This window comes from Schistocerca cancellata, chromosome 1 (genome assembly GCF_023864275.1).
Source record: "Schistocerca cancellata isolate TAMUIC-IGC-003103 chromosome 1, iqSchCanc2.1, whole genome shotgun sequence".
In the NCBI taxonomy this organism is placed as follows: domain Eukaryota; kingdom Metazoa; phylum Arthropoda; class Insecta; order Orthoptera; family Acrididae; genus Schistocerca; species Schistocerca cancellata.
In genome coordinates this window covers 564994445-565066533 of record NC_064626.1, presented here as the reverse complement: position 1 = coordinate 565066533, position 72089 = coordinate 564994445, and the positions used below count along the sequence as shown (strand labels likewise).

The following is a 72089-nucleotide window of genomic DNA, read 5'->3' as shown; positions in this document are numbered from 1 at the left end:
TACTCTCATATTCTGCCATATTGTAATTCATTGTATTTTTCAATAAAGTTGTTTATATCTTTATTTATCGATGTTTCACTTGGGCTTGCCAAGCCTGTCCCTCGTCGTTGAAACCTGTGTCTACAGACTGAAGTGACCAGGTGCAAAGCAGTTCTCGGTACTGCCCCCAACTGCAGATATAAGGGATTTCGGAAATCACGACAGGCGTACTTGTTCAGGAAAACTGTATGTGCTTGGTCGTTTATTTGTCGATAGTAATAAATGTAATTTGTAGAGATGGTAAAAATTTAGCAAAAAAAAACACTTATCATTGGAAACTGAAGAAAAGTTCATTGAAATACACGTGTCTTTTCATCATATTACCTTTCAAATGTAATATGTATGAAATAGTATGACTAGTGTTGAAAAATATAAGTTAAAAAAAAACGAGCTGGACTCGATTTAACAATCCACCGATTACGGAGCTTGAACGGTGCCAACTCGTACTCAGGGTCACAAAGTACTGACACATCACTCACGCGTCTTGCGATTTTCTCGAAATCGACTAAGTAGTATACCTTACTATTTGCACATTATGTTGTCCTAATGAACTACTAAATGTGTATAAAGTCTGAAGTAGATCGTTGGTCCAAACGTCGCGGCCTTCCTTTGTAAAATGGAGTAGATCAAAAAGGCACCTTGATTTAAGGAGTGTTTAAAGGATCGACGACTGCAAGAGGTGCAGGAACAACAAAGCACAAAGGCGAAAGCCATCTGGTTGGAAGAAAGGAAGACGACACTCAGGGAGAGAATGAATAAATTTTCAGAAGGGAAGAAGAAACAAACTAACAAGTTAATTGTTCTTCACGGCTCATAGTAGACGATCTCTATGAATAAGGAAGAAAGGATGATCAGAAAATAATATTATAATAAATCAGATCCCTACAATACATCCAGTTCTTTATTTGGGAGAAATAAAGCCACAGTGAGACAAAACTGTGAAGAACTGGGCGGTCGACCTTGCCAGCAAAACAAGGCGTCATTAGGGAGAGACGTCAGGCGCACCTGTCTCCGTAATCTGGACATCCGGCCAGCAGACCAGGCACCGCATACGCCGAGGGTACGACAGAATTCCAATCGGGAGTGGAACGTCTTTTGCACATTTCTACGATTATGCAAGGTGTCTTATTACCTTGACCATCCCAGATAGCTTTTACTCCAGCAGCAAAATAATATACACTCCTGGAAATTTAAATAAGAACACCGTGAATTCATTGTCCCAGGAAGGGGAAACTTTATTGACACATTCCTGGGGTCAGATACATCACATGATCACACTGACAGAACCACAGGCACATAGACACAGGCAACAGAGCATGCACAATGTCGGCACTAGTACAGTGTATATCCACCTTTCGCAGCAATGCAGGCTGCTATTCTCCCATGGAGACGATCGTAGAGATGCTGGATGTAGTCCTGTGGAACGGCTTGCCATGCCATTTCCACCTGGCGCCTCAGTTGGACCAGCGTTCGTGCTGGACGTGCAGACCGAGTGAGACGACGCTTCATCCAGTCCCAAACATGCTCAATGGGGGACAGATCCGGAGATATTGATGGCCAGGGTAGTTGACTTACACCTTCTAGAGCACGTTGGGTGGCACGGGATACATGCGGACGTGCATTGTCCTGTTGGAACAGCAAGTTCCCTTGCCGGTCTAGGAATGGTAGAACGATGGGTTCGATGACGGTTTGGATGTACCGTGCACTATTCAGTGTCCCCTCGACGATCACCAGTGGTGTACGGCCAGTGTAGGAGATCGCTCCCCACACCATGATGCCGGGTGTTGGCCCTGTGTGCCTCGGTCGTATGCAGTCCTGATTGTGGCGCTCACCTGCACGGCGCCAAACACGCATACGACCATCACTGGCACCAAGGCAGAAGCGACTCTCATCGCTGAAGACGACACGTCTCCATTCGTCCCTCCATTCACGCCTGTCGCGACACCACTGGAGGCGGGCTGCACGATGTTGGGGCGTGAACGGAAGACGGCCTAACGGTGTGCGGGACCGTAGCCCAGCTTCATGGAGACGGTTGCGAATGGTCCTCGCCGATACCCCAGGAGCAACAGTGTCCCTAATTTGCTGGGAAGTGGCGGTGCGGTCCCCTACGGCACTGCGTAGGATCCTACGGTCTTGGCGTGCATCCGTGCGTCGCTGCGGTCCGGTCCCAGGTCGACGGGCACGTGCACCTTCCGCCGACCACTGGCGACAACATCGATGTACTGTGGAGACCTCACGCCCCACGTGTTGAGCAATTCGGCGGTACGTCCACCCGGCCTCCCGCATGCCCACTATACGCCCTCGCTCAAAGTCCGTCAACTGCACATACGGTTCACGTCCACGCTGTCGCGGCATGCTACCAGTGTTAAAGACTGCGATGGAGCTCCGTATGCCACGGCAAACTGGCTGACACTGACGGCGGCGGTGCACAAATGCTGCGCAGCTAGCGCCATTCGACGGCCAACACCGCGGTTCCTGGTGTGTCCGCTGTGCCGTGCGTGTGATCATTGCTTGTACAGCCCTCTCGCAGTGTCCGGAGCAAGTATGGTGGGTCTGACACACCGGTGTCAATGTGTTCTTTTTTCCATTTCCAGGAGTGTATTTTCGGTACAATACAGATGCTAATATAAATAGTGGTAAGAAACCAAATGAAATGCAATTACCGTTTAACGATCCACTTGAGACCAAAATACAAAACATTCCTGAACAGCCTCCGAAATTTTGTCGGTGATGTTCGGGTTCGTCCTATGTACTCCATAAGCCATTGTACAGTGTGTGACAAAGAGTACTTCTTACCAGTATTAACGATTCTTTGTGCTATACCATTCACGTATTGAGTGAGGGGAAAAATCATGGCCTATATGCTCTTGTATGCGTCTACACCGATCTGCAGCAAGTCCTCTTCGAATCCGCCTCTCCACCTTTTCTTTGGTCTACTTAGTGGCCTTCGTCTTAGGAGAGTGAAATCCATGGAATTCAGAAGGCCATTGATGTTTGTCCAGTCGAACGAGATGATCTGCCCGTACAAGTTGTTTGTTTCTCGCCATGTCTACAATACTTATACCGCTGTATACCTCATACAGATCACAACTAAGATACCGGACAACATACCATCCTTAAAACTTTTCGATCGAAAATAAGATTATTTAAATCCTTCTTCCGGAAACTCTAAATTTCGCAGCCATTCAGCCCTACAGCTTGGATCAATGCCTTGTATAGCTAAAGTCTGAAATTCCTTGGCAGACTGCGAGGTTTAAAAAGCTAACTGAGATTCGATTTCCAGCTTGTAGCCTCTCCTTGTAGTGTTAGGCCTGCAGCCGTAGGCCGGCATCTCTTTCTCCAAAGTCGCAGGGCTAAGATGCGCTATTGGCCGCAAACTACAGAGCCGATTAGAGCTCTTGGTGCAGCAAGTGGCCTTTCCTCAAAGGACCGTGCAGCTGCCGTACAGGAACAGCCAAGATCCGTTTTCCCGCCTAGCAGGGTAGCGCAGCGTGCGGGATTTTTTGTAGATACTATTGTGCGTCTCCTGCTTTACTTTATTAATTACTAATCTCTGTATGCTGTATAGTATTAACGCGTTTATTGAGAAATAAACGTTGTCCAGGTGTGCCTGAGCACTGAACCGCAACTTGTTCATAAGGCACGCTGGTGAACTGCCATTATGACATCGTTAACCAGCCTGAAGACACAGAACACAAAAAATTAGAATGGAAAGGCCCATTTACGACACGGAAACAGAACGATACCAGCACTTCAAGTAGTCTGGCAGTGAAGGTCGCATTCGAGAAATACGGAGCGAAAGTCCGCATTTTCAATTCGAGATAGGCGATTTAGATGATAGTACTTTTTATTTATTTTTCATGGAGAGGCTTCGTAGTCCAGAAGTAAAGAGCGAGACTGAAAACTGGAAGGTTTTTATGGCCTTGCAAGGATATACACATATCAAAAAAAAGTTTTGCATCACCTCGGTCAGAGTGTTCCGGAACCTGTACAGAAAATTGGAACAGAGATCAACATAACCATCATTTCCGCCCTTTTATTGCTCACGAAAACCACACATTGCATGTTCTGCCACCGTACAGCGACATCTTCAGAGGTGGTGGACCAGATTGCTGTACGCATCGGTACCTCTAATACCCAGTAGCACGTCCTCTTGCATTGATGCATGTCTGTATTCGTCGTGGCATACTATCCATAAGTTCATCAAAAAACTGTTGTCCCACTCCTCAACGGAGATTCGGCGTAGATCCCTGAGAGTGGTTGGTGGATCACGTCGTCCACAAACAGCCCTTTTCAATGTATCCCAGGCATGTTAGATAGGGTTCATGTCTGGAGAACATCCTGGCCACTCCAGTCGAGCGATGTCGTTATCCTGAAGTAAGTCATTCACAAGATGAGCACGATGCGGGCGCGAATTGTCGTCCATGAAGACGAATGCCTCGCCAATATGCTGCCGATATGGTTGCAGTATCGGTCGGAGGATGGCATTCACGTATCGTACAGCCGTTACGGCGCCTTCCATGACCACCAGCAGCGTACGGCAGCCCCACATAATGCCACCCCAAAATAGCAGGGAACCTCCACCTTGCTGCACTCGCTGGACAGTGTGTCTAAGGCGTTCAGCCCAGTCGGGTTACCTCCAAACACGTGTCCGACGATTGTCTGGTTGAAATCATATGCGACACTCATCGGTGAAGAGAACGTGATGCCAATCCTGAGCGGTCCATTCGGCATGTAGTTGTACCGCGCTGCATAGTGTCGTGGTTGCAAAGATGGACTTGTTCATGGACGTCGGGAGTGAAGTTCCGCAACATGCAGCCTATTGCGCACAGTTTGAGTCGTAACACAACGTCCTGTGGCTGCACGAGAAGCATTATTCAACATGGTGGCGTTGTTGTCAGGGTTCCTCCGATCCATAATCCGTAGGTAGCGGTGATCCACTGCAGTAGTAGCCCTTGGGCGGCATGAGAGAGGCATGCCATCGACAGTTCCTGACTCTCTGTATATCCTCCATGTCCGAGCAACATCGCTTTGGTTCACTCTGAGACGCCTGGACACTTCCCTTGTTGAGAGCTGTTACTGGCATAAAGTAAAAATGCGGTCGCTATCGAACCGCGTTATTGACCGTCTTGGCATGGTTGAACTACGGACAACATGAACCGTATACATCCTTCCTGGTGGAATGACTGGATCTGTTCGGCTGTCGGACCTCCTCCGTCTAATAGGCGCTGCTCACGCATGGTTGTTTACATCTTTGGGCGGGTTTAGTGACATCTCTGAACAGTCAGAGGGACTGTGTCGGTGATACAATATCCACAATCAACGTCTATCTTCAGGAGTTATGGGAACCAGGGTGACGCAAAATGTTTTTTGCCGGCCGCTGTGACCGAGCGGTTCTAGGCGCTTCAGTCCGGAACCGCGCTGCTGCTGCGGTCACAGGTTCGAATCCTGCCTCGGGCATGGGTGTGTGTGATGTCCTTAGGTTAGTTAGGTTTAAGTAGTTCTAAGTTCTAGGGGAATGATGACCTCAGATGTTAAGTCCCATAGTGCTCAGAGCCATTTGAACCATTTTTGCAGCAGCGCCGACAGCAGGTGAATGCAGGATGTTGCCACTATCACAACTGAACAAGGCCAACGCAGCTTTGCAAACCAGATTAGCTTGCTGAATCAGCAAACTCGGTTTCTACTGCGTAAACTAGTGCAACAAGAGCAAGGCAGATTTCCACACTGTCAGTGGCAGTAGTGTTTTACGATACGAGACTGGTACGGGTACATATGCACAACAAGCGGGCTGCTACTGAGTATAAATAGAATTATTCTGAGCCATACAGTCCAGTAAGGATGGTGCGACCGTGCTGAACGAGGACATCAAATGGACTTGCCAGTAGAACTCTCCGGTCTGAGGCGACGGCAGGGTAACAGCTCGATGCACTAAGTCCCTCGTCAGACTTATTGCCACAGCGCAGTTGATCACATCGGGTCAATTCCAGAGCGAGGGTGGCTCCTGCCCAGGAGACAGTACGTCGCACCCTGTGCACACCGACCATCGTCTGCAATCACGGGGCAGGCATCTCCGCGTGGTGGGCATCCCCCACCGTGACCCAACTGGGCTGCACCCAGGACAGTAAAAGAGAGGCCATCATCAATAAGACGCCGCTGGTGCAGACACAACGTGGCTGGCTTACGTAACGAGGCCACCGGTACATTGGAGTACCGTATCAGTACAGCACAATTCAGCGTCCAGCTAGCCACTGACGTGCTGTATCAGAGAGCAGAGATGTGTCAGTAAAAGAACTCGTTACACCTGCAGCAGCCTCGTGGCCTACAACCTCACATTCACCAGCCAGTCAGAGCAACCTTGCGCATAGCCGTTCCACCGTGCACCAGGGGCCACTGTAGTCTGATAGAATTTGTGGCGTCGTCCTCACACGGCGCAGAGTTGGATTAAAACCTTCAGTTTCAACATGGTGCAGTGAGTGAAGAAACATTTGGTTAATATGTTTTGGAGGGTGTGACAGACATGGAAGCGAGGTGTGACTGTCATCATAACTTGAAGATTACCGTGTTTAGGCTGGTCATGCCGACGGGCTTATCTGAATTTAAGGGTAATTGTAGAGAGCAGTAGTTACTGCCTATAAGGTGTACACGATTTAACTTACTTGCGCATACCGCAACGTGCATGGAATCAGTGACTCTGACCTGTTATACATTTCGTCGATATGGTCGTATTGCAAGTCAGTATAGAGAATCTACACTCCTGGAAATTGAAATAAGAACACCGTGAATTCATTGTCCCAGGAAGGGGAAACTTTATTGAGACATTCCTGGGGTCAGATACATCACATGATCACACTGACAGAACCACAGGCACATAGACACAGGGAACAGAGCATGCACAATGTCGGCACTAGTACAGTGTATATCCACCTTTCGCAGCAATGCAGGCTGCTATTCTCCCATGGAGACGATCGTAGAGATGCTGGATGTAGTCCTGTGGAACGGCTTGCCATGCCATTTCCACCTGGCGCCTCAGTTGGACCAGCGTTCGTGCTGGACGTGCAGACTGCGTGAGACGACGCTTCATCCAGTCCCAAACATGCTCAATGGGGGACAGATCCGGAGATCTTGCTGGCCAGGGTAGTTGACTTACACCTTCTAGAGCACGTTGGGTGGCACGGGATACATGCGGACGTGCATTGTCCTGTTGGAACAGCAAGTTCCCTTGCCGGTCTAGGAATGGTAGAACGATGGGTTCGATGACGGTTTGGATGTACCGTGCACTATTCAGTGTCCCCTCGACGATCACCAGTGGTGTACGGCCAGTGTAGGAGATCGCTCCCCACACCATGATGCCGGGTGTTGGCCCTGTGTGCCTCGGTCGTATGCAGTCCTGATTGTGGCGCTCACCTGCACGGCGCCAAACACGCATACGACCATCATTGGCACCAAGGCAGAAGCGACTCTCATCGCTGAAGACGACACGTCTCCATTCGTCCCTCCATTCACGCCTGTCGCGACACCACTTGAGGCGGGCTGCACGATGTTGGGGCGTGAGCGGAAGACGGCCTAACGGTGTGCGGGACTGTAGCCCAGCTTCATGGAGACGGTTGCGAATGGTCCTCGCCGATACCCCAGGAGCAACAGTGTCCCTAATTTGCTGGGAAGTGGCGGTGCGGTCCCCTACGGCACTGCGTAGGATCCTACGGTCTTGGCGTGCATCCGTGCGTCGCTGCGGTCCGGTCCCAGGTCGACGGGCACGTGCACCTTCCGCCGACCACTGGCGACAACATCGATGTACTGTGGAGACCTCACGCCCCACGTGTTGAGCAATTCGGCGGTACGTCCACCCGGCCTCCCGCATGCCCACTATACGCCCTCGCTCAAAGTCCGTCAACTGCACATACGGTTCACGTCCACGCTGTCGCGGCATGCTACCAGTGTTAAAGACTGCGATGGAGCTCCGTATGCCACGGCAAACTGGCTGACACTGACGGCGGCGGTGCACAAATGCTGCGCAGCTAGCGCCATTCGACGGCCAACACCGCGGTTCCTGGTGTGTCCGCTGTGCCGTGCTTGTGATCATTGCTTGTACAGCCCTCTCGCAGTGTCCGGAGCAAGTATGGTGGGTCTGACACACCGGTGTCAATGTGTTCTTTTTTCCATTTCCAGGAGTGTAGGTGACTGACGATACGATGTAAAGACTAAGTTTATAATGATCTTTTGGCGTTGTAATTTATTTTGGTATTACTGTGTGTAATGTAGAGTAAGAGTGGCACAATGGCAAATTCAGAGATGTAAGGTGTGCCAGAACGGCAAGCAGTATGGATATTGTAGGAAAATTAGTGCAGCTAAAAGTGGATAATACACAGCTACATGAGCAGTTGACAGCTAGTGACAAACAGTCAGCATCGCTTCAGGTACCCAGCATGAAGTGAATCCAGCTGCCACAGGATTGCTTGTTCCCTTTTCTGGAATGCCATTGATAGTGTAGAGGACCTTTGAACATTGGCAGAGATAGGTGATTGGACTGGTAGTTAATTCTTGTGGGTAGCTTAAAGAATGCAGCAAGCTTTGAGCAATCGGAGAAGGGGCTTCTGTAAAGAAACAATAATCAGAATAGTGTGACGTATTTTTGGGAGCAGTTGAAGAGGCAAAGGGAAACTACGGAAGATTTCGCAGACAGGATAAGAAAATGTAATGAACACACACACGAGTTGGGGAAGAGCGACGCAGCAAACGTAGTTCTATGGCAAGAAGTGAACAGAGGGCACAGAATGCTTTTCTGATGCGACTGCAATCGGGCATGTCAAGAGAGGTACCTACAGGTGTGCCAGAGGACATGCTGCTATTAGATCAGCTATGGGATGCGAAGAGACTGACATATCAACAGATAGACGTAGCGTATTTTCTGCAGGCATTAAGTCTTACAGACATGGGCAGAAGGAGCATTAACAGGGCAATGTCGCCAGCCACAGTGAATTAGAGGAAATGGAAGGTATCAGCAGCAGAATTTTGGTAATGAATGTAGGGATGGATGAGACAGTGTTAAGCAGCTGTTACATGCAAGAAGGAACACGAAGTCCACCTAAAGGTATTCCCATTAAAATTAGATGTAACGAATACGTATGCAGAGATTGAGTGTGCAGTAATATATGTTGTAAGAGGTAAGGTTTTTGTTGGTCACAGGGCTGCATGTGTCAGTTGTTGGTCGAGACTTCGTACCTCAACGGTAATGAAACGCGCTGTGCTATAGGTTATGTGGAGTCAGGGATAATGATGTGAGACCGATGAGGTACAGACATACATTTTCGTATAAGAGCTGTTCGATTTAAGCAAGGTGTAGAGGTAGTACAGCATGTAAGTAAGGCTACAGCATAATCTTGGAGTTAGACTTTTTGTATCTGCATTGTGCTAAAATTGACCTTTGGCAACATACAGTAGAACCGGACGAGGATGAGTGGTGCACAAGAAGTGTTAAGACTGCATTATTAGGAAAGTGGAGCATCTAAAGGGAGTAGAAAGGGAGTGGATGTTCAAATTTGAGGATTTATTTTTTCCATTGGTTCCGTTGCCAGCAATGGGTATGACAGAACACTAAATACCAACAGGGAATGAAGCATCAGTGTGTCGGAAACCACACTGCGTTCCTAGTTATTTGCAGCAAGTTACGGAAGATTTCATTAAGTAGCAGTTAGCAGACGGGATAATAGAAGGGAGTCCATAGGGCGCAGCAATCATGGTCGTACCAAAAAGTCTACAGATAGTTCTAGACAATATAGGTCCGGCTATGGTTACTGTCACCTGAACAGCAAGACCGTAACAGGTGCATACCCCATCCTCAACATTACTGAGACCATGAATAACTTGGGAGAATGTCGATACTTTTCGATCACGAATTTCGGGAGTGGTTATCATCAGTTGGAGGTTGCTCCAGAGGACCAACCAGAGACAGCACTTTTGGTACCACAGGAGGCACAATAACTTCAAGAGAATGCCTTTTGGACTGAACAATTCACATGCACTGTTCTTGGATGGTGTGTTGGGAGGTTTGAAATCATTTTAGTGTCTAGTTTGCTCAGAGGTTATTGGACCGTGTGTTAGGAGGTTTGAAATCAAGTTAGTGTCTGGTTGTTAGTGTCTAGATATCATCACTGTATTTTCAAAAAACATGAATCAGCATTAAGAAGGTCTGAATGATGTTTAAGAAATTGAGAGCTGTGCATCTGATGTTGAGCAGAAAGGAGTGCCATTTTGCATTAGAAGAGGTTCAGTATTTACATAACATAATTAGCAAAGACGGAGTGAGGACAGACTCTGAGGCTAGCACAAGCTACCCAAGAGTTCGCAGTGTCTGAGTCGATTAAAGAACTACCGTATTTTCTAAGAGTCTCAAACTCTTATAGAAAAATTATGAAACGATTTGCTGACAGCATGACGACTCAGGCAGTGCTAAGAAAGGATGTGAAATTTGTATGGACGAAGAGTGTCATGGGGTGCTGGAAGAATAAAGGAAGGTTTGACATCCAGCCAAGTTCTTGTATTTCCAGACTTTCAGAAGGAGGTTATCCTTTTGTACGTAACATCTGGGGTGTGTTTCATTCAAGGAGATTAACGGTGAAGATCATCCTGTAGCCTATATGTCACAGTAGCTGAATGCAGGAGAGAAGTACTATTCAGGCTATTAAGCCCCTTTTATGGTGTCACATATTTTAGCCGTTATTTTTACAGGAAAATTTTTTTGGATAGTTACCGACCAATCTGCTTTGAAGTAGTTATCGGGACTGAAGGACCTGTCTAGCAGGCTGAAAGGATGCGCCCTGAGATTTAGCGAGTTCGACTACAAAGTAGTACACAAGCCAGGGAAGACGCATGGGAACGCAGATACGTTAAGCAGGAAGGTAGTAGTGTTGAAGATTCTGGGTCATGGTCTTGCGGAGTGGAAGGCAGTGCAGGGTGCTGACAATGGCTATAAATAGTACAGGACGCAATCGCAGTTTATCACATGTGATGGATGGATTGTAATGCTGGGAAACAAGGCTAGGGCCATGGTAGTCATCAAGACGTGAGGAATTGCATGCGAGCTGACTTGAATCGTAAACGAATACAAAACTGTTTCAAATTCTTAGGATTGACATATTAGGACCTTTCACATACGCCAGCAGGAAACTGATTCGTATGAACAATAATGGATCACTTTTCTCAATACACGGAGATGGTTACTATGCCAAACCAGCAGGCAGTAACAATCGCACAAGCAACGGTTAACAGCTGGATAGTCAGTTTTGGAGTACCAAATACGATAATTATAGTCCATGGTACAAATTTCATGTTGGGCTCATTGAAGGAGCTGTGCCGGTTATTACATGTAAAGAAGATAGAAAGTGGTTCTCTTCACACTTAGGGCAATGGTAGAATGGAATGGGTACATAGAACAATTGGGGAAGTATTATGTGAACATTCATGATGTAGAACGTGATCTATCTAAGGTATGTCATGTCAGTGTATAATTCAAAATTACACATGAAACTGTGTTGTTCCCTAATGAGGTGGTGTATGGTCGGAAAATGCCATTACCATTATATCTGACAAAGGCAAAAAAAATAAAGCTGGAAAGTAAGTAAGTACTTCAGTTTGAAAAAAACAGCACGAGAAGTACAGAAACAAGTACAGAAGATGAGTATAGGGCATTAGAGAAGCAAGAGGAATCGGTGGGATGCACGGAAAGTTTACCTCAGTATAAAGTAGGCCAATAGGTAGTTTTATCCAAACTATGAACGCTAAAAGGGTGTGCACCCCCTCCAATCTCATTTGCTTGCAATCCATGACTTTCCTGTTCCTTGAAATGTGTTTGAACTGCAGTCAGTATCAAAGATCCTATCAGATATTGGAGCCGACTTTCCCTGTCAACTCGAAGCCCCAATTACTAACGAGAACGACAATAGTACGTGTTGGCCGTTTACGACCTTTTTCAGGAAGACCAGAGTCAATTCCAGGAGTTTCAAGGATGGAACCGGAGAAGAACACGAAAAGAAATCAAAGGAAGAGACAAGAAGATGAGGTTCAGTCTGTACATGAAGTGCCGTATTCGTTGAGACCAAGAAGATGAGGACTATCAAGAGCAGGGATTGCCTGCAGGGGAAATAGCGACTGTTGAAATTAAGTTTTTTAGATCAGCCGCAGTGGCTTGTGGCTGTCCTGATTAACTTAAGATGAGGGGTTTTTGTAAGAGGTTCTTTTTATTTGTATGTCTCCGTATGTATACGATTGTAATGACTAAGTTATGTTAATGAAGGGATTTTTCTATTACTTTGTTGCCCCTGTGCTTATGATGTGGTACGTCGAGACAATTAGTGAATGTTATGCCATATACACGGTGAAAGAGAGAATAGTTGGATGCTGGGGGTAAAATTTTGAAAATTGTGTTTGGAACAGCAGTGCAGGGTGATATAAGAGAATTAAATGAAACTGTAAAAGCAGTAAAACAATTGGTAAAGGGAAGTAAATTAGCAGACAAATAGCATACTTCACAGATAGGGAATTTGGAGGGTGAAGTACTTAAAAACATAAGGTTATTACAGAAATTAGCGGGTAGGGTAATGGATTACACGAGGGCATCGGAGGACGTGATAAATCAGAGTTTGGGAGTGCGGGTAGACGTATTGGCCAACGGAATTGTAATGACGCCATAAATCACATGTTGCACGGACAACTGAGATCTAATCTTTTGTCGCCTGAACAGTACTTATCGGGGCTGCAGGAAGTATGGAACAGAAGCTACCACCTGAATTGAGCATAATCACGGAACCCAGTAGACAAAACGTACCCTCTGCTACCGCATAGCATCGGTGGAAACGAAAACCAACCAAGCACAACTGTATACTTTAATTCGATTCTTGGTAACAGGAAAACATGCACAGTTTAAGTGTTATGCCATTCACATGTACTGAGTGAAGTGGGGAGCTCTTCAAAAATTCATGCTGGTGAGCATCCACGGGGTATTATTAATTTAGGAATATGGTAGCAGGCATGCAGTAATGATGGAGGAGGAGGAGCTATGAGATTGTCGAAGGGGAGGTCACGGTGTGCCCGACCATGGAAATACAAGCCAGCCAGACCACACGCACAGTTCATTTGCTCTTAGCTAGAGAGAAAGGACTAGGTTCCCTGAGGGATATTGGGGATCATTGACTACATTCCAGCTGGAAGGTTTCCTTTTCTTTACTCCAATTATGGCGACATGGTAGTAGTGGCAATTTGTTATAACAAGGGAAAGCTGATGGAGGCCAGACGATTGGACTTAAGGGAAGTAGGTTACGAATAAGTGGATCTACAGGAGACACATCGGGACCAACCTCCCAGCTACCAGCACAGTTACGGGAATCGTGTGAATGCAGAATAGATGTAAATTTATAGTTCAAGCGATCAACAGGACAAGCTGTGAACGTTTAAATTGTCAAACTGCCAACAGCGAAAACAAAAGTGACAAGCAGAATTGTAAGCAAACAACACAAGCAGCATACTCAGTAAGACTGGATGCCCCCAACTCACCAATTGTTTAGATTAGCAATATCTCTCTATTTTGTATCAACGTGTAGTATAACATGAAACTGGTTTTAACACTGCCACAAGGGAGCAGATATCGTTCACAGGAGGGGGAGGGGGATAATGTAGCGTAACGTCCACATACATACACTATGTGATCAGAAGTATCCGGACAGCCACAAAACCACACATTTTTCGTATAAGGAGCATTGTGCTGCCATCTACTGCCAGGTAATCCATATCAGCGAACTCAGTAGTCATTAGACATCGTGAGAGAGCAGAATGGGGCACCCCGCGGAACTCACGGACTTCGAACGTAGTCAGGTGATTGAGTGTCACTTGGGTCATACGTCTGTACGCGAGATTTCCACACACGTAAACATCCCTAGGTCCACGGTTTCCGATGGGATAGTGAAGTGGAAACGTGAAGGGACACGTATAGCACAAAAGCGAACAGGCCGACCTCGACTGTTGACTGACAGAGACAGCCGACAGTTGAAGAGAGTCGTGATGTGTAATAGGCAGACATCTATCAAGAGTATCATTCAGGAATTCCAATCTGCATCAGGATACAATGCAAGTACTATGACAGCTAGATGGGAGGGGAGAAAACTTGGATTTCATGGTCGAGCGGCTGCTCATAAGCCACACATCACGCCGGTAAATGCCGAACGACGCCTCTCTTGCTGTAAAGAGCGTAAACATTGGACGATTGAACAGTGGAAAATCACTGTGTGGAGTGACGAATCACGGTGCACAATGCGGCCATCCGATGGCAGGGTGTGGGAATGGCGAATGCCCAGTGAACGTCATCTGACAGCGCGTGCAGTGCCAACAGTAAAATTCGGATGCGTTGGTGTTATGATGTGGTCGTATTTTTCATATTTTTCATGGAGGGGGATTGCACCACTTGTTGTTTTGCTTGGCACTATCACAGCACAGGCCTACATTGATGTTTTAAGCACCCTCTTGCTTCGCACAGTTGAAGAGCCTGTGGCGGAGTGGTTAATGACAATAACATCCCTGTAATGGACTGGCCTGCACAGAGTCCTGACCTGAATCCTATAAAACACATTTGGGATGTTTTTGAAAGCCGACTTCGTGCTAGGCCTCACCGACCGACTTCTATATCTCTCCTCAGTGCAGCACTCCTAGAAGAATGGGGGAGAGTGGAAGCTGCGAGAGTGGAATCTGTCATCAAGGTTAAGGGTGGGCCAACACCATATTGAATTCCAGCATTACCGATGGAGGGCGCCACTAACTTGTAAGTCACTTTCAGCCAAGTGTCCGGATACTTTTTATCATATAGTGTATGAGCACATTAGTGTAATCCTGAGCAGTGTATTGTAGCAGCACTGACAGTGTATAAGGAAGGATAGAAACATAGCAGTTAGTTACAATCTCATTGGTTTTTATTACTTTTTCATATCCAGATGTCAGTGCATTTGGGTGAATTATAATCGAACGAACTTCAGCAGTGCATGTCACCATGGAACCTTCGCCTGTACACCGGTAAAGCCATATGGTGACATGTACTTCTGGGGGTTTGTTGGATTATAACTCATTCACATGAACAGAAGATGGCTATTTGTAGCTGAAATCTCGATGTTGTTGTTGTTGTTGTGGTCTTCAGTCCTGAGACTGGTTTGATGCAGCTCTCCATGCTACTCTATCCTGTGCAAGCTTCTTCATCTCCCAGTACCTACTGCACCCTTCATCCTTCTGAATCTGCTTAGTGTATTCATCTCTTGGTCTCCCTCTACGATTTTTACCCTCCACGCTGCCCTCCAATACTAAATTGGTGATCCCTTGATGCCTCAGAACATGTCCTACCAACCGATCCCTTCTTCTGGTCAAGTTGTGCCACAAACTTCTCTTCTCCCCAATCCTATTCAATACTTCCTCATTAGTTATGTGATCTACCCATCTAATCTTCAGCATTCTTCTGTAGCACCACATTTCGAAAGCTTCTATTCTCTTCTTGTCCAAACTATTTACCGTCCATGTTTCACTTCCATACATGGCTACACTCCATACAAATACTTTCAGAAATGACTTCCTGACACTTAAATCTATACTCGATGTTAAAAAATGTCTCTTCTTCAGAAACGCTTTCCTTTCCATTGCCAGTCTACATTTTATATCCTCTCTACTTCGTCCATCATCAGTTATTTTGCTCCCCAAATAGCAGAACTCCTTTACTACTTTAAGTGTCTCATTTCCTAATCCAATACCCTCAGCATCACCCGACTTAACTCGATTACATTCCATTATCCTCGTTTTGCTTTTGTTGATGTTCATCCTATATCCTCCCTTCAAGACACCATCCATTCCGTTCAACTGCTCTTCCAAGTCCTTTGCCGTCTCTGACAGAATTACAATGTCATCGGCGAACCTCAAAGTTTTTATTTCTTCTCCATGGATTTTAATACCTAAACCGAATTTTTCTTTTGTTTCCTTTACTGCTTGCTCAATATAGAGATTGAATAACATCGGGGAGAGGCTACAACCCTGTCTCACTCCCTTCCCAACCACTGCTTCCCTTTCATGTCCCTCAACTCTTATAACTGCCGTCTGGTTTCTGTACAAATTGTAAATAGCCTTTCGCTCCCTGTATTTTACCCCTGCCACCTGTATAATTTGAAAGAGAGTATTCCAGTCAACACTGTCAAAAGCCCTCTCTAAGTCCACAAATGCTAGAAACGTAGGTTTGCCTTTCCTTAATCTTTCTTCTAAGATAAGTCGTAAGGTCAGTATTGCCTCACGTGTTCCAGTATTTCTACGGAATCCAAACTGATCTTCCCCGAGGTCGGCTTCTACTAGTTTTTCCATTCGTCTGTAAAGAATTCGTGTTAGTACTTTGCAGCTGTGGCTTATTAAACTGATTGTTCGGTAAATTTCACATCTGTCAACACCTGCTTTCTTTGGGATTGGAATTATTATATTCTTCTTGAAGTCTGAGGGTATTTCGCCTGTTTCATACATCTTGCTCACCAGATGGTAGAGTTTTGTCAGGCCGTCAGTAGTTCCAATGGAATGTTGTGTACTCCGGGGGCCTTGTTTCGACTCAGGTCTTTCAGTGCTCTGTCAAACTCTTCACGCAGTATCGTATCTCCCATTTCATCTTCATCTACATCCTCTTCCATTTCCATAATATTGTCCTCAAGTGCATCGCCCTTGTATAGACCCTCTATATACTCCTTCCACCTTTCTGCTTTCCCTTCTTTGCTTAGAACTGGGTTTCCATCTGAGCTCTTGATGTTCATACAAGTGGTTCTCTTATCTCCAAAGGTCTCTTTAATTTTCCTGTAGGCAGTATCTATCTTACCCCTAGTGAGATAAGCCTCTACATCCTTACATTTGTCCTCTAGCCATCCCTGCTTAGCCATTTTGCACTTCCTGTCGATCTCATTTTTGAGACGTTTGTATTCCTTTTTGCCTGCTTCATTTACTGCATTTTTATATTTTCTCCTTTCATCAATTAAATTCAATATTTCTTCTGTTACCCAAGGATTTCTACTAACCCTCTTCTTTTTACCTACTTGATCCTCTGCTGCCTTCACTACTTCATTCCTCAGAGCTACCCATTCTTCTTCTACTGTATTTCTTTCCCCCATTCCTGTCAATTGTTCCCTTATGCTCTCCCTGAAACTCTGTACAACCTCTGGTTTAGTCAGTTTATCCAGGTCCCATCTCCTTAAATTCCCACCTTTTTGCAGTTTCTTCAGTTTTAATCTACAGGTCATAACCAATAGATTGTGGTCAGAGTCCACATCTGCCCCTGGAAATGTCTTACAATTTAAAACCTGGTTCCTAAATCTCTGTCTTACCATTATATAATCTATCTGATACCTTTTAGTATCTCCAGGGTTCTTCCATGTATACAACCTTCTATCATGATATGAAGAATAATAAAATAAACCAGTGGGATTACGACTGATTGCTGTGTTTCTTTACTTCCTTATAATAATATACAATTGCTGTGCATAACGGTTCCTTGTGCAATCAAAGTTAGTGGCAGTAGCGTTTTAGGCGGGAGAGCGGGGGAGGGGGGGGGCGTTAGCATTTAACATCTTGTCTACAGGAAGTCATTAAAGACAGAGAACAAGTTCGGACTAAGGAAGGATGGGGAAGCAAATGGGCCATGTCGTTTCAACCGTCCTGGCATTTGCCTTAAGCGATTTAGGGAAATCACGGAAAACCTAACTCAGGATGACTGGATGCGGTTTTGAACCATCGTCCTCCTGAATGTGAGTGTATTGTGTTGACCACAGCGCTACCTCGTTCGATGTGTAATAGTGTAGGTACGTGGCTCATATGCACAACAAGTGTGTCACTACTGACTATAAGTACTGGCCATTTTTGTAATAAAATTACTCGAAGTCTCGCAGCCCAACCAGGACGACGGGGCTGAGCCAGATGAGGAAACCACATAGACCTGCCAGTAGAAGTCACTGGTCTGAGTCCACAGCAGGGGAACAGCTCAACATGCTAAGTCCGTTCTGGACTTAGCGCTACGGTACAGCGGGTCACGCCTTGATCATCTCCAGCAGCATCACCAACTCCTGCCCAGGAGCCAGTGGGTCGCACCCCCTGCACACTAACCTTCATCCACCATGGCGGGGGTTGTGTCCGGGTCCTGGTTGTCTACTGCTGTGACACAGTGAAGTGGTGCCTGGCACTGTAGCAGACGTGCCGTCGTCAAGAACACACGGCTGGCGCTGACAGAACGTGGCTGGCTTACGTAACGAGGCCGCCGGTGCTGTGGAAGACCGCATTTGTGAGGCTTGCAGGCAGCCAGCCCAGTAGAGTTCAGCGTCTAGCCATCCACTGACCCAGTGTATCAAGCATCAAAGATGCGGCAACAAAATAACTTGTTGCATTTGCAGCAGCCTTTCTCTAGAGCCTCCTGTGCCCACACCTCGCCTCTACCAGCCGTTCGCACCGTCCTGGCTCATAGCCGCCCCCTCCCCTTCCCTCCCTCTGCACCAAGGGGCGTTATAACTACAATAGTTATGCAGATGTATTCATATGTTATTAACATGTACTACAAACAATACACATCGATATAATAGAATTATCCTCCCACTCCAATGAAAATTTCAAAGCTAATAATACAGACTCTCATAACGTCATCATTGAACGTATTCTGTAGAACTAATGTTTACTAAATGCAGCAGCATTCAGTACAGTGGGAAAAAAATGAATTGATCGTATGGCATTGATGGCCGGGATATCCACCTGGGGAAGTTCGGCCACTGAGTTGCGATTCTTTTCAGCTGACACCTCACTCGGCGACTTGTGTGTCAATGATGACGAAATGATGACGAGCATAGGATAACAACCAGTCCCTGAGCGGATAAAAATTTCTGACCTAGCCTGGAATTGAACCTGTGCCCCCTGCATGGCAGTCAGACACACTACACTTTTTTTAAAAAAATCTCATTTTGTTCGTTATTGGTCGTTGTATTTGGTCGGCGCGGACGTCCCATGACGCTTGTTCAAGTTCATCCGTTCACTCAGTTTTTTTTTAATTGCACAGGGCATCTAACCCTCTGACCGAGCATGCTGAGCTACCGTGCCTACATCACTTAGAGCTAACGGGGTGGAGTAGTCCCAAGGAAACACGTTCACACTATACAATATCATACAATGACGTATATGGTTATGCACTCTTAGGTGTACTGTAGTATAATTTTGCTTTATAATAGTAGCCTGTCTGGTACAATAACTGTGTGTTCTGACACTCAGACTATGAAGCATTCTCAGTGGTAAAGACTGACACCATTCGAAACGGAAGTATATAGCATCAGCGACAAGATGTAATAAAGTTGAATACTAACTCTGCCAAAAACCGCTAACGTAAAATTCTCCATTAAATGCAGCAAAATAAAGTAGAATACAAACAATATACTTACAATGCAGTTAAATCAAGTAGTGCACACTGATGCGTAAGCAGTAACAAATAAATGTGAGTCCACAAAACACCGTACGAAAAAACTAGCTTCTTTTTTTGTATGAAACAAAAGTAAATATGGAATCATTTACTCCACCCTATATTATTTAAGGATGCCTGAAAAAAATCTAGCAGCATACTAGCAATGTATTTACAATGTAATTCAAAGAGTGCAAGACACACACGAAGTCATAATCAGGAACACAACATATGAAACCAGCATCTCTTTTGAAGTAACCAAGCAAATATGCAATACTTTACATCATCTAATAAGGAACTGAGATGATGGACTGATAAACTTGCAGCGCTACAGGTGTCCTGGCAGTGCAGCATGGTTGTGTTACCAAAAATCGCTATACCGGTTTGACCGCCGTGCTGTAGGAGCTCCACGGCCCGTCTAATCTACCTGGATTCAGAGAGGGGGACTCGCCCGCTTGCTCTTTAGTATGCAGGCAGCGCAAACCTCCCCTTCCATTTCGAGTGCTGCGATGTCACAAACGAGCCACAGTGCTACCTCAGACATCCACACGTGTTCGAGTCAATCACGTAAAGTTGTTTTGTCTTTTGATGTGATGGAGCTACATTTTCATGGACTCATATTAATCGTAACTTTATCTTCGATAAGGATAGAAAGCTGGGGCAATGAATTAAAATTTGTGTCACAGTGAGGACTCGAATGCAGGTCTCCTACTTACTAGACAGATGTGCTAACCACCACATCACAGTAGCGCTGTGATTACCTCAGCTGTATGGACTACCCTAACACAGTGCTCTCCCTAACACAATCTTCAGCTCACACATTCAGCTCATTTTCCTCTTCTTAAATAGTCAGTATTGCCGATGATCTCCGACATCCGAATAGCGCCCCAGCTTTGTATGTAATGAGGAAATCCTGGCTGTACCTCAAGTGTGCGTGTAGTGGTTGGCGCATCTGCCTAGTAAGCAGCAGAGCTGCGTTCAAATCCTGGCTGTGGCACAAAGTTTAATTCATTGCTTTGGTTTCCTTCCTCACTGTTTAGTCTTTGTTAATAAGCTATATTGTGCTATTTATGGGCTCACAAACATGAATAAAAAAGCAAACTGTACATCACAGAAGGACTATTTCCGTAAGACAGATGCTTGCGTAAGAAGTGGATGACAGCATCAGACCAAAAACACCTAAGAATTACAGTAATATGACGCTCAGATTCGTAATACAGAGGTGTCTTGTAAATTGCTATATACCATACAAATAACACAATGAAAACAAGGTGTTAAAAGTGTAAAAAATAGTATGTGGCAAAATAAACGACTTATTAGTTTCAGAGGGAGTTATTGACAGATTTATTTGTGCTAAGGCTCATGTCAGAGTGCGCCTCCTAAACACAGAAATAATTGCACAATGGGATGACAGAAGAAGTTAAGTAAATGTTATACCTACCCAGACAATTCTCTGCATAAAAGTTACTTATTTTATGCGATCATTATTAATAATATTTTTGTTAAGAAAAGAAAGTTCTTAGGAACAATAACCTCCAGGTATGTTAAAGCCTCACATATCCACAGAACAAGCAGGTTTTGTTGCAGGGAAAGGAAATCGCGAACAGATCCTCAACGTAAGACAAATAATAGACAAATAGCGAGAGTTCTGTGTTCCTGTTTTCGTCTGCTTCCATGACTATAGGAAAGCCTTTGACTGTGTTGTCTGGGAAAAGCTGTGGCAGGTGCTTGCAGAGTTCGGTGTCCCACCCCACTTAATAGCACTGATCAAAAGTCTATACAATAATCACTTCGCAGCTGTAAAGACAAGTGCTGGCACGTTCGATTCCTTCAGAGTATCAAAAGGTGTGAGACAGGGTTGTGTCCCATCCCCACAACTGTACAACATCTATTGAGAACATGTCATTAGGAAAGCTCTTGATGGTTGGACCAAAGGCTTCTCAACTAGTGGGAGAACTATTAACAATATTCGTTTTGCTGATGAGACTGCGCTTTTAGCCAACAGCGAAGATGAAAGTGCTGAGTTACTAAAAAGAGTAAAGGACGTTAGTCTAACATGGATTAGACATCAACCTCAGCATGTCCAGTCTCATGATAATTGATCGAGAAGGACAGATCCAGCTCACAGGTCGATTAGAGGACCTGAAAGTCGTGCATCCCTTCACCTATCTCGGGTCTCTCCAGCACGAGAAGTTGTGAAGATGAGATAAGAAGACGGATCACGCTAGGGCGAGTGGCTATGAAGAAGCTCACCTAGATCTGACAGAGCAGAACAATAACAACTAGCACAAAAATCCGGCTAATCGAAACACTTGTGTTTTCTGTCTTCTTTTATTGTTGCGAAATATGGACACTGAAAACCAGAGACAAACAGCGCATTGATGCGTTTGAGCTTTGCTGATGGCGTAGGATGCTGCGCATAAAATGGACCGAAAGAAGAACAAATGGGTCCATTATGGAACAACTCGATATCTCCAGACGCCTTTCTTTTCGAGTCACCGAAAAAATCCTCCAGTTCTTTGGCCATATTGTGAGAAGAGATGGAGAAAGTCATGAGAAAATAATTTTGCAAGGAAAGACTGAGGGCACGAGACCAAGAGGAAAAGCAGCGAGCAGATAGATAGATCGAATCAAGATCTCCGGTCTACCTCTTCAACAGGCACTAAGAGAATCTGGCAACTGTCCGGGATGGAAACGTTTGGTTCATGGGGTCAGCAGTGAGCACAACGACTTATGATAATGATGATGATGATGATGATGATGATGATGATGATAATGTTAAAGAGAGGATGATTTAGGAAACTGTCCCGACAACAGTAACGTTTAAAAATAAAACAGACATGCCAGGTGGCAGTTTTTGTTAACAACTGTGGTCATTTCACATCCAGGAATATCCTGTTCTAAATACCATATTCTGTATTTGTGTAATCGCATAAATAAATTAGGGAGTGTTATTGGTACAAGGGGCAGTCAAATGAAACCGAGACAGATGGGGAGAAAGCAATAAGTACACTGTTCACTATCTCAAAAGTACTCACCATTACTGTTAATACATTTATCCCACTGTGAGACAAGACAACCAGTAACTTCATGGGAAAATGTATGCAGTGAGACTTTAAGATATAGTGGGAGTTGCTGATAAGAAAAGGACTTCCAGTATCAAGTTACCCAATTGGGCTCCTTATATTCAAGGTCACTCCCATTCTCCTCACAATGCGGAACCACTGCGAATTGATCAATGTCACCCAGGGGAATCCCCCACAAGCCTTAGACAATTATACAAATTATAGATAGTGGTCATATGATATGAAACTGGCGGGAAACCTCTCCCTAGCTCTCTCCAATAATGGGCGTGCAAGAAAATGGTGGGAAACCCAATGGACCAATAAGATTCGAGCTTCGCCTCCTCCTACTCGTTATAATCCTATATAACTAAGGCACCTGAGTGGGACACTTTCACTCTGGAGCTGGGCAGCAGAGGGAGAGAATCAGGCTGTGTCTATTTGTTAATAACAAATTACATCACATCACATCACTCGGGTTCTGTTCGTTCATACCAAATTACCCGAGGCACCAACAGTTGCCACATCCAGGCAGATACGTAAATTCTCTCATTCTTCCTCAATTTTAAGTTTGTTTCCATATTTTCCACATTTTTTCGTATTTTCCCAAAATTTACGTATTTTCACTCATTTTCTTATTTTTCCTGGTTTTCCACAATTTTATATATTTTTCCACAATCTTTCTCTTTTATAATTGGACACTTCAGTGGGAACCATGGGGAGAGGGTGTAAGCTGAGTCCATTTGTTAATAACAAAACACATTAAGTCATGTCTCTTGAGGTCTGTTTGTTAATAACGTTTTAATATTACGTCATTCCAGGCACCAGCAGAGGGCACACCCAGGCATAAATGTAAATACTCGCCTAATTCCACAGTTTTATGTATTTTTTCGAATTACATGAGTTCTGTCTCGATGCCATGTCACATCACGTCACGACGCATTGTGTCGACGTTGTGGTGTTCTCAGCCATACACAATGCTGCGTGGGTCCGAATCATTTTTCATTAGCCAGTATTTCATTACAGGTCCGAATTATTTTTAATTAGCCAGCATTTCATTACTAGTGTGTTTGTGATGTCATAATGTATAGGTTAGAAACAAACACATTCGTAGAAATGATGATGCCACGTCATATTATTGGTGGCATAGCAAACTGTTTAAGCACTACCTCTATCCAACCCGAGATGTATGAATAAGAAATACCACACGGCTATAGATAAACCCCCATGCTAAGCCCGCATTACTAGATTATGTGACATCATAGCTAAATTCTGATGACTCTAACCAAAGATAATGTGTGTGTGTGTGTGTGTGTGTGTGTGTGTGTGTGTGTGTGCGTGCGTGCGTGTGTGCGTGTGTGTGTGTGTGTGTGTGTGTGTGTGTGTGTGTGTGTGTGTGCGTGCGTGCGTGCGTGTGTGTGTGTGTGTGTGTGTAACACAGCACTGCAAAATACGCAGCTAGAGATGCGACCATTAAGTGCAACTACCCCAGCTAAAAGTATGCTCATGCCTCATAGTCTGACATGTGGGGTATAACTGCAAACACTGCGCTAGCAATGGCCGAGAAAGTTGTATTACTTTAAGTATAATTATCTCTGACGTGATTGTTAGCACATAAGACACATCTGCTGTATCAATTCGTACCGAGGGATCTCCCTCCTATTATGAGGCCTCTTCCGGCCCCCCTCCACCCCTCCTCCCTCCCTCCCCCCGTCAAGCGTTCACCAGGCAATGCAGATCAAGCGATCCAAATGGGATGCTTGTAGTGGATGGAACACCTCGTCTCAACCGCCACTGATTCCCCATCTGTGAGCGATAGAGCTCCATATGTCTGCCCTACACTACACCAGACCGTCTCTCATGGCAAGGCAGAGAAATCTGGATTATTTAGACAGTATGTACATGTAATCGTCTCTGACATGACTGACCTGGCGGCATCCCGCCACAGCAAACCAGTCGTAACTCATTGACACACTTGCAGCTAAACATTGGTAACAGTTTAAGTTCCAACCACAGCCCTCCCCTTCCCCCTTTCTCTCTGGACCAATAAGAAACAAGAGCACCCTTTCCCACAACCATCATGCTTTTAAAACTTACCATAAGTATTGTACATTAACTACAGGAAAAACCAATTATGGGCATGGGCCTTGCCAATAACGTAATTTCGACTGATCCATAGAATTCCAAAGACATATCTAGACAGCTAGCACACTACTGTATTGAAAAAAATCATTACCACAAAAACCCTATCTATGTATCTATGTATATATCATCTTCATCATCAGCCAGTTCAATCATTAGATGATGTGGCCTCTTCGAGTCGTGGATTCAGGTAGGCTTTCAGCAGTCTTCTCCAAGTGGGACGGTCTTGGGCAGTTCTCTGCCAGGTGTTACCAGCGATCTTCTTGATGTCTTTGTCCTATCTGTCTGGTGGTATTCCTCTAGGCCTCCGGTGGTCTCTCGGACTCCACTCCAGTACTAGCTTCGTCCATCTGTTGTCTTTTCTTCTTGCGACGTGGCCAGCCAACTGCCATTTCAAGGAACCTACTATCTCTAAGATGTCGTTAACCTTCGTCACAGACCTGATGTCATCTGCCCTTTTCCTATCCTTTCTTGTATAGCCCAGCATTGATCTCGCAGCCATACGTCATCACAGGAAGAATGCATTGATCAAATACTGCTTTCTTCAGATTTACTGGAATTTTTGATCTGAATACTGTTGAATTCTTCCCAAATGCTTGCCAGCCAAGTTTGATGCGTCGATAGATTTCTGGCCTTATGTCTCCCTTCATATTTATAATCTGGCCAAGGTAGACATATTCACTGACCTCTTCTAATAGACTGTCCTTGACTTTCACATCTCCAGCTGGGACCCATTTGTTGGACATTACTTTTGTTATGGAAAGGTTCATGTTCAAGCCAGCCAGCTGACATTCCGATGCAAGATCTGTAACTAAGTATTCGAGCTCTGCGAAGTTTTTGTTCAGTAAGGCAATATCATCAGCAAATGTGAAGTTGGTAAGCCTTCTTCCATTAATTCTAATTCCCTTACCTTCCCAGCTCAGCTTTAACATAGCCATTTCCAGTACAGCAGAGAACAGTTTTGGGGAGATGGGATCGCCTTGCTTGACACCCCTCATGATGCGGAATTCTTGAGTTGATTCGCCGATGTAAACATAAGCTGAAGAATTCTCATAGATTTTCCTGAGCACTTCAATGTATGCTGCTCCCACTCATTGCTCACTCAAAGCTTGGAGGACAGCTACATGGCTAACGGAGTCAACTGCCTTTTCAAAGGCAATGCAGAGAGGCAGTTGGTATTCATTCGCTCTGCTTATCACTTCACTAACGGTCAGAATGTGGTCAATAGTGCTAAAACTGCATCGGAATCCTGCTTGTTCTATAGGTTGGGCTGAGTCTAGGGTGGAACTAATTCGGTTTAACAAGATCTTTGTGAAAATTTTGTACAAAATTGAGAGCAAGCTGATAGGACGGTAGTTTTTAATATTGTGAATACTTCCTTTCTTGTGTATCAAAATAATCTTAGCCTTGTTCCACGATAGTGGGATTGAAGCATAGTGCAGGCAGGAAGTAAATACTTTTGCCAAGTGATTTATTGTTACCTCTCCTGCCAGTTTGAGGATGTCAACGCTGAGCTCATCATCACCCGGCACTGTTCCCTTCTTCATGCTATCTAGAGCGCACTTGACTTCCGATGGGAGTATATCTGGAAAACTAGTACATCATTTAATTTAGATACACTCAAATTTTCCCTTGGATTGCTAATAAATTGCTATAAAAGTCTCTGATGAACTTCAAAACCTCCTCCTTTTCAGTGATTCGACTGTCATTTCCATCGAGTGCGATAATTTGCTTTTTACCGATTGTGAGTTTGCGTTTGGCTGACTTTAAACTTGTCTTGTTCTCCAAGCTTGCTTGTAAGGTGTCTTCAGTGAATTTCTGTATGTCAGTTTTCATTTCTCTTCGTACTACCTTACATAGTTCGGAATACGCTACCATGTCACGATCGGTTTGGATTTTCATTTCTCTCCTCTGTTGTAAAAGGGTTTCAGTTTTGGCATTGAATTTCTTTGGTTGTTTATTTTTTTGGCATAAGCCACCGACTTCTTGTGCACTTGAAACAATCATTTAAGCCAAATCACCATCTCTGGTTACGTGGAACTTGCTTTGGAGGACTTCTTGGAATTTCGAGGAATGTTCTTCCAGGTTTTTGAGGTTGATTACCCTTCTCTTTCCTTTCATAAGTTTATTCCTTTCATTTCTTACATTCAGTTCGACCCTTGCTCTCACAAGACGGTGATCACTGCCAGTGTTGAACTGATTTAGCACTTCAAATGGTTCAAATGGCTCTGAGCACTATGGGACTTAACATCTGTGGTCATCAGTCCCCTAGAACTTAGAACTACTTAAACCTAACTAACCTAAGGACATCACACACATCCATGCCCGAGGCAAGATTCGAACCTGCGACCGTAGCAGTCGCGCGGTTCCGGACTGCGCGCCTAGAACCGCGAGACCACCGCGGCCGGCATTTAGCACTAATACATGTTTTACAATCTGCGGAATGTTTGACAGAATAAAGTCTATCTCATTTTTGACACTGAAATTTGGGCTCCTCCAAGTCCATTTTCGGTCAGGGTGCTTCTTAAAGTACGTATTCATGATGGACATATTGGTGTACTCAGCGAACTGGACTATTCTCTCACCTCTATCGTTTCGATCGTCAATCCCATAGTTGCCCACCACTGTGTCGCCTTGTTTCTTGGTGCCAACTTTTGCATTGAAATCGCCAATGACCATCTGGAAGTGACAATCGCTACCTTTTTTACAGGTGTGTGTGTGGTTTGAGGTTTTATTTTTTTACAGGTGCTATCCAGACTTTTAAAAGGATTTAATTTCTTCATCAGGGTGTCTTGAGGTGGGAGCGTACGCCTGCACAATCTGTATTTTATACCTATTCGACAGCTTCAGGACCACTCGAGCTGTCCTGCTGGAAGTTCCTTCTAAGACAGATACTCTATCAGCAATATTCTTGTTGATTAAGAACCCAACTCCATTGAGTTTTCCTTCTGGGTCGCCACAAAAGTAAAACAAGTTGCCAGAGTGCAAACAGAGACAGTCTTCCCCTTTTCGACGTACTTCGCTTAAACCAACAATACTCCAGTTGATTTTTGTAAGCTCTTTCTCGATCTCTTGTAGTCTGTCGTTGCCAATTAGAGAGCGACAGTTATATGTACAGACTTGAAGAGTCTGTATCTTCTTTTCAGCACCTCTTGGTATTTGGAACATCAAAGTTGCTCCCACCCGGAGATCCGACTGTGGGGCTATTACTCCGGAAAATTTAACATTAATGTCACACAACATAACTCGAAGGTGAGAAGCATAATTGCCACGCTTGCTTCAGAACGGATTGGCGATATAATTTCCAGGCCGCCCCTGACATGGGGGTACAGACGCCTCTAGTAGGCCTCTCAACTTCAGTACAGACGTCACCACGTTGCTAGTTTTGGTCCACCCCGGGTATTTCATTTCCCCGGTGCCACCCATATCTGAGAGGCGTTCCCCTATCCGCCACATGGGGAGGCGCCCGATGGGGGACTAGCAACCCCACACGGGGTTATTATATATATATATATATATATATATATATATATATATATATATATATATATATACTCCTGGAAATTGAAATAAGAACACCGTGAATTCATTGTCCCAGGAAGGGGAAACTTTATTGACACATTCCTGGGGTCAGATACATCACATGATCACACTGACAGAACCACAGGCACATAGACACAGGCAACAGAGCATGCACAATGTCGGCACTAGTACAGTGTATATCCACCTTTCGCAGCAATGCAGGCTGCTATTCTCCCATGGAGACGATCGTAGAGATGCTGGATGTAGTCCTGTGGAACGGCTTGCCATGCCATTTCCACCTGGCGCCTCAGTTGGACCAGCGTTCGTGCTGGACGTGCAGACCGCGTGAGACGACGCTTCATCCAGTCCCAAACATGCTCAATGGGGGACAGATCCGGAGATCTTGCTGGCCAGGGTAGTTGACTTACACCTTCTAGAGCACGTTGGGTGGCACGGGATACATGCGGACGTGCATTGTCCTGTTGGAACAGCAAGTTCCCTTGCCGGTCTAGGAATGGTAGAACGATGGGTTCGATGACGGTTTGGATGTACCGTGCACTATTCAGTGTCCCCTCGACGATCACCAGTGGTGTACGGCCAGTGTAGGAGATCGCTCCCCACACCATGATGCCGGGTGTTGGCCCTGTGTGCCTCGGTCGTATGCAGTCCTGATTGTGGCGCTCACCTGCACGGCGCCAAACACGCATACGACCATCATTGGCACCAAGGCAGAAGCGACTCTCATCACTGAAGACGATACGTCTCCATTCGTCCCTCCATTCACGCCTGTCGCGACACCACTGGAGGCGGGCTGCACGATGTTGGGGGCGTGAGCGGAAGACGGCCTAACGGTGTGCGGGACCGTAGCCCAGCTTCATGGAGACGGTTGCGAATGGTCCTCGCCGATACCCCAGGAGCAACAGTGTCCCTATGGGAAGTGGCGGTGCGGTCCCCTACGACACTGCGTAGGATCCTACGGTCTTGGCGTGCATCCGTGCGTCGCTGCGGTCCGGTCCCAGGTCGACGGGCACGTGCACCTTCCGCCGACCACTGGCGACAACATCGATGTACTGTGGAGACCTCACGCCCCACGTGTTGAGCAATTCGGCGGTACGTCCACCCGGCCTCCCGCATGCCCACTATACGCCCTCGCTCAAAGTCCGTCAACTGCACATACGGTTCACGTCCACGCTGTCGCGGCATGCTACCAGTGTTAAAGACTGCGATGGAGCTCCGTATGCCACGGCAAACTGGCTGACACTGACGGCGGCGGTGCACAAATGCTGCGCAGCTAGCGCCATTCGACGGCCAACACCGCGGTTCCTGGTGTGTCCGCTGTGCCGTGCGTGTGATCATTGCTTGTACAGCCCTCTCGCAGTGTCCGGAGCAAGTATGGTGGGTCTGACACACCGGTGTCAATGTGTTCTTTTTTCCATTTCCAGGAGTATATATATATATATATATATTGCCCTGGAGCCCTGACGGATCCTGTCCACAGTCAGTGTGCTTGTAGGATTATATTTACGAGTGATATAGCATCGCCACAAACTAATAATATTGCAGGGTTTATTTGTATAAATCTCGTGTTGTGGTAGTTTAGTAATTATGCACTGCCTTTTCACTATTAAAATCTCACACACACACCCACACACACACACCCACACACACACGCACGCACGCACACACACACATTTTAATAGTGGAAATCCGGTGCCTAATCACTAACCTATCACAACAGGATATTTATAAAAATAAACCCTGCAATATGATTAGTTTGTGGCGATGCTACATGACTCGTAAATACAATCCTGCAAACAACTGACTGTGGACAGGATCCGACAGGGCCCAAAGACAGAATAAAAAGATGTCTAACTCTCACAATATTAGTGTTTGATATCACTATAAGACTCCTAAACAAATGCAGAAATAATCTGAAGTATGTATGACCTCGCTACACACAAATGAGACTGATCAAAAGCCACATTACAGCAAAAATAAACTGTTTCTACATAAACAGTCATAGACTCACAAATTAACCTACTACTACAATGACTCAAATTGCGAACAACACACGCATAGTGACTGATGGAAGAAAACGGACTGCAATACCTAATAACAATGGAATCTATACCATTAAATCTCGAATCCAGCGACCACCGCATGGCTTCAGGTGGCTCAGAGGTGTAGTTGGAACAGCGCTCTCCACATAAATGATAGTTCTAGTCCCGCAGCTCACAGACTCAGAGTGCGGACATTTGTTGATGACAAGTACCGACAATCGTCTTACACAAAATGATATATGGGCAGCAATCACTGACCTTCCGGTGTCACTAGCGTTAACGGTCAAGAAGTTCCTGCCCACCACTGCACACGAGTCTCCAACGCACTGTCCATAGGCTTCTCTGCACCCATTACAGAAACAGGACCGGAGGAGAGCCCACACACTGAGGGTAATGTCTCTAATTGCCATAAGCCGGTGCTTGATAAGGTTAGTACAGTGTGTCACCTCTCGAAAATTCTCTGCAGCCAGAGGACTATGTATGAATAAAAAAACACTCTAAAAATGTGGTTGTTGTACATCTCTCTAAATACCAATAATGAGATACTACTGACCATAATGGTGTTGACGTGCAAAATGACAATTTATTAAGTCGATTATACAAAGAATAAACGTTCTGAGACAAATCTGAAGCAACTTGTGTCATGTTTACCATTAAAATGTGCTTTGGCTATGTATGCAGTGATAAACAGTCACACACAGACACACAGTTACGACGAAGAAAAAATGAGCACCCACATGTTCTATAAGGCTGCTGGACACATTTTGTAACAGAGGATCTTTCGTTGCTTGCAAATATGCTGTAACACCCTCCTTACTAACACAAGTCAGATCATGATCATGTGATTAACATTTTTAGCTCGTATTACTTTCCCGTAGATAAATTGCAGAATAACATTAGGACTACATAAAGAACTATTTTAACAGGTCTGCTCAACAATGTCTTCTTTACACATCAGGAAGGTATAATTTGTTCTATATTGTTACCAGCAAGACAGCCAGAATTCACTTTTCCAACATCAGAATTACTGTCACAAATTTTTTCCATTTTTTCAGCACACTAACTCAAACCACTGAGTAGATTTGTGTGTTTGATAACCATGGTAAAAAGAAATAACAAACATAACTGAAGAGCCAAAGAAACTGGTACACCTGCCTAATATCGTGTAGGGGCAGCGCGCGCACGCAGAAGCGCCGCAACACGACGTGCCATGGACTCGACTAATGTCTGAAGTAGTGCTGGAGTGAATTTACACCATGAATCCTGCAGGGCTGTCCATAAATCCGTACGATTACTAGGACGCGGAGATTTCTAGTGAAAAGCATGTTGTAAGGCATCCCAAATGTGCTCAATAATGATCATGTCTGGGAAGTTTGGTGGTCAGCGGAAGTGCTTAAACTCGGAAGATTGTTCCTGGAGCCACTCTGTAGCAATTCTGAACGTGTGGGGTATCGCATTGTCCTGCTGGAATTGCCAAGTCCGTCGGAATGCACAATGTATATGAATGGATGCAGGTGATCAGACAGGGTGCTTACGCACGTGTCACCTGCCAGAGCCGTATCTAGACGTATCAGGGGTCCCATATCACTCCAACTGCACACACGCCACACTATTACAGAACCTCCACCAGCTTGAACAGGCTCCTGCTGACATGCAGGGTCCATGAATTCAAGAGGTTTTCTCCATTTCTGTATACGTCCATCAGCTCGATACAATTTAAAACGAGACTCGTCCGACCAGGCAACATGTTTCTAGTCATCAACAGTCCAATGTCGGTGTTGATGGGCCCAGACGAGGCGTGAAGTTTTGTGTCGTGCAGTCATCAAGGGTACACGAGTGGTTCTCCGAATCCGAAATCCCGTATCGATGGTGTTTTGTTGAATGAGTTCCTTGTAACCTACACAAGTCTGTAGTCAGTGCTAGACGACGCTCAAGCTGGTGTAAAGAACGGCATAATTAGACGGTGGATGATTGGAAACGAGTGATTTGGGGTGATGAATCATACTATCCGATGGAAGGGTTTGGGTCTAGTGAATGTCATCACGTGTAGCGCCAACAGTGAAGTACAGAGGAGTTTCTCGTGATTAGGGCGTGGCCCTCTTATTTCTCGTAACAAAACACAAAATGCTGAAGGATGCAAACAGATTTTACAGCATTGTATAAGACGTGTAGCGCAGCAATACGATGACTGTGAGTATGAGCATGACACTGCACGCTGTTGTAATGTAAGGCGATGCTTTGTGGACATAAATAATCCAGAAGTGAATTGGCCTCGCCAGAGTCCCGACCTGAGCTCAATGGAACATTTTTGGAATAGGTCAGGACGTCAACTGCGCTCCAGAGCCCGAAACACAACATCACTACTTCCTCTAGTTTGAAATCATGAGGCAGAATGGTCTGTCATTCATCCACAGACATTGAGAGACCTAGTTGAAAGATGAATAGGGATGTGTAAATGGATCAATAAGTGCTTGAATAACTGGAAAAATTGGTCGGAAAGAACAGTTGAAAAAAAGTTTGAAGGTAATTTATAATCTGTGCACAATCTTGGGTGAACTTTAACTGATACCAATATCAACAGACCTCTAATATCATTACATTCAAGGTCAATAAACATAATTTGCGTTACGTACTGTTGCTTCCAGTAGTGTGCGGTACCAAATAATCACTGCAATCATCGAAATTGTCGATCTGTCACACGAAGCACAATATTTTTAGTATAACTAAACCAAGTTCAATAGTTGCCTATCAAGTCTGAGACCTTACCCTCACATTACTTGCATGTGTTTAGTCTCGAGTGTGACAATGTCGATGCAGGAACGCTCGTCCAGATACCGCGTGAATTATTCTTGTCTGCACTGAACCTCTTGATGCAGGATCTCGGCGGCGAATGAAATGATGTACAGATAGGATCTGAACTTAGAACCGTGCGAATAAATATTCCTTCTCTAATAAATTTTTATAATACTTTTATTGAACGGTTAAAATACACATTTTTTAACAATGCTGGTACGACGGATCCAAGCATACGTCCGTACGCTACCACTTCCCGAAACAAAAAGGTGAAGATACATGAATTAATAAATTGAAGAGCGTATGTTTTACTTTGTTTCATACAGATAGTTAATGCTGTATCAAAACTTTATCCTTGCCACAAAACAACTCGTTAATTTACTTTTGGCGTTGTGTTTGGTTTGTAGCTCATATAGTTTACATACAGGGTGAAAAGTATTTAAACCGGCAAACTCTGGGAGGTTGTAGGGGACATCAAAAACAAATATTTTTCCCTAATGTCATTTTTTCCTATGAGGAGTATTTAAACCGGTAGAGGAAGATTTCCCTGGTGGCAAATTAATTAAACCAACAAACATTTTTCCATTTTTTTATGACAAAGAAACAACACATTAACACAACCCAATTTCAATTATAGCAGATTTTTAAAAAATGCCTCCATTGACACGTAAACAAAAGTTACACCGTCGGATCATGTTCTGTCTGACACGGGCAAAAACCCCAGGAGTATCCTGAATTGTTCCTGCTGCTGCTGCTACTATCCGGGCAACCAGATCCTCTTCTGATTCAACAGGAGTTGCGTAAACAAGGTTGCGCATCTCTCTCTACACAAAAAAGTCCAGAGGGGACATATCTGGGGATCGAGCAGGCCATGGTACAGGACCACCTCTGCCAATCCACGTTTCTGGGAACCGTCGGTCCAGGAATCGACGCACATGACGACTGAAATGTGCTGCGCCCCGTCATGTTGAAACCACATGCGTTGTCTTGCAGGGAGCGGGACGTCTTCCAGCAATTCTGGCAATTCTCTGGGTGGAATATCAACTGCTTCCAGGTTGTGGATACGCTGTAAGTGAAATGGACGTAACAATTGCTTCCGAAGGACTGTTCTTACATTCGTCTGATTCGTCCCCATGTTACGTGCAATTTCACGAGTGCTGATTGAAGGATCCCGCTCCACATGCTGCAAGACAGCTTCCTCAAATTGCAGCGTTCTTACCGTGCGACGGCGTCCCTGTCCAAGTAATCTGCTAAATGACCCAGTCTCACGCAGACATTGCTACACAGCAGCAAAGGTCGTATGATGCGGGATACGGCGATTAGGATATTGTTGTCGATAAACTCGCTGTGCAGCTCGTCCGTTGTGGTGCGCTACGTAGCACGCAACAACCATATCGTGTACTCACTCCTGGTGTATCGCTCCATTAGTAAACAGAGACAATGCACTACTGCACTGGTGGACAGCAGTTGCCTACAACTGAAGAGCGTAATACGCCCTCTAACAACTGAAGACCGTAATACGGCCTCCACCGGTTTAAATAATCCTCATAGGAAAAAATGACATTAGGGAAAAATATTTGTTTTCATGTCCCCTACAGCCTCCCAGAGTTTGTCGGTTTAAATACTTTTCACCCTGTATAGCTTATATATGCGAAAAGAAAGAAAAATGATATGATTCACTACAAAGTGTCTCCGGTAGAATTCAAGCAGTCATAAACGTGAAAGGTGGAAATACCCCATATTAACATCTGCTGATTGGTATGCAGTCGCTTTTGATCAGATAATGTACTTTAATCTAACTTCGCTCGACATCGTGTGCCTCCTAGCATAATCTGAACACCACTACTGGTTAACTCACCTTTAATGTTCCATCAGCCACCGGCATTGCCGCAGTGTTAGCTCCATCCAGTTCCCGTCAGATCACCGAAGTGGTGTTGCGCTTTGCTAGCATTTGGATGGGTGACCGTCTGGGTCCGCCGAGCGCTGTCGGCAAGCGGGGTGCACTCAGCGGTTGTGAGGTAATGGAGGAGCTACTTGACTGAGAAGTAGTGGCTCCGGTCACGCAAACTGACAACGGCCGGGAGAGCAGTGTACTGACCACACGCTCCCCCGTGCTCCCACGCTGAACACAGTGTTTTGGAGGGGTTCTTGTGACATGGCATTCCATTCATTCACCAGAGTGCCCTACACGTTGTCGATGAGTTTTAAGTCGGATGAACACGCAGTCCTGTCCATTTGCGGAATATCCTCTAGTCCCAAGGGCTCCTCCGTCTGCACTGTTAGATGCAGTTGCTTATTGTCATCCGTAAAAATCAGGTCAGCGTCGTATGCATCCCTGAAAAGACGCATATGGAGTAGAAGCACAGTGACAAAATGACGTTTATCAGTGAGTGTACGGTGTTCAAAGATTTGCAATTTTTTGCCTCCCGACAGCATAACACCTAGACCGCCAGAACGATAATATTCGACGATGTTCCTGGGTGCATCGCGTGATCCCATCTCACGCCATATGGGAGTACGTAATGAACCCAGAAACATTATCGAACATAACCATCCTGATGCTCCAGGCATTACGGTGTGGGGAGGCATAATGTTGCGTGAACACAGTGTCCTCCAAATCTCTGGACACGGGACACACACCGGTCAACGTTGTTGTGATACAGCCGGCAGGTGTGGCCGTGCGGTTCTAGGCGCTTCAGTCTGGAACCGCGTGACCGCTACGGTCGCAGGTTCGAATCGTGCCTGGGGCACGGATGTGTGTGATGTCCTTAGGTTAGTTAGGTTTAAGTAGTTCTACGTTCTAAAGGACTGATGGCCTCAGAAGTTAAGTCCCATAGTGCTCAGAGCCATTTGAACCATTTTGTTGTGATACTGTAGTCCTTCGCCATATGCGTCTTTTCACGAATGCACTTTTTTTTTTAAAATAAGAGGTGGAGTCCCTCCACGCCCACGCTGCCATGATGGCCAACACAAAAGGTCTACATCTACATCTACATAATTACTCTGCTATTCACAATAAAGTGCCTGGCAGAGGGCTCAATGAACCATCTTCATGCTGTCTCTCTACCGTTCCGCTCTCTAACGGCACGCGGAAAAAACGAGCACCTAAATTTTTCGGTGCGAGCCCTGATTTCTCATATTTTATCGTGATGATCATTTCTCCCTATGTAGGTGGGTGCCAACAGAATGTTTTCGCAATCGGAGGAGAAAACTGGTGATTGAAATTTCATGAGAAGATCCCGTCGCAACGAAAACCGCCTTTGTTTTAATGAATGCCACTCCAATTCACGTATCATGTCTGTGACACTATCTCCCCTATTTCGCGATAGTACAAAACGAGCTGCCCTTCTTTGTACTTTTTCGATGTCATCCGTCAGTCCCACCTGATGCGGATCCCACATCGCACAGCAATACTCCAGAATGGGGTGCACAAGTGTGGTGTAAGCAGTCTCTTTAGAAGACCTGTTGCACCTTCTAAGTGTTCTGCCAATGAATCTCCGTCTGTGGTGTGCTCTATCCACAATATTATATATGTGATCGTTCCAATTTAGGTTATTTGTAATTGTAATCCCTAAGTATTTAGTTCAATTTACAGCCCTCAGATTTGTGTAACTTATCGCGTAATCGAAATTTAGCTGATTTCTTTTAGTACTCACGTTAATATAATTTATTCAGGGTCAACTTCCACTTTTCGCACCATACAGATATCTTATCTAAATCATTTTGCAAGTCGTTTCGATCATCTGATGACTTTACACGATGATAAATGACAGCATCATCTGCAAACAATCTAAGACGGCTACTCAGATTGTCTCCTATGTCGTTAATATAGATCAGGAACAATTGAGGGCCCATAACACTTCCTTCGGGAACGTCAGATATTACTTCTGTTTTACTCGATGACTTTCCGTATATTACTACGAACTGTGACCTTTCAGTCAGGAAATCACGAATCCAGTCGCACAACTGAGGCGATACTCCGTAGGCACGCAGTTTGATTAGAAGACGCTTGTGAGGAACGGTGTCGAAAGCCTTCTGGAAATCTAAAAATATGGAATCAATTTGACATCCCCTGTCGAATCCCGCGTCCGACCATCCTGATTTAGGTTTATCGTGATTTCTCTAAATCTCTCCAGGCAAATGCCGGGATGGTTCCTTTGAAAGGGCACGGCCGAGTCCCTTCCCCGCCCTTCCCTAATCCGATGAGAGTGATGACCTCGCTGTCTGGTCTCCTTCATCAAACAGTCCAATCCAACCCCTGTCTATAGCACTTATTACTTCATGAGTATAAAGAGCTAGTTGTGTTTCACAATTTTCTGAATCAGTGCTGACTATATGTCAGTAAATCGTTTTCTTCGAGGTACTTCATAATGTTCGAATAGAGTATATGTTCTAAAACCCTACTGCAAATCGGCGTTAGTGATATAGGCCTGTAATTCAGCGGATTACTCCTACTTACCTTTTTGGTTACTGGTGTGACTTGAGCAATTTTCCAGTCTTTAGGTACGGATCTTTCTGTAAGCAAGTGGTTGTATATAACTGCTAAATATGGAGCTATTTTATCAGCATACTCTGAGAGAAAACCTGACTGGTATACAATCTGGACCGGAGGCTTTGCCTTTATTAAGTGATTTAAGCTGCTTTGTTACACCGAGGATATCTACTTCTATGTTTCTCATCTTGGCAGTTGTTCTTGATTGGAATTCAGGAGTATTTACTTCGTATTCTTTGCATAATGGTTAGTTTCCTGTATAGTGAGGTCTCGCAGGATGTGGGTACTGCGATGTTTGCGTACGCCTGTTTAAGGTTAACCATTAATACGCGCTCATCTGGAGACAGATTGGGTCGAGAGTTGAACGAAGGGTAGCGGTTTGAAGGGCAGAGGAAAAAAAGTGCCAAGGCAAGAGCCAATGGAAAAAAACCTCTGCGATAGTTGGGTCGGGTTGTTAAGAGCAGTAGTGGTTTCCTTGCTGCCTGCGACGGTCATGTAAGGGTAGGCTTTGTTATTAGTGGGTATCATGCAGATCGATACCTTTGTCGTGCGGTGATGTTACTCGGCGGTTGCCGCTGAGTGCCGGTGTTGATTTCTAGGCAGCGTCAGCATACCTGTAGCAGTTAGGTTCATCATCGTTGTGTGTCCTCTAGGTCATATATCAGATTCACAGTGTAGGGTAATGTTGGCGGTTTGTTTGTGCGTCAGTCTGGAGCTTGTCGGTTTTCTTGCTGTAGCCTGTTGGTCGGCTTTAGCAGCAGCTGGCATATCCAGTCAATGTTGTTCATGTGCAGGGGCTTGCCGATGTTGTCGTTTGTGGATGTTATGTTAGCTTGCCATAGGTGGTTATGCCCTAGCTTGTAGAGTCTTTGGCCGCTTATGCTTCCAGCTACGGTTGTGACCATAGTTTCCCAGAGTAAGGATGAAAGGATTGTTCGAGTGTCTCGAGTTCTTGTATATTCGTATAGCGTATTTTTTTAATACTTCCTTGAGGGCTTCAAGGCGGTATCAATTGTGAAGATCTACGGGGCGTATGTAGCGTGGAGCGTTGCTAATGATGCGTAGCACTTCGTTCTGTATGATCTGTAAGCGGCGCTGGCGTGTAGAAGCTACTTATCCCCAGACGGGAGCTGCGTACATCAGAGGTGTAATCAGTGTCATGTATATGGACCTCGACACACTCCTATTCGGTGTACTTTCCCTGTTGAGCATTGGATAGATTTGTTTGAGCCTCGCGTGCGCTCTGTTGGCAACGTAATCAATATGCTCTCCCCCCCCCCCATTAAGTTTCCGGTCCAGCCAGACACCGAGATATCTGACTTTCTCTCGCAAACGTATGGGGCGTGCGTGTAGTGTTACCTGTTTACAGTGTTGATGTTTGCGAAGTAGTATCGGTCTGCGTGTGAACAGAACTGCTTCGCACTTGTCAACGTTTACTTTAATACTCCATCGTTCCAACCAAGGCCGCGCGTGATTAGCCGAGCGGTCTCAGGCGCTGCAGTCATGGACTGTGCGGCTGGTCCCGGCGGAGGCTCGAGTCCTCCCTCGGGCATGGGTGTGTGTGTGTGTTTGTCCTTAGAATAATTTAGGTTAAATAGTGTGTAAGCTTAGGGACTGATGACCTTAGCAGTTAAGTCCCATAACATTTCACACACATTTGAACATTTGTTCCAACCAAGGCTCGGTAGTTCTGAGTGCCGTCTGTATTCGTAAATTTATGTTCGACGGTTTCCAATGTTGCGCAAGGATGGCTGTGTCATGGAGTAGATGGCTAACGTCGTATTTTTGTGTTGGTAGGAAGTCATTAACGTACAGCCGGCCGGAGTGGCCGTGCGGTTCTAAGCGCTAGTCTGGAATCGAGCGACCGCTACGGTCGCAGGTTCGAATCCTGCCTCGGGCATGGATGTGTGTGATGTCCTTAGGTTAGTAAGGTTTAAGTAGGTTTAAGTTCTAGGCAACTGATGACCTCAGAATTTAAGTCGCATAGTGCTCAGAGCCAGCCATTAACGTACAGGTTGAACAAGATGGGCCCCAGGATGCTTCCCTGAGGTATTCCAGCTTGGATACCGTGTTGTGTCGATTGTTTGCCCTGGACGTCGTTGTTAAAACATCTGTTTGTGAGGCATGAGTGTATGCATTCGGCCCTTACTTCATTTTTATGGGTAACCGTGCGCGACCGCGTTGAACCGTGCAAGTGGAGGGGCTCTTGGAACGAGAGGATATTTAGCGAATGAACTTGCCTGCCCTTGTCTCCGATTTAAATCCCATCGAGTGCATGTGGGATGCCCTGAGGAGACATATCACAGCACGTCAACATGCGTCAGCGCCCGTCCAGCAGCCGTCAACTGCGATGGCGGAGGAATGGAGCGCCTTACGACATGGACTCCTTACCGACCTTGTGGCCAGCATTGAAGCACGTTGCAGGGCATGCATAGCCGTCCGTGGCGATCACACACACTATAAAGGCCTGTCAATTGAAAACGAGACACTTGGAAAAAAGTACTTTAACTGCTTATTAGTTCAAAAGTAAACGTCATAACTGTTAATACATTTCTCCCAGTGTGTGACAAGACGGTCAACGTGTTTATATAAAGGTGTTAGTGTTTGCCAACGGAACCATGATTCTACCCAGGCGTGCGCCTCTTCGTCCGAAGCAAATCGACGACGGCGAATATGTTGCTCCAGCGTTCCAAAAATTTGGAAACCGCATGAGAGGAGATCGGGACTGTATGGAGGATGTGTAAGGGCTTCCCAGCGAAGCTGTAGAGGTTTTTAGTCCGCATGTTGCCAAGGTTGTTTCGACTACGCCACAGAAGTTTCTCTTGCTATTATTCATCCACCACACACTGCCTATCTCTCCCCATGCTATTTCCATATTTTTGGAATGCTGAAGAAAGACATTCGTGGCCGTCAATTTGCTTCAGACGACGAGGTGCACGCCTGGGTACAAATATGGTTCGGTAGGCAACCGCAAACATTTTTCTACGGAGGCATTGACCATCTTGTCTCACAGTGGGATAAATGTACTGTATTAACAGTTATGGAAATTATTTTTGAAATAGTGAACAGTTTACTCTGTTTGTCACCTGTCTCGTTTTAGTTTGATTGTCCCTTACATTAAGAACCATGTCTCGCCTCTTGTTATGTCCAGAGGTCCATCATAAATCGCTGTGACTTCAGTGCAATCATTTCCTTTGAATAAAAGTGTCATTTCTGTTCGTGTCATAGCGTATTTCTTGCGGCTACCTTGTGTACTATACTGTAGCAGTTCTATCTACGTATGGCAGTCACACATCACGTGAACGTTTCTTTCGTCCGTAAGTTTCGCGCAGCAGCGCATTTGAACTAGAACGTCGCACTACAAAGCGACGCGACCAAGTTAATCACGCTAAGGCCAGGTCTACGGTCCGCTTTGCCTGTTAAAACGCCGACCGCCTCACGCATGCTGACGTTTCACCTCCTTGCCCAGCTGGGCACATGGCGTCGAGCGTGAGGGACTGCTGTTGCCGCCGGCGGACACACGGGAGACGCTCAAAATAACGAGCTTGTAAATATTATTTTGTACTTTATAGACGGCTGAGACTAAATCAAGTCTTAATTCTTTTTCAAATGTATCAGTCTTTGTACGCTTATTTTACCAGATGATCAGTGTATTTCGCGCATGTAATGGCATATCTGTGTGTTTTATGCTTAATTTGTAAATTTTCGACAATGACAACTCACTGCACTCAGATAGCACTCTTGTATGTACGTGACAGCAAATATCACGGAACATACTTTCCTCAAACTAATAAGAAAGAAAAAAATTATTATGTAGCGTGACGCGAACTGACTAACTGAGGCACATACTGGACTTTCACAGGGTCGAGTAATGACCCTCTAAACACTACACCACTACTTATGCTTCCGAAGTGCTGCTCTGTTATACATTTAAACTTCTTGAAGACTTAAAGACTGCCGTTGTGTTTTTGCCTTATATTTAATTATAACAAACTGTACCAGCGAATAGTTTCCGAGAGATCCTTAACATTTGAAGCAACCTATATTCATGGGACATACGTAATAGTTTGAAACCTAGCAAGTGATATTTCTCCCACTTCTCAGAACCCGATACGACCATGAACATCGATAGCCGTCAGCGATTGTCGAAACTAGGCGTGTACACGTCAGAGTGGTGGCACGAAGAAGTGTTAATCGAGGTGAATGTAGGGTTTGCCCGACGCCACACGTTGTGTTCCGTTGTGGCCGCCGGCGGGCACATGCCGCTCAACGTGTTAATGTTTATTTGCATTTCCAAAATTCCATTCACGTTACTCTGTTTAAACAACATATTTATGAACTATTATACAGTTCCATTAATCCAGATTGAGGGACTTCCGTGGTCCGCAAATTTGCCTTCAATTTTCTGTAACGCGTGATGTTTCTCTGTGACTAGCTTTTGAACGCAAGAAAAATTAAGCACCGGAAACTTTGGAACGTGTCCCTGAAGTTGTATGCTTGAATTTGACTCGTCTTCATCGCTTAATTCTTTATCAGCGTGAGATATTATGTAGGTATACACACGCTAAGGTTAACAGAAGTAGCGGTTTTTGGCTTCAAAAGAAATCGTTTCCGTTAATGTCTAAAAACTGTTACATTATTCCAAATGCGTTCACTACCACTCGTCGTACTCTGTAAACTCTGTACTTAACAAATTCTTTTGAGGCTCTCTTTGTCTTGTGTTTCAGGGTGTACTGAACTTCTTTTCGGTGGGGTCATTCGCTCGTTCGTCCAGTGTAAACGGCTTCCAGTTCTGTCCTTGTAATACCACTCTAACACGCCGAACTTTTGCTCAGGGCAACGTGCTGGCTCTTCCATTGCACAGGAACTCGTGAATTACGTTTTGTCGCCGGACATCTTTAACAGTTCTTTATTCATAAGTCGTCCTTTCTTTTCTCTACCATTTGAGATGAGAACCACTTCCCGCAATTCGGATCTAGCGCACATTTTGTCGAAACTTAGCCCAAGAGAAACGCTACAATAGATAGATAGGCCCTACCCTCCACCATGCGGTCCGTAATGATTTGCTGTGTGTGGCATATGGATTTAAAATAGTGTTGTTTGATACCTTTTTCACCTTCCAGTCCCACTAGCCGAGAAGCGAATTGCACGAAGTTTGTCAACACACCTATTAAGACAGAACAAATCATGTGGCAATTGCATCAGGGGAAATCCGCGGGAGTGGGGATAAGTTAGTTCGTGCGACTTGCCGCGAGGAAGCGCTGTAACAGTAGCTGTGCTACACGTGAGACGCGAGCAGTCGAGTCAGTCGGAGTGTCGTTGTCGTTGGGGTCGGAGGTGTTTAGAATAGAGTGAAACACCGTGACTCCTGTGTTGTATGCTAGTCGGACTCTTCGACTACCAGTACTGATTTAGGCGCGCAAGTCTTAAGTTTGTGTGAAGAATGAAGTTCCTCGCTGGTTTAGTATTCATTATTGGAGGTAAGTGCCTGCGTTCGTGATTGTGTTGGTAGCTTGATTTGACAGGACAGAGGGCATAGGTCGGTGTAATCATATCGCATACGGACTGCTCGGCTCTGCTGAAGAGAATGTTTCTCACATTTTTTTTAAATGTTACATTTTAACAAGCACGGCAAGGATATACAAAAGAAAAGGATTGAAGATCCCCGCAGCTGTTTGTCACATTAGGTAGTTAGAATGCGTTAGTAAGTAAAAAAAAAAAAATTCCAACAGTAAATTGATTCATACGATTGGCGCAGTCATCTATAAACAATTAACGGGGACGGGTGACTGTGTACTTCCGAATGAACGTGAACAGTAGATACCCTAGGCTTACTGTATTGCTGGATTAGACTGATGTATCTTCTACGTGCTAGTGCACAAGACATCATGAAGGCATGACAATAGACCCAGTTGGGCTCTTAACGTTTGCCTGTGTGTTTTACGCAGAGCTATATAATCCATAGGCTTCAGTCATATTTATAGGTAAACTCAGTACGTACAGGCGGCACGTTCAAATGATGCACACGATTTCTAGAGCACGGAGAACATTAGCGTTCAAAGTCTATCCAATATCAATATTAAACTTCGTTCATTCCAAGTAATCTTACAATTGAATTTTTTGTGTTCTGATTTAATGTTTTTCGTACGATTAACATTAATGTTTCTCTTGAAGGTCTGGTTTGTGCCGAAATTAGCAGCTCTGATACCATTGACACTAAAGAGCTGGCAAAAAATGTGCAAGAGCGTTTATCAGGAGTGACAAAAATACCAACCAGCGTGGATGACATACCCCAAGAAACGGTAGAAGAACTTGTGCAGGATACTCAGATGAAAGTAGAAGAAAAATGTAGAAAAGTTGGAGGTGAAGCAGCATTCTTACGTGCTCAGGTAATTTTGTGTGTGTGTGTGTGTGTGTGTGTGTGTGTGTGTGTGTGTCACCAGAAAGAGTTAATTTCTCATTGCCTTGGTGTTTTCAAAATAAATTCACTGTATTAATTCTGTGGTAAATCTTTAACCCCCTTGTAACATCAAATAGCTTGAATACAGCAAATTACAATAAAAAATATTATGGATGGCGTCTATTGTGATAATGGGCAGTTCCTCTCCATATTCCAAATGTGTACAAAGAAAAATAACTTTTGTTGGGAAAAGCATTAGGATTATAAACACACTGTGGAAAACTTTAAACATCTACTAAAGTGTGTGGACTAGTTTCATGTACATTGTACTGTTGATATAAACTTCACATTTAATATATTTATTGATGGGGCTATAATTCTGTTCGAGAAAAACATTTTGTAAAAAGTTAGTGATGGAAAATATCAATCAAGCCACAGATTAGAGGGCATCAAAATTTCTTGTAGAATGAAAAAGGAGCCTTCATGCAGTAGTAAAGAGAGCAAATGAGCCGAATAAGATAAGGCAATACAACTTTAATATAATATTAACAATCATACAGCTGTCAAAGAAATGCATTCTTCAGGGCAAAAATTCATGACTCAGACAATAAAATAGAAGTTAGCCTATCTAGAATTTTAAAGTTAGGGAAACAAGGAAAACTGCAGTGAAAATATCTAAATAAAATGAGGGTCATCTTGTAAGTGATCCAAAAGCAGTTATTGATATTCAGCAAACATTTTTAAAAACAGAACAAACAGGATTGCAAAGCACCATAAATAAAGTCATGAATTTTCTGCATGTTGTTGTACCCAATACAACACAACAAATCAAGTAACAAGTCACTTTTTGAGAAATTGAGTCATTAAATCTCTGAAAAGTAAAAACTGCTGGAGTTGGCACTAAATCTAGCAAATTATTGAAAAAGTGCTGCAGCCATATAAGACTGACACCTGATGCATCACTTAAGCAAGGAACAGTTCCTGAAAAGCTTGAGTATGCAGCTGTGAAACCACTGTATAAGAAGGGAGATATGACAAAGACTGCAAACTATCAGCTAGTTTCACTAATGACAAATTTTTCGAAAGTTTTTGGAGAAACTGATTGCCAGGATTGTTGGTCACCTCTGTGACCATATCATGTTCAGCAAGTCAGTTTGGATTCCAGGAGGAGCTATGAATAGAAGATGTAGTATTCACATTTTGTGCCAATGTTTTGGAGTCCAACAAATGATGGTGCTTGGAATATTTGGTGACCTATCAAGCATTTGAGTATCTCCAAATGCTTTTACGCAGATCTACATGCCCTAGGCATAAGTGGTGCAGCAGGGAAATGGCATGATTAATATCTTTCAAAACAGGAAATAGTACTAGATAGGCTAGTCAAGGTGGTCTCAGCATCATCAGAATGAGAATACTCTCATGTGTGGAGTGCCTCAGATCTGTTCTGGGCTACCCAATTTTTAATAATCTACCTCTTTATACGGATTCTAAATTCATTTTTGCTGATGACTCTACACTACTTATTGATGATTTGGTGGACTGACTTGACATTTCAGCTAGTAAGGTTTCTAGGAATGCTATGAATTTGTATAACATTCATTCTCTTTCTGTTAATTACATTAAAACAAACTGTATTGTTTCATACTGTCTCTAGAGGTGAAGAAATGAGGAGAAACTAGGTGACCAGTTCATAGCTAGGGTGTATAATATGAAGTAACTGTACTTACATACCAATACCGAACTAAACTGGTCCTGGATCTGTGCGAAAGGCTGAATTCTGAAACTTGCGCTTTACACTTCATTTGCACTTATAGAAACATGGAAGCCATTAATCAGCTTATTGTGGTTATTTTCATGGCATATGGCTTTGCATTTTGGGGAAATCAGGCAATTGTTAGAAAAAGATGCAAAGTATACAGAAAAGAGCTGTTGTTGTCTTCAGTCTCTAGACTGGTTTGATGCAGCTCTCCATACTACTGTATCCTGTGCAATCTTCATCTCCCAGTACCTACTGCATCCTACATCCTTCTGAATCTGCTTAGTGTATTCATATCTCAGTCTCCCTCTATTTTTACCCTCCACGCTGCCCTCCAGTACTAAATTGGTGATCCCCTGGTGCCTCAGAACATGTCCTACCAACTAATCCTTCTTCTAGTCAAGTTGTGCCACAAACTCCTCTTCTCCCCAATTCTATTCAATACCTCCTCATTAGTTATGTTATCTACCCATCTAATCTTCAGCATTCTTCTGTAGCACCACATTTCGAAAGCTTCTATTCTCTTCTTGTCTAAACTATTTATTGTCCATGTTTCACTTCCATACATGGCTACACTCCATAGAAATACTTTCAGAAATGACTTCCTGACACCAGCACAAAAGAAGAGCTATAAAAATCAAAAGTGGAGTCCACCCTGGAGCCACATGCAGAAATCTTTTTAAGGAACTAGAGATTTTAGCATCCACTGCACAACATATCGTATCCCTGATGTGTTTTAAAAGGAAAGAAAGCACCTTTTCAAACCTAATTGTGTGTATCATTCACATGATACCAGAAGAAAAGACGATATCCACTGAAGATACAAACCTGAGTATGATACAGAAGTGTGTTAACTTCAGTGATTGTAAGATTTTTAATGCCCTCCCCTCAGAGATTGTTTAGCAGACGAGTTAAAAAAAGCAAGCATTAAGGCAGTTCCTATTACAACAGTCATTTTATACTGTGAAAAAGTTCCTGAACAACAATGATTAGTACCATGTGCTGTAACTTTCAGATGCATGTCCAATCTATGTGATGCTGTCTAGTATTGTAAACGTGTTTATTCTATGACATATCTTCCGTAATATTTATCAAACTGCAGAATTTTTCTGTAACAGGACCTAAGCTGAATGACGCTTTTCTATTAAACTGGTTAGTGCTGTTTACATAATATGATTTGTAAAACTGACATGTTCCTTATCTTGTGATATCAAAATGTGAATCTCTGGAATATGAAATAAAAATAACCTACTCAATTTGTAAATTAATCTTTCCATTTCAGAATGCGAAGAATGAATTGATGGACTGTATTCAGAATCTAATCAACATAACAGAACTTCAGCAGAAGGTAGAAGATGCTAAGCCTGTTGGAAAGCTGGATGAAGTGTCTAGAGAATACTGCCAGTAAGTCACTAATACAGTGGTTACATATGAAACATTTATTGTTGCAGCATATTTGACCAGCATACCTGAAACCTGTACATAAACTTGAAAGGTGTCTAGAAACTGATAGCAGGGACACACAAGCACTAATTTTTATCCATGTTTTGCATTTCTATATTCAATAATTATGTTAAAGGTATTAAATTTTTTCACAAACAAATTGTGAAAGTGAACTTCAGTGACAGATTACGGCTATGGACTGGATTGAGACACTAAACTAGAAATTTGCATATAGTGGCCAGATTTCCAAATCCTCAGTGTAACAGCACCCATCAGCAGTCGCTATAGAACACTTGTAGTTTGCAACTTTCTTGAACATTGTTTGGGAGAGGTTTAAAGTTGGAAGAGGAGGGAGAATCAGGCAAGCTCTTAGCACGAATTGCTGCTGTGAATAGTAATATGAATACATAAAATACTACTGGCTCAAGCCACCAGTCTGACAGATTCAGAATGGGGGACTCCATACACAGAAATTTTTTTTAGCTGTGAAGGTTGTGAAGGCAAATTCTCTAACCAAAATTACACAGTTGTAGCCATTTATTAGACATTTTCTTGAGGTAGTAATTGTTGACACATTGTTATTGGTAATATAGCATTGTGAGGGAGAACATTAGTTTGGAGTTTGACAACCATGTGTACTTGTACTTGCTGATGAAATGAGAAACTTGTTACTTTGTGTATTCAAGAAACATCTGTTGGAAACATTTACAGTATAATTTTTTTGTTGCAGTAAATCTCCCGTCTTGAAAAACTGCATTCAAAACTTTACAGACGCTGCTGAAGGTTGTTTGGAAGAGGCAGAGAAAGAAAGTGTTCGAACTACATTAAACATAACGAATGCAATTCTGGATTTTATTTGCCACAAGCAGGGTGATCGTATTGCATGTAAGAATGAATTATGCACAGCCCGATTTTCTTAGGTATGCCTCATTTGTCAGTGAATGTTGATGCTTATTTTATATTTCTTGCAGTATTCATTGCAGAAGGCGGTCAAGATTGCCTGAATAAAACGTCAACTGAAATACAGGAATGTATGAATTCAACTCTTGGGAAATTGGTTCCTCAGGAAAAGTCTAACATTGAATCTCTTCCTCAGTTGGTCCTGGGTGAAAAGGAGTGTGTGTGAGTACTCTGTGGATGAATATTAATTGAATTTAATTTGTTGTGGCTTGTTAGCATTCCTCTTTTACAGTTTGTCTCTAAGATACAGGCTTCACACTAACAAGATTTCATCAGTGTTTAGTAGTAAAATGTTAATCAACTAAGTGGATGTCCCCAGTTTGTTCTGTGGTAAATTAATTTTTATATTTTACTCGCAGGGCAATGCAAAATATGCAGACATGTACTGTGAATGTAATGGAAGAAAAATGTGCAGAGCCGACACCTGCCAATATAATTGAAAGCATGTTCAGATTCATTATAAAGATGACTCCCTGTGCAAAGTGGGTGAATGAAAAGACAGGTGGAGCAGCAACTGCTATCACCTCAGTATGGAGATTAATAGTGGCATCAGTTATTCCAGCTGTGTTCCTCGCTTTATAATGACAAATTCTGGTGAGATAAAAATCAGTGATCACTTACATCTGAATGTAGTGGTGTGGACAATTTCAAAGACATTTACTACAAGCAACCTGCAGCTACTGGTGATCTGTGATGCATGTGAATGTGACAGTGATAAGGTGTGCTGGCAACATATTTATTGACTTGAATTTGCACAGTGTTGTGTTCTGAAAGTTACAAATATGGACAGTATTTTAGTGACTGCACTATGACCATGCATCTCAGCAATGAGATGTCCACAGGAACTGAAACAAATTCATTGACTTTGTAAAGGTCTTATCTAGGGCTCAACATTCCAGAAGGTTTGCTAACATTTTATTTAACAAGCATCAACTTATCGATATGATAAAGACCTGTGATATTACATACATATGGTTCTCTTTTTTATGTGTAAATTTCTCTTGTTAATCGAAAGGACTGTTCGATCATATTTTGTATTTATTTATATTCTTCAGTGGATGAGGGCAGAAGGTGACTTGTTATTATTTCATAAGAGAAATTGCCTATGAGATTATGAAGTTAAACTTGTATAAAATAAAAGTTTATTTCTTTTGTTGTACTTTACTTTTGTATTTCTTGTTTTATTTATAGAAAATGGTAAAGTATTGTTGGAGGGATATTAGAAAACAAAAATGTTCCAGGCAATAGCTTTGTATTGAAATACAAGAAATTCCTACTCTATTTACACTCTCACTATTTACTGGCTTTGGGGTACATGTTGTTTAAAACCTTCATAGTTCAATATTGCAATCTACCTACATGTTATCATCTCAGTACTCAATACAGGTTTCCAAAACTTCGTTCAGTTGATCAAATAATGCAGTGTGTAGTCTCTCACTGATTCTCTTTGTTGTAGAATGATGCTCACTGCTATGACTGAAGAATAATTTTGCTTGGTTTCATACTTTAAGATGTATTGTAGTTGCTGTGTTTTGGGGTCAGGTGATGCATAATTTTATTTAAATTTCTAGTTAGCAAAGTATTTACATAATGTTTGACAGCTACTTTGCCTTTGAGATGGACAGTGCAGTCATAAGCATCTGCATTTGCAGGAACAGGCATAGGGGAGGGAAAATGTGATGCAGAAGCCAAAAGCACACAAAAACCTAAAAGGAAAACTGGAATTTGATAAACTGAAAAATAAGTATTTCATAAATGGTTTGTGAGATAGTTGCTTACAAAAGTAACGGACATTTATTTTAAGGGAAATATTGCATTCTAAACTATATTGTTTATTACAACACTTTAAAACTGAATTGACCGTAACCATGGTTCCAAAATAACAATCTGTGACAGTTTGACATTCCAGGGCCCGCTGGAACCAGAAATGAGAAAGCATTGCTAAAGAAATTAAAGTGATCCATTATGTTAACTGTTACCAGCTTAACATTTTTCCTTCATTAGTAAAGTCTGAAGGAAAGCATGTCAATTCTATTGTTAGGTCTTCTCATTGCATACATTTTCTCTTGCTAATCAACTGCTAGAGAATACTGTAGATGATTGGTTCAGGTTGTCATTAACATATATTGCAGGACAGCAAGATCAAAACTGGCCGCAACATATGTTACCTCAATCACTGAAAAGTGGCATAAAAGGCCGAAACCTGGGTAGTAATTAAACAATAGTCAAATGGCAGTGTGTTCATTTAAAAATATTGTGACTGTTGCTCAGAAACATCAAAAACTGTTGACTCATTAAGAATTATCGAATGGAAATCAGTCACTTCTTTAAATCTGGTGATAAAGGGTAACTCCCCCTCCTCACAAATGGCCTTTTTCAGTCATTTTATATCATTTCTGTTAAGTTTTTTCATCTTGTTATATTTTCAAGTGATTGAGTAGTTGAGAAATCATGTTACATCAGTCATTTGAAAGTTTCCTTTCAGCACTTATTAGTACATCCACCAGATTATTAAAACAAGAATGTTTCTCTTTTTTGGTGTGCATTTTCAAATAATCCAAACCATTAGGAAGATAGGAATGTCACAAATCTAGAATTTTGTGATCATTAATTTTTGTTCTTAATGTTGGACTTCTTACATTGCTTCCAAAGAGAGGAATTTCAAAATTTGTTTTGTCCCCAACAATTAAATACAAAATAACTTGATCTGTAGAATTTGCAAGTAGAAAAATCTTGCACGTAACTTTCCCCTTCAGTTTCATCCCACATAAGTGTGTTAACTAAAATTTTAAATGTTTCGTAACAGTATTCTAGAGAAGCTGTCAACTATGTAAGTGGTAAGTTATTTACACTCTCTCTAGGTCAATAAGGTAAAAATAAACATGGTTTTTAAGACATGTAGTACGTATCCTTCTCAGGAGATTGGCTTCCACATCACATACGATGTCAAGTGATACGGTCACTTTAGGAAATTGTTTTCATTACGTCAATCAAGCTATGACAAAGTAACTGCTAGACCTCAGAACACCCTGCTACTGATGTAATCCCGGCTATGACAACCAAGTCTAAAAGTGTGGGAAAGAATGGCACTGTCCAACAAATTACAACCAATTATCGGAACCACAGCTGTATGGAGGACCTTACAAAGGCCTATTGGAGAGTGTCTTGGCAGGCTGGCTATGCAGTGGGTAGGAGTACCAAATCTTATCTCCCCTTTGTCCATATGCAATGTTTCTAGTGCAGGGTCTCTTTGTTTCATAGTCTTTATAGTAAATTTACAGCCAGCGGAGAAGAGTCCACGCAGGAGATGGAAGGCAAGAAAACTGCTGACAGTGCTAACAGGTGTAGCCAAATGAGAAGCAAGATTGTACAAGTTAAGAGAATGAGGTTTTTGATAACAAGTAATATTTTGTAGTATATAAATCTAGTAATTACAAGAAAGTAAAGGATGAGCTATATGTATCAGTAAGTAGAAGCAAGATATATAAGCAGAAGAGGATGTGTATATTGTGATGTGTGTTACAAAATAAGAGTAAGAAAAAGTTAGAAGAGAAGAGTTAAAATATTTGGATAGAGCAATCGGGTAATGTCAACAAAACAATTATGGAAGAAACTTATTTACGTTGAGAAAAGACAGTCTAGTGTGTTTACTGATAGTTGAGACAGTGCATACCCAAGTAGTAGATGAGGTGTAGGAGAGGAAAAGGATAGGCGGATCCTTAGGACAACTGGCCTATACTTTGGTCAGGTGAATCTGAGAGATGGGCTGCACCATTTAATGTAGGTAGGGGAGAGGTAAGGTTAGAAGGGATGGTCTATACTTTGGTTAGGGGAATCCATTGCGAAAATTACTTACACTATCTTTACAAGGGTACACTCGCATTGATAGTGATATAGAGGTTTGATACAGTGATTGCTCTTAGGAAGAGTGTAAGTGCAGTGAATACAGAAGTATGAAGCTGTATGACTGGTGGTCACAATGCGAAAGTTTCTCCAGAGTTCTTTGAAGTAATTAGTTGTTTATAGTTGTATGTTAAAGTGAAATCCCTTTTTTTTAAGTGGGGGGGGGAGAATATGAAGTGTTCAATGTGTTTAGGCAAACATTATTTCACTCTCTTTGTGTAGTACAAGGAAAGACAACCATGACAGCATAATGTTAATTAGGGAGTAACTTGTGGACATACTGTGTGTGGGTGTTTGTTTTCGTATGTGCAGACATTAAATGGCAGGTGTGGAATATGAGAAGGTGGTAACAAATAAATGGCTTCACCTGCTGTGGGCAGTGCTTTTACATTTGGCATCGTGGCTAGGTGGTGGCTTGACCTTCAGAGAGCAACACCTCTATCCAAGAATGAAAACAAATGACAGGATGGTTTTGTGACAAATGAAATATATATTAATATGTATTGTCATGTTGAGTCTTCGAGGCATATGTTGTATAGGAAACTTATGTTCTACTCAGATTCACAAGTCACACTAATGCCCTACAAACCTGTTAAGGAAATATGTTTATAAAAGGAAAATGGCGAACATGCTTTCTCTTGATATGAGTAGAAGTTATGACTGATGACCTCAGAAGTTAAGTCGCATAGTGCTCAGAGCCAGTAGGAGTTATCTTTTGCTCCAGTAACAGCTGCAGAATGTGAAGTAGTCAAGCCTTTCCTTGGCACATGGGATTTCAGAGGCACTGATTAGCAGGACCTCTACTTAAAGAGAATCAATTACAACAATTTGAATTTTGGGTGACATATCTCATGAAGAGTTCTGACTCAGTTTCTACTACAAGGAGCAAGCTTGCAGCTACATAAAACCTTACATCAACAAGAAAAACATTTCAATACCACAGCTGACCAAGGAACAATGTTGCTGAGTGTTGGTTGTTCTGTGCCAGTATTTGGATGTTTCCCTATCAGGAATGAAAAAGAGGTGGTGGCCCAAGATAAAACACCATATCAACAATGGGCATCAATCAACAATTAGCCAAGACTTGCAAAGAGGGTTGCCAAATGAATGAAGCATAATTCAGGAGGAAGTGAAGATGGTGCAAGATGACATCATTCAACCTCCAGAGACTCCTTGGTCCCCTCCTGTAGTTCTTGTCAAGAAGAGGGACTGCACTTGATATTTCTGAGTTGATTACTGAACAAAATACATGAAAAAGGTCTACCCAATACCATACATTGTGACACACCTGACTGCTTGAAAGGGGCAATGTGTTTCTGAACAATGGGCATGCAGGCAAGTTACTTGCAAATTGAATCAGACAAGGCTGAGAGGGGAAAAAGACTGCTGTCATAATGCCTGATGGCCTGTGAGTTCAAAGTTGTGCGTTTTGGACTATGTGACACACTACTCATCTTTGAGTATATGATGGACAATCTATTTCAACAACTTAAATTACAAATTGATTTTGCTAACTGGATGGCATTGTCATTTTTCAAAGACATTCAAAGAACATACGAGCCACGTGACATCTGTGTTGTATGTTCAGACCACAGGCCTGGGCCTGAATCCAAAAAACTGCTTCTTCATCACTCAAGAAATAAGTCTAGGGGCACATAGTTAATGGCAAACGAGTCAATCTTGATCCAGAGAAAATAAGAGTAGAGACAGATTTGTAGAGTCCTCAGCTCATGCATGATGTGAGATGTTTTCTCAGAAAATGTTCTTGTCACTGGTAACCCATAAAGTACTTCTGCATTGATACAGGTCCCTTTCAAGAAGTACTACAGGGAAACAGCAAATTTTCCTGAAATGAGGTGAAAGAAATATCCCTCCTTGTCCTTAAGGAGATTCGAACCTCATCTCCAGTCCTAGCATTATATGATGAGAATGCAGAGACAGAACTTCAAGTGGAAATTCAGGAAGCTGCTGAAAAGCTGTTAGCTTATGCTTCCAGGTTACTTTCCATGACTCAAATGAACTTATATAAAACTGAGAAAGTGTGTCTTTCAGTTGTTTGGGCCATCAGCAATTTCTGGCCTAATTTGTTTGGCAAACTATCATTGTTGTGAAGGACCACCATTCTCTTATGCTGACTGACTATCCTGAAGGATCCATCATGTTGACTGGCAAGACAGGCACTGTGGCTTTAGGAGTACAATTGCACAGTGGTATACAAAAGCAGATGTCAACATATGGACCGTGAGTGCTTTCCAAGGAATCCTGTAGGTCATCAGATGAAATCTCAAAATTTCTTGTTTGGTTATTCTGAAATATTTAATGTTTTTGTAAATAGTAGCACTCTCCATCCAGGTGATAGTTCAGTTCTGTCTCTACTTTGGTATCTATAATATACTTCTCAGTGCTAAGTGTTCTACTTCGTTGACAATCCTGCTTTTAGATTTGGGTTTGATTATGGTCATGATGTGTAAATATTTTTTGTGAATAGAGTACATAAACTCCTTTGCAAATTTGTTAAGTTCTTGTAGTTGATATTTTAGGAGGTTCAGCAACAATAAGCGCTCGAGGAAGTGGAACCAGGATAGTATCCTCTCATTTGGCCAACGGAATAACAGCAAAGGACTTGGAGGATACATAAATTGTACAGTAACATCATGTTTTGTTGTATTTAGTTCAACAATTATCCCAGAGTCCTACAGATTAAGATATTTACAAGCTATACATATCTTCATGGGATCAATTTTTCCTCTCTCATAAAGGATACCAATTCATTCAATAAGTTATCTTTTAAGGTGAGCTCCACATCACTGCTGATCTCCCTCGCTTTCAACTTCCCGAAACTATCTAATAGTTCAAAGTTAAGGAAACTTCTTGTTCCAGGAAATGTTTTGAGTTCTACAAAATCAAGGGTGTGTCCGATTTATGACTCTTCAAAAGTAAAATAACACTTAACTTTTGCTATGTTAACATTACAAGAGAGGCAACTCTAATGAGTTAATATTTGATTTTGTAGGGGTCTTTGTAAACTTTCCTTTCGTCTTAATCTTTTAAAATTACTTGTTGTGCCATACACTAAGTTTTTTCCTGGCCGTGGCTGGTTGCAAAGAATGACCACTCAGCACTGATATTAAAATAGTTTTGAAGAATTGGCCCACACAAGCATCACTATTTTTTTTTCATATAAATGTGTTCCTTTGATGAAACCAGTCACAACAGACATGTATTATGTAGTCAGATATTACACAAACACACTTGACTAATTTTTTATCTCCAGTATTTTTTAGATTAATTATAATAAGACTTACAGGCAAGAGTCCGATGTCTGATGGCATCCTTGGTCTTTGTTCTGGACAGTAAAAGAAGAATTTTCATTAACATCCATTAATACTGTGGTAATGTTTACATCACTTGATCCTGTAAGTATCTTATAATATTCTGAGACTAGCCAGTGTAAAAATGCGGAACAAGTTTTTGCAATGTAGATGAAAGATCCCCAATAGAGTTTGCCATACATGTGATCAAGTGCATTCTGTCACTCGAAATTCATTCATGAAATTCAATAATTGCATCTGCCTTACAGTTTTCATCTTTTCCCCCAAAGGAAAACAATGGTGTTTCTTTCAGAAGGCATTCACTGCAGTGCCCTGGCACACATGTCAGGGGCAGCTTTTTCACATTTTAACATTTTTGTGAGATATTCTTCAAATTCTACAATTGGTACTGTGTTAATTAGTACAATTATGTTCTGATAAATGGTGCAACTTTCTGGGTGAAGTGAACAATATTTTAAAAAATTCATCTTGGTTTCTGGATATTTGTTTTCAAATTTGAATAAAATTTATGTATACTTTCTTTCGTACTGCTTTTGCCCTGTGCTTACAGCAGCTTTCATGTCTGGTAAAGCTTGGCAGAAGTCAGTTATTTCCTGTGTCACGCCTGTCCAAACAGGAAGAAATTTCCGCCACTTGCTGAGAGATGAATCTTGCATGTAGCCAATTGTTACTCATCTTTTACACAAAATATTATTTACCACACAGATAACAAAAACTATACAAAATTATTTTTCCAGTATCTGAACAATAATAGTTTTTACGAAACAACTGAATAAAAATTGCTCAGGTGCAAGTAGTACTCTCGCACGGAGGTTTCTTTACAAACTTAATTATGTATATCAATAATTCATCCATTTCAGGAACTGAGAATCTTGATGATTTCTGCCTGTTATCGATATTAATATTGGCAAGGTATTGGTCACAGAGATTCCAAGACTTTCGAGAATGTTTTAATTTCAAGTAAAACAAAGCATAGGACATTGACAGAGAGATGCCGAATAAAATACTTTGGGCTGTCAAGAGAGCAATGCATGAAGCCTTCAATTACTACCGTAGCAGAATATTGTGAAATAATCTTTCACAAAACCCTAAGAAATTCTGGTTGTATGTAAAGGCTGTTAGTGGCATTGCAGTTAGTGTCCAGTCCCCAGTGAATGAGACAGGAACTGAAACTAAGGGACACAAAACAAAAACTGAAATGCTTAATCTGTTTTCAAATGTTCCTTTTCAAAGAAAAACGCAGGAGAAATGCCACAGTTTAATTCATGTACCACTGAAAGGATGAGTGAAATCAGCATTAATGTCAGTGGTGTTGAGAAACAGCTGAAATTGTTAATACTGAACAATGCTCCAGGGCATGATGGAATCCCTGTCAGATTCTATACTGAATTTGTAGCTGAGTTAGCTCCTCTTCTAATTATAATGTATCGTAGATCCCTCAAACAAAAAACTGTTGTCCAGTAGTTGAAAGAAAGTGCAGGTCACGCCCGTCTATAAGAGGAATCGTAGAAGTGATCCACACAACATCTGTCCAATATCCTTGACATCAATTTCTTGTAGAATCTCAGAGCATATTCTGAGCTCAAACATAATGATTTATCTTGAACAGAGTGACCTCGTCCATGCCTCCCAACATGGATTCCAATAACATCTATCGTATGAAATCCAGCTCACACCTTTCTCACATGGCATACTCAAAGCTTTGGATCAAGGCAGCCAGGTAGATGCAGTACCTCCTGATTTCCAAAAAGCATGTGACTCAGTACCACAACTATGCTTATTTGAAAAGTACAATCATATGGTGTATCAAGTGAAATTTGTGACTGGATTGAGGACTTTTTGATAGGGAGAACACCACCAGATCACCAGGGAAGTCTGATTGGACCCTTGCTGCTCATGTTGTATATTAATGACCTTGCAGACAATATTGATAGTAACTTAAGACTTTTTTCAAGTGATGCAGTACTGTCTGAAGGAAGCTACTTAAATATTTATTTGGATCTTGATAAGATTTCAAAGTGGTGCAAAGACTGGCAACTTGCTTTGAATGTTCAAAAATATAAAATGTGTACTTCACGAAATGAAAAAACTTAGTACCCTATGATTGTAATATCAGTGACTAATACATGCCATGCAATTTGAGGCACCATATCACAGATTGCGTGGCCCTCCCACTGGAGGTTTGAGTACTCCCTCGGGTAAGGGTGTGTGTTTTGTTCTAAGCATAAGTTAGTTTAAGTTGTGGGTAGGTCTAGGGATCGATGACCACAGCAGTTTGATCCCATAGGAATTCACACACATTTGAGTAATACCTGTAACCAGCCAATTCACATAAATACTTGTGAGCAGTACTTTGTAGGGACATGATGATGATGATGATGATTGGTTTGTGGGGTCATCAGTGCTCGTACAAAGTCTCAATTTTTACACAGTTCAATCCAGCCACTATCACAAAAGATGATGATGATGATGATGAAATGATGAGGACAACACAAACACCCAGTCCCCAGACAGGGAAAATCCCCAATCCAGCCAGGAAGTGAACCCGGGACCCTGTGATGCAGAATCAGCAAACTTGTAGGGACATGAATGGAATGATCACATAGGCTCTGCTGGGGTAAAGCAAATGGTAGGCATCAGTTTATTGGTAAAATACTGTGGAAGTTTACAAAGGAGATTGTTTACAAATTACTCATGTGACCCATTTTAGAATATTGCTCAAGTGTATGGGGCCTGTACCAAATAAGACTAACAGGGGACATTGAATGTATACAGAGAAGGGTAACACGAATGGTCACATGTTTGTTTGGCTTGTGGAAGAGTGTCACAGAGACACTGAATAAACTGATCTGGCAGTCACTTGAAGATAGACATAAACTACCCTGAGGAAGTCTAGTAATAAAGTTTCAGAAACAAGCTTCAAATGGTAACTCTAGTACGTATCATGAGGACAAGACCAGAATAATTACAGCATGCATAGAAGCATTAAAACAATCATTCTTTCTGCACTCCACACATAAATCAAAAGGGAAGAATCCCTAATGACTGGTTCAACAGTACGCAGAAGATGAAGTCTGAAGTCAGATAACAAATGACAAAAGAATATTTTTCCAACAATATTAGAGAAGGAAAGTTGCTACTCGCCATGTAGTGGAGATGCTGAGTCTCGATAGGCACAACAAAAAGATTCACACAATTATAGCTTTCAGCCATTAAGGCCTTTGTCAGCGATAGACCCACACACACACTCACACAAACACAACTTGCACACAGGCCTGCAGTCTCAGATAAATGAAACCACACTGCGAGCAGCAGCACCAGTGCATGATGGGAGTGGTGACTGGGTTGGGGTAAGAAGGAGGCTGGGGCAGGGAGGGGGGTGGATAGTATGGTGGGGGTGGCAGACAGTGAAGTGCTGCAGTTTAGACAGTGGGCAGGAGAGAAGGTGGGGAGGGGAGGGAAGGAAGTAGTGGAAAGGAGAGAAATAAAAAGAAATTAAAAGACTGAGTGTGGCAATGAAATGATAGCTGTGTAATGCTGGAATGGGAACAGGGAGGGGGCTGGATGGGTGAGGACAGTGACTAACGAAGGTTGAGACCAGGAGGGTTACGGGAACATAGGATGTATTGCAGGGAAATTTCCCACCTGCGCAATTCAGAAAAGCTGGCATTGGTGGGAAGGATCCATATGGCACAGGCTGTGAAGCAGTGGCGTGTTCAGCAACAGGGTGGTCCACTTGTTTTTTGGCCTGAGTTTGTCAGTGGCCATTCATGTGGACAAACAGCTTGTTGGTTGTCATGCCTATATAGAATGCAGCACAGTGGTTGCAGCTTAGCTTGTAAATCACGTGACTGGTTTCACAGCCCTGCCTTTGATGGGATAGGTGATGTTAGTGACCGGACTGGAGTAGGTGGTGGTAGGAGGATGTATGAGACAGGTCTTGCATCAAGATCTATTACAGGGGTATGACGCATGAGTTAAGAGATTGGGTACAGGAGTTGTGTAAGGATGGACAAGTATATTGTGAAGGTTTGGTGGATAGTGGAATACCACTGTAGGAGGGGTGGGAAGGATAGTGGGCAGGACATTTCTCATTTCAGGGCATGACGAGAGGTAATCGAAACCCTGGCAGGGAAAGTAATTCAGTTGCTCCAGTCTTGGATGGTACTGAGTTATGAGGGGAATGCTCCTCTGTGGCCAGACTGTAGGGCTTTGGGAGATGGTGGAAGACTGGAAATATAAGGCACTGGAGATTTGTTTTTGTACAAGGATGGGAGGATAATTATGGTCAGTGAATGCTTCAGTGAGACCCTCAGTATATTTTGAGAGGGGCTGCTCATCACTACAGAAGCGATGGCCTTGGGTGGCTAGGCTGTATGGAAGGGACTTCTTGGCATGGACTGGGTGGCAGCTGTCGAAGTGGAGGTATTGCTGGTGGTTAGTAGGTTTTATATGGACAGAGGTACTGATGTAGCCATCTCTGAGGTGGAGGTCAACATCTAGGAAGATGGCTTGTTGGGTTGAGTAGGACCATGTGAAGCAAATGGGGGAGAAGTTGTTGAGGTTCTGGAGGAATGTGGATAGGGTGTCCTTACCTTCAACCCAGATAGCAAAGATGTCATCAATGAATGTGAACCAGGTGAGGGTTTAGGATTCTGGGTTTTTAGGAAGGATTCTTCTAGATGGCCCATGAATAGGTTGGCATAGGATGGTGCCATGCGGGTGCCCATAGCCGTACCCCGGATTTGTTTGTAGGTAATGCCTTCAAAGGAGAAATAATTGTGGGTGAGGATATAGTTGGTCATTGCGACTAGGCTGGAGGTGGTTGGTTTGGAATCCATAGGGTGTTTGGAAAGGTAGTGTTCAATATCGGTAAGGCCATGGGTATTAGGAATGTTAGTGTACAGGGAGGTGGCATCAACAGTGACGAGCAGGGCACAGTGTAGTAAAGGGACAGGAACTGTGGAGAGTCATTGGAGAAAATGGTTGGTATATTCTACACTCCTGGAAATGGAAAAAAGAACACATTGACACCTGTGTGTCAGACCCACCATACTTGCTCCGGACACTGCGAGAGGGCTGTACAAGCAATGATCACACGCACGGCACAGCGGACACACCAGGAACCGCGGTGTTGGCCGTCGAATGGCGCTAGCTGCGTAGCATTTGTGCACCGCCGCCGTCAGTGTCAGCCAGTTTGCCGTGGTATACGGAGCTCCATCGCAGTCTTTAACACTGGTAGCATGCCGCGACAGCGTGGACGTGAACCGTATGTGCAGTTGACGGACTTTGAGCGAGGGCGTATAGTGGGCATGCGGGAGGCCGGGTGGACGTACCGCCGAATTGCTCAACACGTGGGGCGTGAGGTCTCCACAGTACATCGATGTTGTCGCCAGTGGTCGGCGGAAGGTGCACGTGCCCGTCGACCTGGGACCGGACCGCAGCGACGCACGGATGCACGCCAAGACCGTAGGATCCTACGCAGTGCCGTAGGGGACCGCACCGCCACTTCCCAGCAAATTAGGGACACTGTTGCCCCTGGGGTATCGGCGAGGACCATTCGCAACCATCTCCATGAAGCTGGGCTACGGTCCCGCACACCGTTAGGCCGTCTTCCGCTCACGCCCCAACATCGTGCAGCCCGCCTCCAGTGGTGTCGCGACAGGCGTGAATGGAGGGACGAATGGAGACGTGTCGTCTTCAGCGATGAGAGTCGCTTCTGCCTTGGTGCCAATGATGGTCGTATACGTGTTTGGCGCCGTGCAGGTGAGCGCCACAATCAGGACTGCATACAACCGAGGCACACAGGGCCAACACCCGGCATCATGGTGAGGGGAGCGATCTCCTACACTGGCCGTACACCACTGGTGATCGTCGAGGGGACACTGAATAGTGCACGGTACATCCAAACCGTCATCGAACCCATCGTTCTACCATTCCTAGACCGGCAAGGGAACTTGCTGTTCCAACAGGACAATGCACGTCCGCATGTATCCCGTGCCACCCAACGTGCTCTAGAAGGTGTAAGTCAACTACCCTGGCCAGCAAGATCTCCGGATCTGTCCCCCATTGAGCATGTTTGGGACTGGATGAAGCGTCGTCTCACGTGGTCTGCACGTCCAGCACGAACGCTGGTCCAACTGAGGCGCCAGGTGGAAATGGCATGGCAAGCCGTTCCACAGGACTACATCCAGCATCTCTACGATCGTCTCCATGGGAGAATAGCAGCCTGCATTGCTGCGAAAGGTGGATATACACTGTACTAGTGCCAACATTGTGCATGCTCTGTTGCCTGTGTCTATGTGCCGGTGGTTCTGTCAGTGTGATCATGTGATGTATCTGACCCCAGGAATGTGTCAATAAAGTTTCCCCTTCCTGGGACAATGAATTCACGGTGTTCTTATTTCAATTTCCAGGAGTGTATATAGGAGGATAGGTTCCGGGTAATAGGTTGAAGGTGTTGGTCTATGAGAGCAGAGATTCTCTCAGTTGGGGCACAGTAACCGGCCACAATGGGTCGTCCTCGGTGGTTGGGTGGCTGGTGCCATAAGGATCCTTCCCACCAACACCAGCTTTTCTGAATTGCACAGGTGGAAACTTTCCCTGTAACACATCCTACATTCCTATAACCCTCCTGGTGTCAGCCTTCGTTAGTCACTGTCCTCACCCATCCAGCCCCCTCCCTGTTCCCATTCCAGCACTATACAGCCGTCATTTCACCACCACACCCAATGTTTTAATTTCTTTTTATTTCTCTCCTTTCCGCTACCTCTTCCCCCCCCCCCCCCCCCCCCCCCACACCTTCTCTCTTGCCCTCCGTCTAAACTGCAGCACTTCACTGACTGTCCATCACCCATACCATACTATCACTCCCCCTCCCCACCCCAGCCTCCTCCTTACTCCAACCCAGTTGCCAGTCCCATCATGCACTGGTGCTGTTGCTTCTCTAATATTGTTACATTCCATTCAAGATTTTTTTCTGTTTGATATATAAGGGGCATTCAAAAAGAAACGAGCTGGAGGCATAATTACAGAAACCAGTACCTGTATTGGCTGGCTGTTGAGACACTTGTCCCACTGTGACACAAGGTGGTGAATGGCTGTCTCATAAAACTCTCAGGGCTGCAATGTTAACCATTTCTGCATGTACAGCTGGGTGTCGTCGTCTGAGTTGAATCGTTTGCCCCTCAGGGCCTTTTTAAAGAGCCCAAAAAAGGCGTAATCACAGGGAGAGAGAGGTCCAGTTTGTATGGAGGATGGCCGAGAACCTCCCATTTGAATTTCTGCAGGAGTGCCATGACTGTGTTGGCTGCGTGAGGCTTTGTATTGTTGTGGAGCAGAATGACCTCACAGGTGAGATTGCCCAGTCGTTTTGATTTGATTCGATCACTTGGCAAAGGGTGGTCAAGGTTTGCGAGTAATACTGGGCATTTACTGTTGTCCCTGTGATTATGCCATATTTGGTCCCCTTAAAAAGGCTCTGAAGGGCAAACGATTCACCTCAGACAACGGTGTCCAGCTGTTAACTGGTTAACATCGCAGCCCTAGGAATTTTATGAGACAGCCATTCACTGCCTTGTGTCACAGTGGGACTAGTGCCTCGACACCCAGGGTCAGTACTTCTAAAATACATGTACTGGTTTCTGTAATTATGCCTCTGGCTCGTTTCTTTCTGAACGCCCCTTATAATAACAGTTAAACAATTTTCTTATTTGTTTTCCTTTACTTTTATTGTGATACCTTTCTTCTTGCCAAATTTCAGTTCTACACCAAAGGAAAGTACTCTATAGGTTTTAATGAATGAGTTTACAAGTATTAAAATAAGCTGGATCTTTTGATCGCATTCATTTAGAAGCTCCAAATTTTTACATCATCAAGGGTCCATAAGCTTTAATATGTGACTTACATTTCAACTTCATGCGTCAATCCATTCCTGAGAAAAAGGGGTTCTAACGGATGGTCACACAGGCAGACAGTCTGACACCAAGTGAAAAAAACAATTTTACAAATTAACAATTTTTGGATTTTTTCCTTTGGTGTAAGTGTGAAACCTCACTTTTTGGCAAATTTCATCAATCTAGGTAAATGGGAAGTACCCTGCAGGTTCTGATGAGTGAGTATGCAAGTGTCAAAATATAAGACATAAATTGGCATATCTTTTAATTGCATTCACTCAAAAGCTTCATTTTTTTACATCTCCAAGCGACTGCAGACTTTAATATGTGATATAAATTTCAACTTATTACCTCTGCCTGTTCCTGACAAGAATGGTTTGGAAATCGGATACACACAGAGACAGATGGACAACAAAGTGGTCCTATAAGGGTTCCATTTTTATATGAGGAATCTTTTTAAAAAATCCAAGCCATAGCCCATTCTTTGAAGACTGTTTAACAAAATAATATTAGGGGTTATCCCTTTTCCATTTATGTGATATTCAGTGTAACGATGAACCATGTTGTTGTAATGATGACCCATCTTTTTCTACAACATGAGTTATACAGAAGTAAGTATACATTTTTTCTTGTGTTTATTGTTTTACTGAAAGGTATGAGAATTTTTTTTACGATCCTTATGCTGTAGAGTATACAGGATGAACAAAAAAATGTTGCCACATTTGGTGGTAGCATGCAATTCCTCATCCCAGTTTGAGATAAAAGTTTATCTTGCAAAAACTAGTCCCACCAATAGGTTTAATAGGAATGCAGTTTAAAAATCAAGGCTCTGGCAATGCTGCAACTGCACGCAGTGGAACAAAGAATGGATAGTGTGAACTCTGCACACTAATGGAGCTGTCCCATTAGGTCACTGACACAAGGTAGTGAGGACTCACCAGTGTTCAAGTCACGTTCATCCTACGCATAACTTTATTTATTTATATTTATATTTATTTATTTATATTTTTTTTTTTCAGGCAAGGGATCAAATGTATCCAGTTTACACCTCCATAATGCAGTATCTTGTGTATTTCTTTCTGTTACTGTTACATTAAGACATAACATGAGCTTCTTGCACATGAAAACAACCCTTTTGTTTTGTGCTTAACACAAATAAAGCCAATAAAGAATATAAATGGATACAGATAATGTTTCTGTATCCAATGGGTACAAAAAAAACACAGCAAGATGCTACACTTGACTGGACATTATGCTACACACAGTAATTCCCTTCTGCACATTTGATATTCAAGCTTATCTTCAGAGAGCTGGTACATACTATGAAGGCATTGCTAAATACGCATACAGAATTTTTTGCCATGATTTTATTTTGTTTTCTATTTTTTTCTTTTGTTCCTATCAGCACATGTGACTATGATGATGTAACGTAGTACTGTGGGCTTTAAATGTAAAGATGTAACAGTGATTATTTTGTTGCCAATGGAAAAATATGTTTCTTGCTTTGTAACTGTGGAAAAGTTTGTAAATTTCTTTTTTGGCATATTATTAATTGTGGAAAATGTAGTCAAGAAAATTTATAAAGATTTATGTAATTTATGATAATGACAGGGGACAGTGATAGCAATATTTATAGTCGAACAGAGGACGTGTAGTAGAAGGTATGGTGGGCGATGCATCTGTAAAGCATGTGTAGGAAAATGATATTATGCTTTATAAAAAGCACCCGGAATTGTATGAACAGTGATACCAAACTATGAGAATGTCAATATGCTTTACCACTAAGTAGTGCCATTGTCAGTGAACTTTAGGAGCAAATAACCTGGACTGTGAAAGTGCCATTATCAAGACTTTGTTGTGACCAACATGAACAGATCTTTTGTGCAAATGAACTTTGCCGGGATTGATATTTGGATGGTGGAACTATTGTCTTTCGCTTTCTATCAAGTGGTAAAAGTGAACAGTTTAATGAACTGTACAGTATATGTGACTTTCAATGACATTACAGGTTTGAACTGTAAAACCAGAGTGGACATTGTTTACGGTGTGCATCACATAAAAGAACAATTCTATGAAATTTGTATTTGTTGATACAGCTACGTGAATGTGATGAACGATGTAGATATGGACAAAAGCATCACAGACAGTGCACAAAGTGTATAAACGAACACAGTCTATGTAATGTGCTTTGCAGGGGGGGACATGACAACAATGGTTGCATATGAACGCCTTGTGGACCAGCTTCTTGTGGTTTGTTAATTGCCACTGGGTTACTGATATGGCTGTGCAGAAACTTCATTCTTGTTTTGCCAAAGAAGATTAACAAGGGGAACTGCCTCTATCCTGCTCACAACCTTGTAACCTGCCGATGTCATGCTGCTCAGTGCAGTGCTTCATAAGCAACGAAATGTTAAGATATTTTGCCGAATGCTATATCCTGATCTAAAAACTTTCTGTCACTATTAAAAGTAGTACAATTATGGACTCTATTCAAATCAATTCTTTGCCTGTATATGTTTGCTTTCAAAAATATATGTTTGCTATCAAAAATAAAAGTACCATTAGCGAACTAATAGTTCTATGGTAGTCATTGTTGAAACACCAGTAAAATCTAAACTTCTTCCTCTCATTAGAACTATTTCTCCTTGCATGTCAAAATTTTTGTAACCAGATTATTTTAGGTGATTTTATGTATTGTTATGAGTGCAGCAATGTGATAGTCACTAATAAGAGTATATTGTCATGAAATACGGCTGCGCAAATAAATTATGGCGAGCACCATGATTGCCTGAGATCCGACCAATGACATAAAAGCTGCTATTTCACCATTGGTGCATTTCCTGCTGTGAGTGCAAATCATATAAACTATGTGATCAAAAGTATGCGGACACTTGGCTGAAAATGACTTACAAATTCGTGGTGCCCTCCATCCGCAATTCTGGAATTCAATATAGTGTTAGCCCAACCTTAGCCTTGATGACAGCTTCCACTCTCGCAGGCATACATACACTGAGATGCTGGAAGGTTTCTTGGGGAATGGTAGCCCATTCTTCATGGAGTGCTGCACCGAGGAGAGGTAACGATGTCAATCAGTGAGGCCTGGCATGAAGTTGTCCTTTCAAGACATCCCAAAGGTGTTCTATAGGATTCAGGTCAGGACACTGGGCAGGCCAATTCATTACGGGGATGTTATTCTCATGTAACCACTCTGCCACTGGCCGTGCATTATGAACAGGTGCTCAATCATGTTGAAAGATGCAATCGCCATCCCTGAATTGCTCTTCAACATTGGGAAGTAAGAAGGTGCTTAAAACATTAATGTAGGCCTGTGCTGTGATAGTGTCATGCAAAACAATAAGGGATGCAAGCCCCCTCCATGAAAAACATGACCACACCATAACACCACCACCTCTGAATTTTACTGTTGGCACTACAAATGCTGGCAGATGACGTTCGCTGGGCATTCGCCATACCCATACCCTGCCATCGGATTGCCATATTGTGTACCATGATTCATCACTCCACACAACATTTTTCCACTGTTCAGTCATCCAATGTTTACGTTCTTTACACCAAGTGAGACGTTGTTTGGTATTTACCAGCGTGATGTGTGACTTATGAACAGCCGCTCAACCATGAAATCCAAGTATTCTCACCTCCCACCTAACTGTCATAGTAGTAGCAGTGGATCCTGATGCAGTCTGGAATTCCTGTGTGATGGTCTGAATAGATGTCTGCCTATTACACATTACGACCCTCTTCAACTGTCGGCTGTCTCCGTCACTCAACAGTTGATGTCGACCTGTATGCTTTTGTGCTGTACGTGTCCCTTCACATTTGCACTTCACTATCATATCAGAAACAGTGGACCTAGGGATATTTAGGAGTGTGGAAACCTTGCATGCAGACATATGACACAAGTGACACCCAACACCTGACCAGGTTCGAAGCCCGTGAGTTCTGCGGAGCATGCCATTCTGCTCTCTCACGATGACTAATGTCTACTGAGGTTACTGATATGGAGTACCTGGCAGTAGGTGGCAGCACAATGCACCTAATATGAAAAATGTGTGTTTTTGGGGGTGTCCAGGCATTTTTGATCACATAGTGTATGTCAGCTGTCAAAACACATGTGGAATGTTTACACAGTATTAAAAGCTTTGATACTGTATTGCTACAAGTCACAGTATTGAGGGATGCTGGTTATACTCAAAAGTGGGTATATGTATGGTGAATCCCCCCAGTGTTCATGTAATTATTAACAGTGTTGTATGTGATTCACATAATTTTGTCACCTTTTCTAAATTCTGTCAGATATTGTCTTTCATCTTTTGGACGTTTCAGAGGGTATATACACAATTTCGTTGACTCTGGTTCTTTTCAGAGCAGTTACTCATAAATATTTGGTTTTTCATTTCATAAATAAAGTGGGATTGTGACCAATTGAGAAGTATAACATACAGTTCAGTTTTCCATCTTGAATTTTGGGTGACTTCACAGTACAGGTTTTTATAATTATTTTTCCTATGGGGTGAGATCATCATGTATGGCACCATATTGTGACAGGACAGTGTTTTAGTAATACTGTCTTTTCGAACCTGTCAATATTAGGATTGGAGTTTGAAATCTGGAGGGGTGAAAATTGTATTGTTTTGTTTTGTATGGGTTTCCTATTGTAGACAACATAACAATCAAAGAAGATGAGCATGTAGTTAGTTTCAAGTTGTGAGAAAGTGAGCAAAGAGAAAATGAAGAAGAAGAGTTTTTTATGGAAAAGGTAAGTATAGGATTCGACATTAAAATGGAACACGTATCAAAAGAAAAGTAGAGGAGAAGGGAGGAGAAGAAAGTATCTTGTCATCGCTGCTAGCAGAGGTGAAAGGAGAGAAAGAAATTGTAGATAAAGGGCAGAAAGATATGAGATACGAGGTGATAGAAATCAGGGAAGGGATAGAGAAGCGGCAACAAGAGATGAAAGAAATGAAAGGAGGTTTTCAGAAAGAAATCAAAGAAGGGATTAAAAAAGGGTAGAAAGAAATAAAGAAAATAAAAAATGGCAGAAGGAAATGAAAGAGGGGCTGAAACGAGTTAGATGAAAAATTCAGTCAAAGATTGAAAGACTTCAAGAAGGAAGTGGAAGTGGGGTTAGAAAGTGATGTGTCTCAGATCAAGTTAGATTTGGGTAAAGATCTTGCAAAGTTCAAAGATGATGTTAAAGAGACATTTAAATAGACAGAATTTGAGTTACAGGAGAAACAAAAACCAAAAAATGAGGAGGAGGTAAAGGGAAAGATAGAATGCTTGGATAAAAAAGTTGAAGCCCTGGCTAATGAGTGTAACCAAGGGAGAACTGAAGTGAAAGGGTATTGTGACAATATTTTCAAAGAATATAGCCAAAATACTGGGGCAGAAGTGGAACAAATTAAAGAGACTACTACTGTGATTGAAAAGCGAGTGGGGACTCTATAAAGGACAATACAGGATATGAATTATACAGCTTCATCTGTAGTAGCGCATGTGAGAATGGTAGTAGTTTTAATTATATAATGTTTGACCCTAGGGGTAATGTGCATCCTGTGTCTTTTACATACAGTTGAAAAAGTCAGTACAGTGAGTGGATCAAGATAAATTGAGGGCTAGTGCTTGTCTAAAAGGTGAAAGTTTGGATTGGGGAGCTGATGCACCTGATAAATATGAAACTTTTGAAGAATATGAGTCAGCTCTTCTGGGAGAGTACTGGTCCAAAGAGAAACAAAGTGATGTTATTGAAGCCTTTAAGAAGGCCCCATGGTATGATAGGAGAAATAGAGAAAGTATGCGAGAGTACTGTGAGAGATGGATCAATAAATTGAAACATTTGGATGGTACTTGGAGTGATAGGAATACAATAGAGATTTTAATGGAGAAGTTCCCCCCTGACAAAAGGTGTGGATTGATAGGGCATAATAATAATGTGAAAGATTTTCTGAATAGAGTGAGGGATGTAGGTAGATGGCAGACAAATTGTTCATTTTATGAAAACAGAGATTATGAATGGTATCAGGAAAACAGAGAACATGCTAAAAGAGTGAATCAAATAAATGTGCGAGGTAAAGAAGGAAGAGGAAGTTTTAGGGGTGACAGTGTAGGTCAGGAAACAAGGGACGAATTTCATCCGGGAAATGGTATCCTGCAACAGTGAGGGCCCATGCTGGGGCGAGTCACATATCGGGGCCCACTAATATGGCAATTGCCACAATGAGTCAAGGAGTTCAGTAGTTTGTAATGATACTAGTAATGCTAGTGGAGGTGATACAAGGTGCAGAAATCAGAACTTGGTGATTGAAGAGATGCTGCCTAAAGTTTGTTATAGGGGTAATGAGGAGTCAGCAGGTTCTTGTGTGGAGATTTTTTCCCATATGTATGATGGTGTAAGAGAATATGATGAGATGTGTGGAGGTAAAAGAGAAGATAATACAATACAATTGCAAGTGTTGGGAGTGAAGAAGAAGGAGATAGTGAGAATAATTGCAGTGATGAAGAAGGAGAGGAGGTACAAAGGGATACGTTTCTTTTACACGGCAGTTTGCAGGAAAATGGCAATGAAGGTGGGGAAATTTCTGATGTTTTTGGGGGAGAGACTTATACACACTCTTTGAACCACAATGTTGATGAAAATACATGGGAAGAAGTTAGTCTGTTCGTGATTGGTAAGGCTCAAGTGATGACGACTTGCAGTATGGAAGAAAGAGCTTTCTGTGCGATTCGGAAAGAGTTGGGAAAGGTGGAAAATCCAGAATTAGATTGTGGAGACTGGGAACATAGCAATATTGAGGAAGAGAAGTATTTTCAGATAATCCAGCTAAAGTTAAGAATTTTGAGTGTAAATTGTTTGTGAAACAGCAGGGGCCTTTTGCAAGAAAACCTTTTTGTATACTGTTTGCTTTATGGAAGCAATGTATAAGGAAATCGAGGGAATGGTAGAGTGTGGTGTCATAGAGAGGAGTAATAGTGAATACAATAGGCCATTGATAGTAGTGGGTAAAAAGGATAGCAGTGTGAGGGTGGTCATAGATGCTAAGATGTTGAATACTATAGTGAGTAGAGAAACTGGTCATCCAAAGAATATGAATGGAATATTGCAAAACCATTTTAATATGAATTATATGTCCAGTCTGGATCTGACAGTTGGCTACCAGCAAATTACAAATGCAAAGGAGGGTAGGAAGTTTATTGCATTCTTGGTGAATGGAAAGTGTTACCAGTATACTGTGGTTCCTTTGGTTTGAACATGAGTGTGTCAGTGTTCATATGAGCTCTTGACCAAGTCTTAGAACAGGAGTTGAGTTCCAAAATAACAGTGTATTTGGATGACCTATTAGATGCCACAGAAACTTGGGAAGAGTATTGTAACATATTGAATGAGGAACTTCAAGCTTTGAGAAAACGGGGCATGATCCTGAGATATAAGAAATGTGAGTTCATAAGAAAAGAGATGAAATTCTTGAATAGAATCCTATTCACCACTAGTATCAAAGTCCACCCTGAAAAGATGAGAGCAATTAAGGAATGTCCATCTCCCAAGAATCGTAAGAGTTGAAGTCTTTTCTAGGTTTGTGTAATTTCTACAGAAATTTTGTGTCTGGTCAGGTGTTCAATAACCCATGTCTGAATAAGTTGTTGAGTCCTAAGGTACCCTCTGTTTGGACAGATGAATGTGAGAAAACTTTTAATCATCTTAAGGAGGCTTTGAAAGAAAATAGAATTGTACGGCATCCTGATCTCAGATGACCTTTTTGTTTAGGGGCTGACTCCAGTGTATATGGTACTGGAGTGGAATTATTGCAGAATTTTCAGGATGATAAGAAAGAAGATCATAGAACAACTGTCTTTGCAAGCAAATGAAAAAAAAAGGAAAGGAAGTCCCACGCTTATTTACAGACCGTAGGGCAATGATGCGGGAGACCCGCACCGCTTTACTAGGTGAGGTCCTACTGGAGGTGGTTTGCCATTGCCTTCCTCCGACCATGATGGGGATGAATGATGATGATGAAGACAACACAACAACACCCAGTCATTTTGAGGCAGGAAAAATCCCTGACCCCGACGGGAATCGAACCCAGGACCCCGTGCTCGGGAAGCGAGAATGCTACCGCGAGACCACGAACAGTGGACCTTTGCAAGCAAACTGTTGACTAAATATGAGAGAAATTATACTGTAACTGAATGTGAAGCTTTAGCAATAGTTTTAGGATTCAAAAAATTCAGAGATTATCCATGGGGAAACAAAACTATCATTTACACTGATCACAGAGCTCTCATATTTTTCAAGAAATTTAGGCTGATGGATTCACAGTTGACAAGATGGACAGTATTTATGTGGCAGTTTGAGTATGAGATCAAATATGTCAAAGGTACGTAGAACTGGGTGGCGAATGCATTATCCAGGTTGCCACTAGGAGAAAAAGGTGAAGTAGGTCAAGATTTAGATAAATAGCATGTAAAATTATTTTATATTAAAAGAGTTACTGCAGAAAAGAAAATAGAAAATATTTGTAAATACATGAAGAGATATCAGAATCATGATGAGGTATGGAAAATGGTAAAGAGAGACTTGGATATGCTAAATGCTAACAATAAGTTGCGGAATTACTACAAAGTACATGGGAGAGTTTTATTTAGACAAACCAATGAAAATTCAGAGGATTGGAAGGTGTGTTGGCCCAGTGAATACATAGATGATGTAATTGATTACATTCACTTGAGTTTCAGACATGTAGGTGCAAATAAGTGTGTACAGAAATAGAGAGCATGTGTAATTTTTGATGATATAG

General features: G+C 42.9%; 1 protein-coding gene across 1 annotated transcript; it reads left to right on the top strand.

The window, feature by feature from the left end:
* Window positions 1-42877: 42877 nt before the first annotated feature.
* Window positions 42878-49310, top strand: LOC126181306 (27 kDa hemolymph protein-like). The gene is made up of 6 exons (XM_049924761.1): window positions 42878-43067; window positions 43762-43976; window positions 47026-47147; window positions 47917-48071; window positions 48158-48308; window positions 48506-49310. Exons 1-6 carry the CDS (start codon window positions 43031-43033, stop codon window positions 48726-48728), a joined length of 903 nt encoding a protein of 300 aa, XP_049780718.1. The 5' UTR covers window positions 42878-43030; the 3' UTR covers window positions 48729-49310.
* The last annotated feature ends 22779 nt before the right edge of the window (window positions 49311-72089 follow it).

Excerpts from the sequence above, each read along its gene's own strand:
- LOC126181306 (XM_049924761.1), top strand. The coding sequence starts at position 43,031 with ATGAAGTTCCTCGCTGGTTTAGTATTCATTATTGGAG. Across the intron at positions 48,072-48,157 it reads GCAGGGTGATCGTATTGCAT|TATTCATTGCAGAAGGCGGT; the intron begins GTAAGAATGAAT and ends TATTTCTTGCAG. Across the intron at positions 48,309-48,505 it reads CTGGGTGAAAAGGAGTGTGT|GGCAATGCAAAATATGCAGA; the intron begins GTGAGTACTCTG and ends TTTTACTCGCAG.